General features: G+C 51.0%; 3 protein-coding genes across 3 annotated transcripts in view; 1 reads left to right on the forward strand and 2 right to left on the reverse strand.

Moving 5' to 3' along the window:
- Positions 1-7,330: 7,330 nt before the first annotated feature.
- FEM1A (fem-1 homolog A) lies at positions 7,331-10,881 on the reverse strand (the record flags this gene model as incomplete). The annotated part of the gene is made up of 1 exon (XM_081092511.1): positions 7,331-10,881. The coding sequence occupies one exon, from the start codon at positions 10,879-10,881 to the stop codon at positions 8,893-8,895; it is 1,989 nt and encodes a 662-aa protein (XP_080948637.1). The 3' UTR covers positions 7,331-8,892.
- Positions 10,882-20,871: 9,990 nt separating this feature from the next.
- LOC308520071 (uncharacterized protein) lies at positions 20,872-23,038 on the reverse strand. The gene is made up of 5 exons (XM_081092523.1): positions 22,829-23,038; positions 22,424-22,555; positions 22,270-22,310; positions 21,932-21,999; positions 20,872-21,421 (listed from the first exon to the last, which is right to left on the reverse strand). The coding sequence occupies exons 1-5, from the start codon at positions 22,935-22,937 to the stop codon at positions 21,373-21,375; spliced, it is 399 nt and encodes a 132-aa protein (XP_080948649.1). The 5' UTR covers positions 22,938-23,038; the 3' UTR covers positions 20,872-21,372.
- Positions 23,039-68,954: 45,916 nt separating this feature from the next.
- The window catches only part of DPP9 (dipeptidyl peptidase 9), a 33,575-nt gene continuing 31,897 nt past the window's right edge, over positions 68,955-70,632 (forward strand). Inside the window, exon 1 of the mRNA XM_081092507.1 lies at positions 68,955-69,202. Within this exon, the coding sequence (XP_080948633.1) occupies positions 68,980-69,202 (223 nt within the window). The 5' untranslated portion in view covers positions 68,955-68,979. The remainder of the gene's footprint in view (positions 69,203-70,632) is intronic.

Consider the following 70,632-nt stretch of genomic DNA (forward strand, 5'->3'; position numbering starts at 1 on the left):
CCCAACTCCCTCCCTCAGGATATAAGCCCAAACCTTGCCCTAGCCGGTTTGGCTTGGTGGATAGAGCATCAGCCTGCGGACTGAAGGGTCCCGGGTTCGACTCTGGTCAAGGTCACATGTCTGGGTTGTGGGCTCGATCTCCCATAGGGGGTGTGCAGGAGGCAGCCAATCAATGATTCCCTCTCATCATTGATGTTTCTATCTCTCCCTCTCCCTTCCTCTCTCAGATAAATAAAAATATATTTTTTAAAAAAGAAAAAGTCGCCGAAACTGGTTTGGCTCAGTGGATAGAGCGTCGGCCTGCGGACTGAAAGGTCCCAGGTTCGATTCCGGTCAGGGGCATGTACCTGGGTTGCGGGCATATCCCAGTAGATGTGCAGGAGGCAGCTGATCGATGTTTCTCATCGATGTTTCTAACTCTCTGTCTCTCTCCCTTCCTCTCTGTAAAAAATCAATAAAATATATTTTTAAAAAAATTATTCTATAAAAAAAAAAAAGAAAAAGTCCAAACCTTCCCAGAGGCCCACAAGACCCTGTAGGAGCTGCCCCTATCCCCTCCTTGCCCTTACTTTCTCCCTCTCTACCCCTCGCTCACTCCATTCCAGCCACACAGGCTTCCTCACTAATCCTCCAACCTGCAAGGCCTGGTCCTGCCCCAGGGCCTTTGCACAGGCTACTCCCTCTGCTTGGAATGTCCTTCCGCCAGAAACCTCCATAGCTCCCTTCTCACCTCCTTCAGATCTTTGCTCAAATGCCACCCTCTCAATGGGGCCTTCTCTGAGCACCCCATTTAAAATTCATTTACAGTTGCACCTACCAGATCCCCCTGACTCTGCTCTATTTTTCTATAACACTTAGAACTTTTGGACAAATTAAGTCACCCATTCATTGCCCACATTGTCACCTGCCTTCTCCATGAGGATGTGAATTTATTCTGTTGCCTGCACTGCTGGATCCCAGTGCCTGGCACACAGGAGGTGCTCAATAAACAAACGCGAATTATGTTTAAGTCTGTTTTGTCTTTAAAACATCCTCTTGCTTCCATGTTTCCTTCCTGCCTGGTGGCAGGCAGTGCATGCATTTATCCATTAAACAGTATATACTGAGCACCTACTGTAAACCACGTTGGGTTCGGATTCAGGGGATCAGTGTTGACTAAAGCAGACTGTGCCTGGCCTCCGGGCTCACAGCCCTGTGAGGGAGTCAGACATAAGACTAGGTGGTTACAACTTGGGTAGTCCTGGTGTGATGGGCACACAGAGGTTTCTGGGGGGTGTCAGGGAGGGTTCCTGGAGGGCTCCTGTGGACGGAGAGGAGCAGTGTGGTTGACCTGGGCACAGGACGTGTCTCCCTGGCCCAGATGCTTCCTTTGTGTGGACTCAGGTGAGGCGATGAGCACTCGTGGCCACCAGGTGGCGCTGACGGCCAGTGTTTCCAGCCTCCCCTGCTCAGGGCTGGGGTGGGAGTCTCCTCCCAAGAGAACCCCGGAGGGACAGGGACCCCCAGAGAGCGCCCCTCCTCCTGGCTTACAGCCTCCTTAACGCGGCAGCCCAGCGGGGTCTTTGGAAATCATCAGCCTATTGCTGCTGGGGACCAGAGAGGGCAGACACAAGCCTTAAGTCACGGAGCAGGTCCCACCCCCGCCCAGCCTACACAGTCCCTCCGCCCAGCCCGGAGCGCCCTTGGGTGGGGACCTTTTATTTTTAACTTGGTCAGTGGACACGGCCTTATTATAGCCCTGGGAGGCGTCCAGGGTTTCGTTTCCAAGGGAAGTCACTAGTAAAAAAATACTCTTCCCAAGACAAGGAGCTGCCGGAGACCTCTCAGCTGCCCTGGCCCAGCCGCGCTCCTCTCCAAGGCTCCCTTGGGGCCTCAGACCCCCCCTGGGCTCTGTGCCCGTCCCCACCCCGTAAACACTGCCTCCTGCTCTGCTGGCACCCGGGCCTGGGGCCGGCAGGCTGAGGGTGGTGTGATGCGCCTGACCCCATCCCTGGGCGTCAGAGTCCCCTTTTGTCATACGGAGCGTTGATGCTCTTTGGCATCCTCCTGCTGATCCCCAAACTCTGCTTCCCTGTCTACTGTCCTCTGATTAATGTTTTTCTACTCCTTGAGTTGTTGGATAATTTTCTTTAAATGAATCTTCCCTCCCTGCCCAGAATTAGATGGTGGGATGTTACACAACCTCACAACTATACTAAAAGCCACTGAACTGTACACTTTACAATGGTAAATTTTACCTCAGTAAAAAAAAAATTGTATAAAGTACGAAGTTTTCTTTTTTAAAAAAATATATATTTTATTGATTTTTTACAGAGAGGGAGAGGGATAGAGAGTTAGAAACACCGATGGGAGAGAAACATCAATCAGCTGCCTCCTGCACACTCCCTACTGGGGATGTGCCCGCAACCCAGGTACATGCCCTTGACAAGAATCGAACCTGGGACCCTTGAGTCTGCAGGCCAATGCTCTATCCACTGAGCCAAACCGGTTAGTGCAGTACGAAGTTTTCTTTTAAAATATGTTTTCATTGATTTTTGAGAGAGAGAGGGAGGGAGAGAGAGAAACATTGATGGGCTGCCTCCTGCATGCCCCCCATTGGGGATGGATCTTGCAACCCAGGCATGTGCCCTGACCTGGAATGAGACCGTGACCTCCTGGTTCATAGGTGGACGCCCAACCACTAAGCTACTCCAACTTAGCTCATCTTTATTTTTAAACTTGGGTCATTTGCAGTATTAACATCTGTGAATTCACATGCTGGGTGGAGCTAGCTATGCTTTGTTCCTTAAGACACATTCAAATAAATACATAACTATTTAAAAAATTTAAAACTTTGTCCATGTATTAATGTACAAATGGGTGTGCATATAGGTGCCCTATAACTATGAGTGCTCTACTGGGTACTTATTTTTTAAAAAAATAAATATTTTATTGACTTTTTAAAGAGAGGAAGGGAGAGGGACAGAGTCAGAAACATCGATGAGAGAGAAACATCGATCAGCTGCCACCCACACACTCCCCACTGGGGATGTGCCCGCAAACAAGGTACATGCCCTTGACCGGAATTGAACCTGGGACCCTTGAGTCTGCAAGCCGATGCTTTATCCACTGAGCCAAACCAGTTAGGGCTCTACTGAGTACTTATTGTGTGCCAGGACGTTTTCATGGGTAAACTCATTTAATCCTTCATACAACGCCAGGAGGCAGCTGCTTACCATTACCCCATTTTACAGATGAAGAGACTGAGGCACAAGGAAGGGAAATGATGATCCCAAGGTCATGTGGCCTGTGTACTAACCACTACTCCACACTGCCCAATGAGCATGCCCATTCCCTGAAAGAGGAAAAAGCTAAATCAGAGAAATGATTGGTGGGCTGAGGACTGAATCTGGACCCCCCCACCCTCACCATGTATTTCATTCAATTTAAACTTAAAAAAAAAAAAAAAGCCCTGGCAGGGTAGCTCCTCTGTTAGGGCCCCAAGGTTGTGGGTTTGATCCCCAGTCAGGGCACATACAAGAAGCAACCAATGAATGCATAAAAGAAGTAGAACAACAAATTGATGTTTTTTGTTTTTGTTTTTCTTTCTCCCTTCTCTATTTCTCAAATCAATAAACAACTAAAAAAAAAATTTAAGCAGCTTTTGGTTTCAATAAAACCTTATTTACAAAAGGAGCCTGGATTTGGCCCACGGATCGAGGATTCTCCATTTTCACTCTCTTCTAAGCACTCAAAGCCCGTTTCTCTCTAGCACGGCTTCAGCTGCTGCAGTCCACACATTTCACGTGCTGTGTTTTATCTCAGTTCAAAATATTTTCTAGTTTTCTTTGTGTCTTCTTCTTTGACTGAAGCTGGGCCACAGGTGCCCACCCACCTGTGCCACCTTCCTGTCCCAAATGACATCTGAGTTTGAGGTCCTTCAGAAGTCAACGCTAAGCCACTTCAGCAACTCACAGCCGACCTTCCCTGGTCTGAGAGCCTCTTACTAGTCACCAAATACTGGCGCCCACCAGGCACCAAGCGCTATCCTGTGGTGAACAACTCTGCTCCCTTTCTCTCCAGCCCATTAAACAGCTCTGCCATCCATCCACCTACTGGCTCTGGCTCAAAACCTAATCCATTTGGACTCCTCTGATCCCTAGTCTCCAGCCTAGATCATCAACAGCTCTTGCCAGCCAACTTCAAAGTAGATCTGACATCTGTCCACGCATGGCATGACTTGGTCCAGCCCTCTTCCCCTCCCCCCCCCCCCCGCCCCGTGCTCACTGGGACACCTGCATAGCTCACCCCTTCCCCCCCAGCTCCCCCTCCCCCCCCCCCGCCCCCGTCTCTAGATCCACCCCAAACGTTCCCCCAGCCTCACCCACAGGGATCTCAAAATTGAAATCAGGCCATTCCTCTCCTTGGCTTGAAACTGCCACGGCTGCCTGTCTCCCTAAAGATAACACCCGAACAGCTCCCTGGGGCCTGAAGGCCCGGCCCCATCTGCCTGCACCCCCAGCTCCTCCTGCTCCCCCTCACTCACTCTGATCTGGCGACACAGGCCTCCTTGCTCTTCTTAGAATGAACCATGCGAGTTCATTTATTCATTCAACAAATATTTCAAGAGCTGCTCTGTGTCAGGCCTTCTCTTAGGCACTGGGAGCACGGCAGGGGTGAGCTTGTCTAGTGGACATTCTAGGGGAGGGACATGATGAGCAAAGGAAGCTTGTAAAGAAAAGGATGGTTACAGGAGTTAAGGTTATAAGGGTTGAGAAGGAAATACACGAGGGGGATGTGGTGGAAGATGGCTGGGGCTGTGCCTTGGACAACCTGGGAGGGCTTCGCAAAGGAGGTGACATTTTATCAAGATCATGGCTCGATGGGCTGCAGTGGAGGACATCAGGGCATAAGGCAGGGGGAGAGGATTGACCTGGGGGATCTCAGATGTCTTGTGCAAAAATGAAGTTCAAAGTCTCTTCTGTGACCTACAAGAGCCACAGGTGCTGGGCCGGGGGAGGGAACACTTCTCCCCCGTCCCTGCAAGAGGGGTGTTGCCGCTTGAACTTGGGCTGGGAATTGCCTAACACGTGTTGTGACAACCACTGGCTGGAAACACCCTCTCTGTCCAGCCCTCAGAATCTCCCACAGGAATCCACACCCCCACCCATCCTTTCTCCGGGCACATGTAGTGCCCTGCTGGGCCAGCGGTCCCAGGGGCTGGTCATCTCTCCTTTCCAGCCTGTGATGTGATTGGGGCTGAGCTATCTTTAACTTCGGGCCAGGACAATCCGATCCCCTCTCTGCCCCGCCCCTCCCCTCTGGTAAACACTGCTCAGATGACAGTGCTGGAATCCCGTGGGGGTGGCGGGTTCTGTGCATGGCCAAGCCATCAGGGGCTGCTCCCTGTGTCCCCTGCTGCTGCCTCAAGTCGTCCAAGGACTGGAATTTCGGGAGTTGACAGGCATTCATCCATTTACTCAACACATGGGTGCTAAGGGCACGGCAGTGACGAAGACAGACTCTCACAGGGATCTGGAAGGTCTGGGAAAGGCATTATTAAGCGAGTAAATGAGCAAATGAGCAGAATTTCCGTTCTGTGGAGGCAGGAAGTAAGGTGGGAAGTGACAGTGAGTGGGCAGCGGCTCCCACTGGTGAGGTGGGCTGCACGCTTCCTGGCTGAGTGAACTTGAGCAAATCCCTACCCCTCACTGAGCCTCCATCTGCTCAACTACCAGTGAAGGGGGTCGTTGTCCTGGCTGTGTGGCCTTGGGCAGGCCGCCTGGCCTCTCTGAACTTGTTTCTTCACTGATAAATTACAGGTAATAATTTTATCGTGCGCTTTCTTGTTTTTTTGCCTTCCTCCATCGAATCGGTTCCATTTTACAGAGCCCCAGTGTCACTTGGGCAGATGTTTTGGGGAGGCGGGCTCCTCCCCCACCCCCCATTTCTGGGCTACTGATTGTCCCAATCCGAGTGAACGTGAACGTTGGGCCTTTGGCTGGCAGAAAGATGCCTTCCGTTCTGCTGGCTGCCGTATCGGGACACCCGCAGGAACCAGGTCATTCCCATCCTGAGCTGCTGAAACAACCCTCACCGGACCCCAGGAAGGCTTTCTGGGAAGTCTGTAAGGAAAGCATTCAGCACGAATCAGTGTTCCTTTTTGGTGAGCCTCCTAACACCCTTTATCGCCTCAAAAGAGAAATAACGATACCTACTTGACAGGGCTGTGGTGAGCAGTTAACGAGGCACGTGGAATGGTGCCAGCATACAGTCAGGGCTCAATAAATGCTCTGCAGTTATGTGTTTCCCAGGACAGGGCTCTGAGAGCATCTGCGGATTCGAAATCCACTCCTTTAAGGCAAGGATCTATTCATGTTGCACCTGAGTGGGTGTTAGCTATTGAGGGTTGTTGGACACCCAGTGAAATCAGGAGGGAGAGCCCTCCAGCCCAGTGAATGACTGGAGGCAAAATGTCACCAGGGCCTGGCAGGGTCTTTCCTCCGGCCACGGGAGGCGAGGACATGGAAACCATCCACCTCAGGAATAACAGCTCGAGCCTCAGCCCTAAGGGAACTGGCAAACAGTGGGTGCTCGGAAAAACGCCATCGGGCAGTGCTCTGGGTAGGAGTTTGACAGTGCTAATGTGGAGAAAACCAGAATTTCACAACGGAGATGGCAGTTAAAAAAAAAAAAAAAAAGAGGGAGAGAAGGGAGGCCTGGATTTTCCTAAGCTGGAAGCAGCTCCAGGAAACCCACCAAGTTCATGAACAGACCTCTTGGGCCACAGCACTCCACCGGCTCCATCTGTGGGTCTCACCGAGTTGGCAGGCTTTCTTGTTTTCTCAGCCACTCCTCTCCCTGCAGAAGGGTCAAGCTCACCCCCTTTTCCATGCGAAGTGAGGGGTTTGGACGCAGGCAGGGGGTTTTCACCTTTTCTTTCTCCGCAGTGATACTCCATTTCTGAATGAAATCTCACACAGAGCCCCAGCACATACGGAAAAACTCCTGCATGGGGGCATGGAATAGACTGACATACTCTGGTGTGGGGATGGGGGGACGAGAAGAGACAAACCAAAGAACTTATATACTTATATGCATAGCCCATGGACACGCAGGCAATAGGGTGGTGAAGACCTGGGGGGCTGAGTAGGGGCTGGGAGGAGAGGGGTAAAATGGGAAATATCATCAACAATAAAATATATATATATTTAAAAAACTCATTAGAGATGGCAGCCTGAGGGCACTCCTTGAAGTGGCCTGGCACCACGGCCTTTTACTCTCAGCGGCACCCTTTTCCTCCCTTCTCCCCCACCTACCCCGGCAGGGCACTGTGGGTGGTTTTCTCCTAACGTTGTCTTTTTAATGACAAACACCAGCGTCAGGACTCACAAGTCAATGGCCTCATTTCTTTATTCTGTGCTGTTTCCCCCTCCACGGAAGGTAAAACCTGGTCTTGTAAATAAATAGCATCCTAAGTAACACTGCATGTCCACACGAGGCCTGGTGTTCTGAGGGCAGAGCGTCCGTGGACCTGCTGTGGTGTCTGGGGCCTCCGTGCAGCTGCCATCTGACAAGGCTGCAGGAGAGGTGGGGTAAGGATGCTGCTGTCCTGAATGTGACCTGAGCTTCTGTCCCCTTCTGCTATGCACGCTGTCCAAATAGGCCAGGAAGAGTCCCCTTCTGCCGACAGGGCACAGGCAGTGCTACCCAAGAAAACCTCCCTGCAGCAGTTCTCTAACGCAGGCACTTCATACCCTGAGTGATGGGAAGCCAAGATTCTGTATCCCCTCAGCTCTCAGCATTGTCTCATCCAGCTGATTTGTGGAGTTCATGCTGCACTTAGCATTTCCTTAGGGAGACCGGAGCAGTGGTCAGAGTAGCTGGCGCCACTCGGGGTGGCTACACCCACAATACTGTGCGCTCGTATATGATCTGTGCGGCTGACGTGGCCTTCAGTTCTAACGCAGCACCTGTGAAAACCAAGCCCCAAACCACCTTGCTAGTTCTCTCAGCGGAAAACACATCAAGCTCAGCTCCTTGGGCGTTTGGCCTGAACCTCTTTAGAAAAAATACTTCTCTAATGAGGTTGGAAATATGAGCGGCCCAAGTAAAAGGCAAATGAGCGAAGTTTTAAGAAACGTACAGCCGCCTGCATTTTAGGAACCGATACCATGGTCTTCTACCTCCTCCACCAAATTCTTCACACAATAAAGCTTGCTCCTGAGGGCCTTGGCCACCTCAGGCGCGACAAAACCCTTGGTGCACAAAATCACCCTATCAAGTCTTAAGAGAAAATTTCAAATTCTTAAGAAAAACAAATATGGCAGCAAAACCTCAGAACTCCTGTGATGCCTGTAGCCTGCCCACCTACGAACTAAACAGAACACCAAACCAGCCCAAGCTGTGCAAGCAGCAGGCACCCTAAGCAGAGTCCTGCCTGTGTGGGACAATGATGGCAACGCGGGAGGGAGGGAGGGAGGAAGGGAGGTGCAACCGCGCTGGAAGAAGTGAGAAATGGTCTTGCTTCTTGAGTCTCCAACTTTCCACTCTGGGAGCCCCCATTCCCAACACTGCATTTTGTGGCTGGGTTTATCCAGTCACCTAAGGGGCAAACTAGTACAGGAAGACAACGGCTTCGATGCCTCTCAGAAAGCAACATCTTCCTAGACCCAGGCAGACGGGATGTGTGGAAAGTAGTGCACGTCCTCCTGGAGGAAGACAGTTCTCTGAGCACATGACCCTGAGGCTTCTAGCACCAAGAGCGAACTCCTTTCCCCGCTTTCTGCAAGGTGACAGGCCGTGGAGTTGGGAGAGCCCTTCTTCCTGCTTCATGCCACCTGAAGTGCTCCCCGAGGGATGGCAAGGACTGGCGTGGGCACCTCTCCGGGTTTCTCCCCTCTCGGAACCCTATCAGTGCAGTTCAATGAAAGCCTCCAGCTCCTCGGGGATGAAGCCTTTGTAGGGGATTTTATTCTTGTCCAGGGTGCGGGCTGCAAGGCACTGCAGGGTGACGTAGTTGAAGGGCTGGATGGTGCTCTTTGCCAGCAGCTTCTCGTCCAGCAGTTCGTAGGCTGTTTTCTTGAAGGCGTTGGTGGCATCCATGTGGGCCCCTGCTTCAATCAGGGCGTTCATAATCCCCGGGCAATTGTTCTGGGCAGCTATGTGCAACGGGGTGTTGTTGTCAAAGTCCCGACTGTCCGGGTCGGCCCCACAGTCAAGCAGTACCTTGACCACCTGGAGGGAGGGGAATCTGCCCACTGGGTATCGGCCCACGTTTGTGGTGTCCTTGTCCACGGCCATGTGCAAAGGGGTGAAGCCATTCTTGCCCCGGGGGGCGCACTTCAGCAGCCGGTAGACGGTCTGATGCTTCAGATGCTCCTGGTCGGGCGTGCATTCCACTTTCTCCAACAGATAGAGCAGGTGGAGGATGATGGCCAGGGCCTTGGTGAACTGGACAGAGTCCCCAGGCTCCTTGGGCAGCTGCAGGGCCCGTTCCACTTCCCGGACCCCTTTGCAGAGCACCCCCATGAGATCAGCAAAGCCAATTTGCGTGCCCAGGCTGCCCTTGGCGGCCCGGTCCTGAAGTACGTAAGAGAAGAGTTCGGCAAATGAAAGGAAGCTGCTGGCGGTCATGGGGCTCAGAGGCTCCAGGTTGTTCTGCTGCATGTCTAGGGCGTACTTCCACAAGCGGATGCAGCGCTCAAAATTGCCGGAGTCGGCATACACGGCTCCCCGGTAACGGATATAGTAAGAAGTGTCGGGGTGCGAGGGACCCAGGATGCGCTCTCGGATCAACAGGGCCTGCATGCGCATCTCGTCTGGGTCGGTGATCAGTGCTTCCAGTTCCTCGGCTGTGTTCACCTCCCTAGAATAATCATAGGCCAGGACCAGCTGCGGGGGCTCCGGTTTGGGCAGATACTCGCCGCCCTGGTGCCGCAGCTCCATAGCCCGTCTCCAGTGTTTCAGGGCCCCAAGCAGATCTCGCTTCTTATCCACGTACGTGGCTCCCAGCAACTCCAAGGCTTCCACGGCGGCTTCCCGGCTGGTGGGGCAGCAGCTCTCGTAAGTTTCACTCAGGGGTTCCTCTGGGGAGGAGCGGCAACAGCTGGCGCCCTGGGACTTGACGCATCCCAGACCTGAGGGCCCTTCTGGGGCCAGCGCCGGCTGCACCTCCATCCCGGCAGGCTGCTCCTGGATAAGGTATTCCACGATGTTGGTGTGGCCGGTCACACTGGCTGCCAGCAGCGGGGTCATGCCGTAGCCATCGCGTTCCATGCGAGCGTTGCACCCGAGCAGCAGCTGCAGGATCTCCAGGCTGCCGGACTCGGCGCAGTCGTGCAGGGCGGTGTTACCTTTGGCGCTGCGCCGGTTCACCTGGGCGCCCTGCTCCAGCAGGTAGCGGGCGATCTCACGGTGGCCCTTGTAACAGGAGATCATGAGGCACGTGTGCCCGTGCCGGTTCGCCACCTCCAGGTCGGCCTGGTGCTCGCCCACCAGGTAGCGCACCACTTCCAGGTGCCCATCGAAGCAGGCGGCGCGCAGCGGCGTGGAGTTGGTGCGCGTGGTGCGGTTCACCGAGGCCCCGCGGCGCAGCAGGCTCTGCACCACGTCCAGGTGGCCGGCGGCCGAGGCGGCCCACAGCGGCGGCGCGCCCTCGATGGTCTCGCCATCGAAGTGCACCGAGCCGCTCGCCTCCACGCTCGCGCCGCACCGGTCCACCAGGTACTCGACCACGTCCAGGTGGCCGTAGCGGGAGGCGATGAGCAGCGGCGTCCCCTCGCCGGCCACCTCGCCCGTCAGCTCGTCCAGCTCCTCCTGGGTCCGGCCGCTGAGCAGCTTTTGAAGCAGCTGAAGCTTGCCGTCGCGGGCGGCATTGTACACGACGGTGCGGAGGTCCATGGTCCGGACCTCTGCCAGGCCATGGGCTGGCCGCCGGGAGACGGGGAGACAGCGGGCTAGAGCCCGGAGGGTCCGGCTGCAACCTTCACCGTCTCCCCCGCCGCCATCTTAGGGGCTCCTTGGGCGGAACAAAATGGTGGCCGCTGCCGGGTGCCGTGGTCTAATGGGAGCTCATAGAGAAATGTAGTCCTCGGAGCCGGCCTGCTCTGTAGGATAGGGAAGGAACTGTGAGGTTTGAGAACTATATCTCCCAGAAGTTCGCGGGCTAGCCCCAAGCGAACTTTTCGCACGGTGCATGGTGGGAATTGTCGTTCCATTTGCAGCCGATTGTAGCGGAAACTGTCAACGGAGGACTACAATTCCCAAGATGCAATGCCATCGCGATAGCTTAGGGGTCCCAAGGAAGTTTTGTGACTGTCTTAATGCCGAAGCCAACAGGAAACGCAAACAAGCGCCAAAGACTACATTCCCCAGAAGGCATCGGGAGCAACTTGGCGCCTATTACCGAGAGGGGAAAGCAGGCTAAGCCTGCCAAGCAGTCTGTTTGGGGCTGTTGACAGACAGGGGGCGCTCGGAAAGGCAGGAAAGCCAGCAGGGCGAGGATATTAGGGGTGCAGTAAGTACAGGTGGCCCTAAGGGTCAATCTCGTGCGCTCACTTCTCATGCATTTATTCTTTCATTCACTCACCCTTGAATACTGTCAACTGAAGGTGGTGGCCACCAAGGCAATAGCCCCGGAAATTCTCGGGGTGCGGTAATGAGGGGAGGCTTTACTGATAGAGTTGTGATACGGCTGGGCTGTGGGACGGCTTCGGTGTGAGACCGCTCAGTGCAGACAGCGCCAGTGAGGGTCTCTTGCTGCTTCAGTGCTGGTGTTACAGGTCCTGCTGAGGAGACGCAGTCTGCGAGGGAAGCTGGACGGGGACTCTGTTGAGGCCGAGGTGACGCTGGCTAATGTCGAGAAGAGTGCTGGCCCCCGTCCCTGATTGGTCCATTGCTATGCAAATGAGGGCAGGACTACATCCCGGCTCCTGAATGGGGGTGGACACGTGCCTGCTCTGACCTGTCCTATAGAGTAAGGCAGAAGTGGCCCTGGGATTTCTGAATTTAGGGCATAAATGGTCACCAGCTTCCCCTGTTCTCTCTCTCATTAAAAAAAAAAAAGTTTTTTATTGATTTTGTTTTGTTTGTTAGTTAATTCTCACCTGGGGATATTTTTTCCTTTGCTTTTCGGAGAGAGTGGGGGGGCGGGGGAGAGGAGAGAGAAACAGGATCACAGGATCGGCTGCCGCCTGCACGCCCCCTACTGGGGGATCCAGCCTGAAACGGAGCACCCCTGACCCGGAATCCTACCGGTGACCTCTTGGTGCCTGGGTCGGCACTCAGCCACTGAGGCACATTGAGCGGGCTCTCGTGTTGTTTTTGTTTGTTTGTTTAATTGTTTTAAGGTTCTGAAGGATTTTTTTATCCAGCTGGATTACAGGAAAGTCTTTTTCTCAGTTTTGGTACTAATTATCCACTGTTCTCTGGGGAAGCCAGCCCCCGTGAAGGAAGTCAAGACCGTCATGCTGGCTAGACCAGTGCAGCCCCTCTTGTTCCCCTGACCACCAAGCGGAGCCCTGCCCCAATTCCTGGCCCCCGACTCCAGGACCTGTAAGACAATGATTGTTTCAAGCTGGTATGTTCCGGAGTGGTTTGTGATGCCGCAATAGTAAGGGAACCGGGCTCACTGTAGCTTGTGGCTTTAATGTCACTGCCTGTACTTACTAACCAGCTCACACAGTTGCCTGAGAGTTTGTTTACTAGGCCTGTTTCCTCTCTGGGGGCTGCCTGCTCAATGGGAAGATATGCCTTGGTTTAGTGTCTAAGAAACAGCCTCACTGTGTTCTTGAAGAGAGGGACTGGCTAGGTCTGTGCTGCTCCCCTCAGCCCGAGGTATTGTGACATGACTTTCTATAACCAATTCAGCCACATTTTTTGATATCCTGAGCACCTTCTGTGTTTTGGGTTCCTTGCTACAAGCTGGGGCATGGGGGGCGGGGTGGTGTCAGTGAGCAGGCAGACAAGTGTTCCCAGGAACCCAGAATCTGACCACGGGAGGTGGGCTAAGTCAGGGTGTGTGGTCGGGGATGTGGGAGCCCAGCGGAGGAATAGGTTATACCGGGCCGGGGAGGGAAGGAAGGGGCTGGGAGGTGTTTCACGGATAGGGAATGTTTCAGGTAAAGCTGTTGGAAGAAGCAGTGTTTCCTATCATTCAGTTATCTGTTTGGCTTAATCACCTGCTGTGGACAGAACTGCGTGTGTCCTCCCCAAATTCATAGGTTGAAGGCCTAACTCCCGATGCGACCGCATTTGCAGACAGAGTCTTTAGGGGGTCGCCCAGCCTTGAGAGCCATCCAGGGGCACTTCCACCCCAGGCCGTTTTCTGGAAGAAGCTCGCTAAGTCTGACCCACTTCAAGGGGAGAGAATCAGACACCACTCTCTCAAGGGAAGGGACTTAGATGTGGGAGAGATGTCACTAAGTTTGGAGATATGTTTTAAAGCCATACATGGGCCCTAGCTGGTGTTTCTCAGTGGTTAGAGGGTCAGCATGTGCACCAAAGGGTTGTGGGGTCAATTCCTGATCAAGGGCAGGTACCTGGATTGCAGGTGTGATCCCTGGACCATTCAGGGTGCATGAGAGAGGCAGCCAGTCGATGTGTCTCTCTCATATCAATGTTTCTCTCTCTCTCCTCCCCCTTTCCTCCCTTCCACTCTCTCTAAAAATTTAATGGGAAAAATATCCTTCCATGAGGATTGGCAAAAAATAAAAACCCACAACAGACAAACAAAAAAAGACCACACACAGAGCAAAGACCCAGGAGATACACCCCAGCATAGACATGATGCATTCAGCACCTCATTGAATCACTCACGCCATGCTTACAAGACAGCCTTTTAGGGGAATTCTTCGACAGCAATGAGGGGACAGTCCCTTCTCTTTAAAAGTGCCTAAATTCAATTATGCAATTGGTTCTTTTTATAACATACTGGATAAAGCATTCAGAGCTAGACACATCTATCAAAGGGACATTTCATCAAGTCTTCTTGATTTCTTCTACAAGATAAGACGTTGCTGAATGGAAAACAGACATTGTCCACACTACTTTCTTAGCCGTCTATGGTGAAGTGTCCTTTTTTTTATAGCAGAAGTCTGACTTGTGAAGATAGGCACGCACACATGAAGTTTGGGGAAAGAGAGATGAGTCTACCATGGGAAAATGATGTGGGGGCATTTTATTCATTTATTTTTAATTTATTTTTTATGTTTTTATTGATATCAGAGAGGAAGGGAGAGGGAGAGAGAGAGATAGGAACATATTGACGAGAGAGAATCATTGATCGCTGCCTCCTGCACACCCACACTGGGGATCAAGCCCGCAACCTGGGCATTTGCCCTGACTGGGAATTGAACCATGACCTCCTGGTTCATCGGTCGACACTCAACCACTGAGCCACACCGGCCGGGCTGTGGGGGCATTTTAGTCGCCACTTCTCAAGCAGAGATGACTGATACTGGTGGCGTTCAATGATATGTTTTCTTTCTCATTGAGGGCCTTCAAGGCGACCTTACCTCATTTCTAATAGAAATGTTGAGTAGCTGGAGTGCGTAGTTCCCTGTGACAACAAGCAAGAGAGAAGCTTTTCTTTGAGTATGCAATTTTAAAAATTGAAATAAGATTATCCCGCCAAACCGGTTTGGCTCAGTGGATAGAGCGTCTGCCTGCGGACTGAAAGGTCCCAGGTTCGATTCCGGTCAAGGGCATGTACCTCGGTTGCGGGCACATCCCCAGTAGGAGGTGTGCAGGAGGCGGCTGGTCGATGTTTCTCTCTCATCGATGTTTCTAACTCTCTATCCCTCTCCCTTCCTCTCTGTAAAAAATCAATAAAATATATTAAAAAAAATAAAAATAAAAATAAAAAAAAAGAAATAAGATTATTCCTTTTAACATGTGCAACTCAGCGCATTTAGGACATTCACAATGTTGTACAACCATCACCTCTATCTAGCTCCAAAATTCAGGGGTGGGCAAAAGTAGATTTATAGTTGTGATTATGCAAAACAGTTTATTTTTGTATTATTATTTGTTGTATTATTTTTCCATATGAACTGTAAGCTGACTTTTGCCCACCGCTGTATTTTTTTACCCCAAAAAGAAACCTCTTCCCCATGAGCAGTCACCCCCCAATCTATATATTTATTATATATTATATATGTATATAAATGTGATATATAAGTATATATGATACATGTTTATATTATACGAGAGGCCCAGTACACGACATTCGTGCATGGGTAGGGTCCCTAGACCTGGCCAGCGATCAGGGCCAATCAGATTCCCAGGTTCCCTGCCTCCCTGCCTCCCTACCTCTCTGCCTCCTCCTTCCCTCATTCCCTCAGCGCCCTGCCTCTGCCGCTGGTCACCAGCCATGTTCCATGCTGCTCCCTGGTGGTCAGCGCACATCATAGGGAGCGATCGAACTCCCAGTCTCCCGGTCAAACTCCTGAGGGGACACTTTGCATATTAGCCTTTTATATATATACTAGAGGCCCGTTGCATGAAGAGATTCGTTCAATAGGCCTTCCTTCCCCTGGCTGCCGGCACCAGTTTTCCTCCGGCACCCGGGACCCAGGCCTTCACTCTGACCACAGCAGAGAAGCCAAGCCTCTTCAGTCTTCAGTCTTCGCTCCATGCCTGCGTATGCAAATTAACCGCCATCTTTGTTGGGTTAATTTGCATAGTCATCCTGATTGGCGGGTGGACATAGCAGAGTGACACCAATTTGCATGTTTCTCTTTTATTAGTGTAGATATAGAGACTAGAGGCCTGGTGCACAAATTTGTGCATGGGTGGTATCTGGCTGGCCCACCCCTATGGGGGCCGATCGGGCTGGGCCAGCAGAGGGGAGGGGATGTGGCGGGGGGACTGATTGGAGCAGGCTTGGGGGAAGGGGCCGCAGGCAGTTGGCCAGCTGGCCCCTCCCCCTGGTCGAACTCCGGTTGAACTCCAGGTTGAGGGGACAATTTGCATATTAGCCTTTTATTACATAGGATAATGATATATCTATTATCTGTATATATAAAAGCCAAGTGACCGGAACAATGGACTGACCAGGATGACTGGTTGCTATGATGTGAACTGTGGCAGCCAACTGGCCCGATTGGCTCCCCCAATCCCCGATCAGGGGCGGGGCCAGCAGCCAACCTCCCGTGTCCCCTCCTCCCCGCTGGTCCTGGCCGGCCGGACCCCACCTGTGCACGAATTCATGCACCGGGCCTCTAGTATAATTTATAACAGAATATAATGTATTATAGATATTACATATATGTATAAGATACATAAAATAAAATGTAATGCATATATATATGTATACATACACACAATGTAGTATATATAATGTTTTATGAATAATTTGGGGAAGTAATTTGGAGTCTTTACAACCTTTACTCTTAAATACAGTACTTCAGTGAGATTTCCAAAGAACAAGGACATTCTCTCACAGACCAGTTTAATGATCAAAATTGGAAATGTCATAATGATAAGCCCGATCATCTAATCCACCATGCAGATTCCAAGACTTTTCATTGTTCCAATCATGTCCTTTATAGCTGCTCCCATGGAAGTCAGTGATATTCACAACCCTTTCATGCTTTCCTTCTCCTGACCCAGACTGGTTTATCACTGAGTCTGGGCCAGGTGGGATCAAATGAGGATGATTTTTCTCTCCAATTATTGCCTCCCCTGCTCTCTGTCAAATCTCCCTTCTCTGCCCTGAGGAGCACGTTCTGTAACTTGACTGATCACTGTCAGTGAAAGAGTCTTGCCCTGTCCTGTCCTGTCCTGTTAACAGTTTCCATCTCAGAGGTTTCTTCATCCCCTTGCTGATTCATGATGTTACCGGGAAAACTCGGGGCAACTCCCCACTCTGCCTAATCCCTTCTGCCTCACTTTGCACACGTGCCCAGTGTGTTCTGTTTCTGTCCATCCCTCTGTCGCTTGGCTGAGGCAGGGCTCGGGAGAGGGTCTCTGAGTGCACCAGCCAGTGTGAGCTCTGACCACCCACATAGCTGCTCTCTGGATCCAGAAAGGCAGGCATGGAGAGCACAGATTCCTGAGGCAGATATGGGTTGGGGGAGGAAACTCAGCTATCTCCTTGTGATGCTGCCTGCCTGTTGTCATGGAAACCCAAGCCACTCTCTTTTGAAGGACCCATTAAGGTGCAGGATATAATCAGCACCCTCTCTGGCAGACCCCCACCCTCCCTGGACAATGCAGCATCTGAGTTCTGCCCTCGCCACCCGTCTCCAGCCCTGGCTGGGGATGACTCGCTATGTGAGCACAAGTCTCCTCTCCTGTCCGCACCTTGGCCTCCTCCCCTGTGGAAACGACTGAAGGACATGTCGCAATTGCCACATTGTCTGTGCGTATCGAACTATGAGAGGGGTGTAAGATAGTGGTTGAAATGCAGACGCTGTATGCAAACTGCCAACAGTCAAGTCCTGGCTCTGCCACCCACGAGCTGTGCAACCTTGAGCAGCTTGCTTCAGCTCTCTGAGCCTTGGTTTCCTCTCCTATAAAATGGGGAATGATCATGGTACCTACCTCATAGGAGCTAATATATCTATAGCTGTTAAAATAGTATCATAGTATCTGGGTTTTTTAAAACCCTAACACATCCATCTGATGTACTGTGATTCAGCTATACAACAGGAATGAACCATGGACACACGCTATGGCATGGATGAACCTGGAACACACGCTGCTCCGTGAAGGAAACCAGACACCAAAGGCCGCACGGTGTGGTCTCACTGATATGAAATGCCCAGAACAGGCAAACCCACAGAGACAGAAAACACGTTAATGTTGCCAGCGGCTGCAGGAAGAGGGGCGTGGGGAGTGACTGCTTAACAGGATCTGTGTTTCTTTGGGGGGGCGATGGAATGTTCTGGAATTAATCACCTAGTGGTGATGGTTGTAGGACTATGTGAAGTATGAAATGTCGCGAAATTGTCACTTTAAAAAGGTTACATGCAAATTTTATGCTCTGTGTATTTGCAAGGTTTAAATATTGTTTTGATGGAGGGACACAACACAGTGACACTCAGAAGAAAGGCAGAATCCTTTGTTACTTGGACCTCCTAAGAAGAGGCCACAGGCTTACAGCAGGGACAGGGTGACAGTAACCGGAGAAGCCGGTGGGGTGAGCCAGGTTTCCCGGGCTTCCTGAAACTGGTTCATTTGAATAATTTTCTGAACTCCATGACAATAGGGCTGCCCCTAGTTGCCTGGTTCCTAGCTCTTGGACAATTAAAGGAGGTGTCTAGTGGCCCTTGAGTATGAGAGCTGATAAGGGAAGTAGTCCAGATGTGGGCTTAATCAACTGCTCGAGAGGACTGACCGGCCTCTGAAATGGGCCCCTCCCTCTCTCCTTTCCTCCCTTCTTTCTGTGGAAGTAGGTATTCATTTCCCATCTGTGTGAGTCTAGGCATAGAATTGCTGAGTCAAAGGGAAGAAAATAAATGTCCCTTTTGCTGAAGCCACTGTTACTTTGAGCCTGTTAGAGTAATTGGACCATATCCCCATACGTTGGCAATCCCTGCTTCTTTGCCTCACTCTCTAGTACCTTTGCTCCTGGAATCACCGTCTTGTCTGAGACTCCACTTTCAAGAAATCCCAAATGAAGACCATTGGATAGGGACCAGATGTGATAAGAAAGTTGAGTGGGTTGTCCCTTCAGTTCAGATGCCCTCAGCTCCATTGCAAATGCTGGCTCATCTTTATAGGTGTGTGTGGCCTTCATATTTGTGTCTGACAAAGGAGCTCAGACCCAGCATTTATCTCAACTGAATACTTATCACGTGCTAACACTGATCTGGGCATGGATGGGAGAAGGCTGAAACAGGTGAGATTAAACGAGGTGCCCCCTCCCAGAGGTCTTTGGGAAAAATGAAAGGTTGGTGGGTTTTATGTACCTTTATTTTTATTTTTTACTAGAGGCCTGGTGCATGAATTCATGCACAGGTGGGGTCCCTCAGGGTGGCCTGTGGGGATTGGGCCCCAGCTCGCGCCCCCAGGCTCACAGCTCCTGCTCGTGTCCCCAGCCTCGCAGCCCCACAGCCCCCACCTGGCACCCCGCTCTGGCTTGGCACCACCCCCTCACCTGCTCCGCTATTGCACTGCTGTCCAGCACTTGTTGGGGCTCATCAGGCCCAGCAGCACCTCCACTACCACCTGCTGCCAGCACCGCATCGCAGACGCCCACCGTGTTCTGTGCTGCCTCTGGTGGTCAGCTCACGTCATAGCGAGTGGTCAAACTCCCGGTCAAACAATTTGTATATTAGGCTTTTATTATATAAGATTGATTTCAGAGAGGAAGGGAGAGGGACAAAGAGATAGAAACACCAATGATGAGAGAGAATCACTGATCGGCTGCCTCCCGCATACCCCACACTGGGGACCGAGCTCGCAACCAGAGCATGTGCCCTGACCAGGAGTCGAACCATGACCTCCTGATTCATAGGTCGTTGCTCAACCACTGAGCAACACCAGCTGGGCCGTTTTGTTTTTTAAATCAAAGGAAGGATTCCCCTGAATAAGAATCAGCGGGGCCATGGCCGGTGTGGGTCAGTGGTTAGAGTGTCAGCCTGCACAACAGAGGATTTCGGGTTTGATTCCTGGTCAAGGGTACGTACCTGGGTTGCAGGTTCACTCCCACCCCCCAGTGGGGGTGCATATGGGAGTCAATATGTATGTCTCACATCCATGTCTCTCTCTCTCTCTTTCCTTCCTTCCCTCCTTTCCAGTCTCTCTGAAGAGCAATGGAAAAAAATATCCTCAGGTGAGAATTAACAACAACAAAGCAGAATCAGTGGGGAAGCTCATCAAAATGCAGATGCTGGGGCCCGCCCCGCCTCTGGCTTATTGAAGTTGGCAGGGTCATAGGAATCTGCATTATCTGGGCGCTTCCTAGAGGAATCCAAGATGCTCCTGGCTGGGCCGATTGATAAGGGCAGCTGGTGGGGAAATGACAGGCGATGCTCTCAGCAGGATGAGCCAGACTGTGTTTTGAAATTTGAATTTCATCCATCAGTCAATGGGAGTCTTGAAAGGGTTAAAGGCAAAGGTGGGACTTGGTCAGATTTGTGTTCTAGAACAACCCCTCACTGTATGTGGAGGATAAATGGACGGTTGTGTGTGTTTGGGGGAGGGGAGGGACAACCAGGCAGTGATGGTGGCAGAGGGCTGGGGAAGAGGCTGGATTTGCCCAGAATGACTTGCCTTGGCAAATACCTGGTTAGGGAAATGGATGAGGGGGGGAGGGACCCTGGGATATGGAGAGGCTGCCACACTGATGGGGACACGGAAGGAGGGTAGGTGGGGGCTGGGTGGACTGGATGTTCAGTGTGAAATGGTTAATGTGGAGTGGCTGTGAGGGACCCAGGGGGAGACATTTGTAGAAATTCCAGGGCAGAATCTCCTCTTTCCTAGGGGTCCCTAAAAGGCAGTATCCGGGTGCCTTTTTAAAAAATCTAAAAGCTCTTCCATTCCCAAAGGGAGATCTATATACAACACAAAAACTCTCACAATTAGCCTTGACCCAGACATTGAACCCCTCTCCCCACCCCATCCTCAAAGTGCCTCTGGCATGTAGGTGTCTTGCAATCATATTTTCTCTGCTTGTTAATGAACTCACTGAGGCAGTACTCCTGGAGAGAGAAAAATTTCATTTGTCTGGGGCTGAGAAGGGAGACGGGGGTTGCCAGAGCTAATGAGGAATCAATGCCTCATAACTGCTAATTAAATGAGCTTGGCTCTCTCCTGGGGCTATTAGCTGGCTGGCTGGCCCTTGAGTGTCCACAAATTTAATTATACTCCCCAATAAACACCCACAGCACCCACTACCCTCTGGTGTCTCTGTGGGGGAAACCAAAGAGAAGCAGGATCTTCATGTGTGTGCTGAAACCATCAGCTCATTTATTAATATACTGATTTATTCTGATGCCTTTATTGATTCAACCAATGTTTATTGAGCGCCTGCTGTGTGCCAGGCCCTGGTTAGGTGCTGGGGCCACAGCAGTGAAAAACACAAACGCAGTCTCTGCCCTCATGGAGCTCACAGTGTAATGGGGGTGGGTGACAGACAGTCCCGTGAACAGTTAACAATAATCGGAGTCAGTGCTGGAGAGGAGACATCCCAGGTCTATGAGAGTGTATAACACAGGTTTGATGAGGTGGGTGGTGAGGCAACAAGGAAAGTTTCCCTTGGTGAAATGAGGCTGGGATAAGAAGGGAGAGAGAGCTCGTGGGGTGCTCGGGGAGGCAGAGCATTCCAAGATGAGGGCGCAGCAAAGACCAAGGCTCTGAGGCTGGAATGACTTCAATGTGGTGTCCTCGACTTGATTAGGATGTCGCAGAGAACTGGGGGTGACCCCTCGCCGGTGCCACAACTCACCTACCAGGCACAAGTTTACACCTGTCCTGTAGTTGGTCCATGGAACTGATGGTGAGGTGTGGGAGAAAAATAAATTATTCCTGGAATTTTTATTGACCAATCTTAGTAGAATCCTGGTCTAGAGAGAACTTCAAACACTGTCCCCTCGTTGATTCCCAAGGCCCTGGGTTCAGTCAGGTATTTTGTATGTTCAGGCCTGTGGGGGGCATATGAGTGACATGGCCAACACCATGCATGGCACATTGCTATGTGATCACGGGGTGCATGCCCCTATTTTATTCCCTCCCTTGCTCTTGTCCCATGGGATTAGCCAGCTCACTCCCCTGGGTGGAAGTGATTCCTTCCTGGCCTCCCCCCGCCCCGCAGTTACTTGTCCATGGCAGGCGGAGGTTGATGGGAGTCCGCGCTGTGAGGAAGCTGTGACTTGTTGTCATAGTACACCAGAACAACAAAATCACTAGTCTTCCACACAGCACTAGACCACAACTGCTCCAGTCTTCTTGGCCACCCTTTGCCCTGTGTCTGCGACCTCCCAACCCAGCTCTTTTCCTTCACCTGAGCCAAGTTGTAGCATATGGGCTTCTTGCTTCTCCACCGCCTCCTGTCTTCCATTCCTGGTCCTCCTGGGGAGAGGAAGGAGCTGATCTCCAAGGGCCCAACTCCCGCCCATGCAGCATGGAATTTGGAGTGGGCAGGATGTGGGGTTGACTTGCAGATTCACCCTGGGCCTGAGACCCCTTGACCTGTCCCTCTCAGGGTCTTAGTGTCCTCAACGGTCACCTGGATGTAATAACTCCCATGTCCTGAAGTTGAAGATGGCATGACATACTGCACAATAATGTCATGTTGGCCGGCACCCATTCCCCCACAGCCCTACAGCTTGATCATCGTACCTGTTGGGCATTACAGACTTCTGTGTGCCGTTTCATCTCATCTGGAAAACAATGCATTGAAAAATCTATTGAATGAGGGGGCCAAGTCTCCATAAGCGTCAGACACCCCGGACCATCCTCTGTTCCCCCATCAACCTGCAGGGCTCTCCGTCACCTGGGGAGCTGTCCGTGCCCTGTGGCTGCAATGAAGCCGCCGGGACCTGCTGGGAGCTGTCCAGACGCGTGTGCTGAAGCAGGTCGCGGTTCCCTCCCTGGACCCCGAGAGGCGCTGTCCGGAGTCTCCGTGCTGAAATAAATAGCAATTTTCTTCCCTGGTCCTCGCAGAGCTGTCTTCAGCCTCAGGGCTGAAGAAAACTTAACTTTCCTCTCTTCCCGGCTCAACCCACTCCCCCGCCTTCCCCGTTCCTCTGACTTTGGGGAACCCGCCTTCCAAAAATTTCTTTCCTCTCCGCTCCTCTTCCCCGGGCGCTTCAGAATGGCAAGGGGGGCACTGGGAGGGGTCGCAACCTCCCAGGACTCATCCCGGCTCCTTACCTCGTGGCACGTCCCCAGGACTTACCTCCCAGGTAGCCAGCCCGGTTGGTCTCTGCTTTCCAGACCGTCAAACTTCGCCGTCTTTGTCGCTTTCTGGGCAGATGTCCACGCTCTGACCTGCAAACCAGCCCCATCCCCGGGGGGCCGGGTCCCCCAAGCCACCCCTCCTTCCACGCAGCTGAAGTCCTTCCCTTGTGCGTCTCACCTGCTTCCAGGCTGCAGGCAGATGCAGGTGTCCAGCGGCTGCCGAGGCGGGGACTGCGCTTTTAAGGGCTTTGGGGAAGGCGGGGCACCGGGAACCCAGGGCGGGGCTTGGCCAGCCGGCCAATGGTGCTCCGCCTCGAATGCAGCTCCAAAGATTACCTCATAGGTTGTGGCCTCAGCTTCAGAATAAAAGACTGGCATCTGCCCAAAATCTAGGTTGGGGTTTTCTGGAGGGGGAAGGGCCACTCACTGTAGTCCCCAGGATCTCCCCACTCGGCCCAACCCTCTCCTGGGTCTCTGAGCGCCCCACCAGTTTAGCAGCTCTGGCTCGGTCGGTGCTTGTTTCTCCAGCGTGTGCTATTGCTCGATCAGGAGAGATAAAGCTGGTAAATTGTGTTGGGGGGCGGGGGGGGGGGGATAGGGCAGGTGCAGAATATTTAAGTCTAGTTTCAGATGGAGAAACTGAGGTCTGTGTGAATGTAGGGCTCAGGGGAGCCTGGGGCAGAGGTGGGACTCGAGCCTAGACTTTCTGATTCCTCGACTCAAAACCCAACTCATAACTTAGTTTATTGTTTTACTTTACTGAGTAGGCTCTGAGCCGAAAAACACACAAACTTGGGTTCAAGTCCAAATTTCCCTCCTCCGTGCTGTGGGACTTGGGGCGCAGTTGAACCTCTCTGTGCTTCAGTTCCCGCAACTGTAAAATGGTGATGATTGTAGTATCTTCTCAGAGCATTGTGATGAGGCATTAACCGCTATGGTGTGGATTGCATGTTGGAAATAAATAATCAGGGCTAGGATTAAGGTGAGGGAGGCACTTGCCTCAGGTACAAAATTTAAGGGGGCACAAAAAACCCCCTCAGTAATCAAAATAAATCATATTTCAATGCAATGTTTTTTAAAAATCAAAATTAATGAAAAATCCACAATAAGCAAAATATCATTTTAAATAAAGGCAGGATCTGCATTCCTGATTTTTTCCGTTTGCCTCAGACCCCAATGCCGCTTGGCATGACATTAGAAAAAATGTCTGGACCTGGTAATTTTCCCAATAATGTAGCTCTTGTTATTTCCTGAGATGGTCCATCCATTTACTCAAAACACCTTGCCAAAACCGGTTTGGCTCAGTGGGTAGAGCATCAGCCTGCGGACTGAAAGGTCCCAGGTTCGATTCCGGTCAAGGGCATGTACCTGGGTTGCGGGCACATTCCCAGTGGGAGCTGTGCAGGAGGCAGCTGATCGATATTTCTCTCTCATCGATGTTTCTAACTCTCTATCTCTCTCCCTTCCTCTCTGTGAAAAATCAATAAAATATATTAAAAAAACAAAACAAAAAAAACACCTTTACTGTGTTAGGCACAGCGTTGGGGGAGGGGCCCATTCATGAATTCAGCAACTAACCTTCCTTTAGGGAGGGTGAAGACATGAAAAAGCAACTCTTCTCAAACTTAGCATGCGTGACAATAAAGGAATTTGTGTTCTAGCTCGTGCTCTTCCCAATATGAAAGTCCCCTGAAAGAGCTGCTTATTTTGTGGAATTTGAGCTCACAAATGAGTGACCTGCAGACCACCCATGGATCCAGGAACGTCAGGTAAGGTTTGCCAACAAAGATACCCAAACCAAGGCTTAACTCCACGGATTCCCTGGGGAAAAGTTCGGCCAAACCCATGGGGAGCGGACGCAGAAGCTGCTGGGAATTCTGACACATAGTAGGCACTCAGCAAACTCGCTGTCAAGTGTGATACTCACCTGTAACACTCTAACGTCTGCATCGTGTCTCCACTCAGAGGCTCGTTCTGGCTTCACAGTTCCCAAAGAGGCCAAGGGCCTCGCCACCAAAGGAAGAGGAAGAAACGGGAATGTCGCCTAGAAGCGGCTGCTTTATTTATTTGCTCCCTCCCTTTTTCCTTTTCACCTTTTTATTTTGGAGGGAAAAATTCAGACCCGCAGGAAAGTTGCAAGACAGTGCAATGCACTTGTGAACATAATCATCTTTACCTAGATTCACCCACCCGTTGTTCACGTTCTGCCACAGCCACTGGGTCTTTGTCGTTTTCTCTACATATATCTTTGTCTCTGTCCCAACCATATTACGTGGCAGACACGGTGGCCCCCTCATTCCTAAATACTCAGCACGCTTCCCCCACGGTCAAGGACGGGTTCCCATGTGACCATCATGTGGTCATCACAACCACAGAGTTAACATTGTGACAATTTGTCTAATCTCTAGCCCACGTTCCAGTTTCACCAGTTGCCTCGATACTGTCCTGTATGACATTCATTTCCAAGTTGGGATCCAGTTCAGGATTGTGCAATGATTTCGTTGTCCTGCATTTCCCATCTCTTTTGCAAAGAGGTGAGCTTTGTAGTAGCTCTATCTTGTTAGACCCCAGGGTTCTCCTCTCAGCTCAGAGATCTGGCTCGCTCACTGCCTTCAATGGGGGTGTGCACTACACACAGTGCCTGTACCCCTTTCTCACAACACCATTTTATTTAGAGGATTTTTAAAGTCACTTCCTCCTTCCACATTCTAGAAAAACATGGCCAGAAATCCACACCTCAAACCTACTGGACGCATTCACTTCACAATGAACATGTTTGCACTGGGGATTTAGCAGGGAACAAAACCGATCTCTTTTTCATATTCCACTTAGTGTAGAAGACAGACAATAAACAAATATATAAAGGAACAAAATAACCTCACACAATAATGACAGCGAGAAGAAACAGACTGGGGTGATAGAGCAGGAGTCTGCTAACTTTTCTGTAAAGGGCCAGAAAGTAAATATTTTCTGCTTTGCAGGCCAGCTGGTTTCTCTCCTGGCTACTCTGGTCTGTTGTTGTAGCTCAAAGGCAGCCTTGGAGAATATATATGGGTGTGACTGTGTTCCAGTAAAACTTTATTTACAAAAATAGTGGCAGCTTGCCTGGCTGATGTTGCTTAGTGGTTAGAGCATTCACCCTTGCACTGAAGGGTCGCTGGTTTAATTCCTGGGTAAGGGCAAGTAGCAGGGTTGCAGGTTGGATCCCTGCCCCATGGGGTATGTGCGGGAGTCAACTAATCAATGTGTCTCTCTTACGTCTGTGTGTGTGTTTTTCTTTCTCTCTCCCCCTACCTCCCTTCCTTCAACTCTCTCTAAAAATAAATGGAAAAGATATCCTGGGGTGAGGATTAACAACAACAAAACAATAGTGGTAGCTCATTTGGCCCAAGGGCCATATTTTCTAGTCCCTGCCTCGTATGTGACTGGCTGGTGTAAGACACGTAGCTTTAGGCTGGATGGTTGGGGAAGGCTCTCTGGGGTGGACACATTTGAGCTGAGACCTGAAAGGTGAGAAGAAGACAACCATGGGAAAATGTGAAGGACAAATATCAGGCTGAACAGTGGGTTGGTTGGGTTACTGTTTGTAGGAACAGTTAGTTCCTAGACACTGTGTGTGTGTGTCAGGCCCTGAAGTGTGTCCTGGAGGGGACTTGCAGGAGTTATACTCAGAAAGAGGTGGCCAGGGTTTGGTCATTCAGGCCAGGAGCAGATCATATAGGAAAACCTTTTTCCCTCCCTTTCTCTCCCTCCTTGAGCTTTTACTTTGTGTTGGGCTTGGTGCCAAACACTTCACGTGCCAAGTATTCCGAAGGCTTCAGGACAACCCCATGCGATTGCTATCATTGTTGTCCCCATTTTGCAGATGAGGAAACTGAGGATAAGGAACTAGTCCAAGGCCACCTGGAAAGCAAGAGGCAGAGCTGGGATTTAAATACAGCTCATGCTTGGCTGGCGTGGCTCAGTGGTTGAGCGTGGACCTATGAACGAGGAGGTCACGGTTCTAATCCCGGTCAGGGCACGTGCCTAAGTTGCGGCTCGATCACCCGGTGTGGGTTGTGCAGGAGGCAGCTGATTGGTGATTCTCTCTCATCACTGATGTTTCTATCTCTCTCCCTCTCCCTTCCTCTCTGAAATCAATAAAAATTAAAAATAAATAAATGAACACAGCCCTGTCTCTTGGCTCCAAAGCCCATGCTCTCAGCACCCTCCCACCAGCATTGCCTTCACTTGTTGATCCTTCAGACCCTCTGGAGAGCAGAGAAGGCCTTTACTCCCAGGATTCTGAGATGTTTCCATCCTAAGCTGCAGAGCAGATGTGAAACGCCCTGTTTTACAGGTGTGGCAGAGGCAAACCCCTCCCCCACAGACCACAATAATTTGGGGCTGGAGCTGGGATGGGGTCCCCCATCTGCTGACTCCAAGATCTAAATTCTTGTCAACTGTCCACTCCTTTCCCTGTCCTCTTCTAGAGTCCTCATACATATATAACCTTATCCATTAGTCTCCTCACACACAATTATTTATTCATTTACTTTTTATTTTACTTTTTTATTATTATTTTTTTAATTTTTTATTGATTTTTTTACAGAGAAGAAGGGAGAGGGACAGAGAGTTAGAAACATCGATGAGAGAGATCGATCAGCTGCCTCCTGCACGCCCCCCCATTGGGGATGTGCCCGCAACCAAGGTACGTGCCCCTGACCGGAATCGAACCTGGGACCCTTCAGTCCACAGGCTGACGCTCTATCCACTGAGCCAAACCGGTTCGGCTCATTTACTTTTGAAAGAATTTCGTTTTAAAGCCAGGTATATGGAGGTATAATTTCTATACAGTAACATTCATGTTTTTTAGGTGCACAGTCCTGTAAATTTTGACAATTGCAGTGATGTAGCCAACACCATCGTCAAGAAACAGAACAGTTCCCTCACCCCAAAAACGTTCTTTCCTGCCCCCTGTATAGGCTATCCCCACCCCGATCGCTACTCCCTGGAAACTGCTGATCTGATCTCCATCGTTATAGTTTTGCCTTTTCCGGGACATCATTTAAATGGGGTCACATGGTGTGCAGCTTTGGGTGTCAGGCTTCTTTCATCTTCATACTGCACTGGAGATCCATCCATGCTGCTGTGTGTCGGGAAGTAGCGTCCCACTGTGTGGGTGGAGTAGGGCTCGTTCAGTCACTAGTGCAGGGACCCTGGTTCAAGGACATTTCTAGGTCGGGGTTATGAGTAAAGCTGCTAGAAATGTTCACGCACAGGTGTTTGCGTGGACAATATGTTTTTTTAAAATATATTTTATTGATTTTTTACATAGAGGAAGGGAGAGAGATAGAGAGTTAGAAACATCGATGAGAGAGAATCATCGATCAGCTGCCTCCTGCACACCCCCTACTGGGGATGTGCCCGCAACCAAGGTACATGCCCTTGACCGGAATCGAACCTGGGATCCTTCAGTCCGCAGGCCGACGCTCTATCCACTGAGCCAAACCGGTTCGGCATATTTTTTACTTTTAAGAAGCTGCCCTTGCCCTAACTGGTTTGGCTCAGTGGATAGAGCATCGGCCTGCGGACTGAAGGGTCCCGAGTTTGACTTTGGTCAAGGGCACATCCCCAGTAGGGGGTGTTCAGGAGGCAGATGATGGATGTTTCTCTCTCATCGATGTTTCTAACTCTCTAACCCTCTTCCTTACTCTCTGTAAAAAAATCAATAAAATATATTTTTTTTAAAAGAAGAAGCTGCCCAACTTTTTCCCCAAAGTGACCACACTATTTTGCATTCCCGTGAGCGGTGGATAAGCGTTTCTGTTGCTCCACACCTTCATCAGCACTTGGTATTGTCAGCTATTTTTTTAGCCACCTAAGCAATGTGCAGTGTCTTTTTTTTCTTCAGTGTCTTAATACATCAGGTAGCATTCTATATATATATATATATCTTACAGAACATGCTGTTTTTCACTTAACAGTATATATAGGAGAACACCATCCTATGTAATCATCAGCAAATGTCTAGTTGGAGAGACAGACACTCCCAGGTCATTACAGCTCAGAGTGGACAAAGCTGTGATGGAAGAGACTCAGGTACTGTGAGAACCCAAGGAAGTCACCTGCCCCAGTCCAGGAAGATGGGGGACAAACCAAAGAGGGCTTCCTGGAAGAGGCACCACTGTATAAAATGAGACCTAAGTCTGAGAAGGAGTGAGCTGGGTGTCGTTGCAGGAGTGTGCCCCTGATAGAACGAACATCATATACAAAGGCCCAGGAGAAAACTCTGGATTTTGGCACCTTTAGATTCAGGACCCTCTTGGCTGCAGAGTCCTTCCTCCCCTTGCCTCTTCTGCCTACTTTGGGGGCTAACTGGCCCATTTAAACAGAGGCAGCAATTTTCCCTTGCAAACACTGGCACCTTACGAGGCTCCATTCTGCCTTCCAGAATAATCCTAGCTGGTGTTTTTTAATCACTTGTCATCTCCCTGGGATCTCAGCTTCATGGACAGTCCCCTTTGACTGATTTCTCCCCTTTGGGTCCCTAGGATCTGCATCATCTGCCTATGTCCCAGGAGAAAGGCAGGTGCAGGTGGACAGAAATGAATGAGTCTCATTAGAGAATGTCCCCCGCGAGGCTCCAGTTAGGAACAGTAGCTAATCATCTCCGGGGATAATAAGCCAGCAATGAGTATTAATTAATAGCTCGTCACAGTAGAAAAGAAGGTTTAGGAATAAGGGTCTCCGGTGATTCTTCCTCCCTGTTCCCTGCCTGATACACACACAGGCACAGCCCCTTCCTCAACCGTTACTATAGAGACCTCTTTCCTGCCACCCTCAGGAGCATTCATAAATCAAGACTGCACAGATGGTGGCCTCAGCAAGCCTGTTGTTCTCTCTTCTAAGGACAGTTTCTGGAGCCCTGAGGATTAAGGAGACAGGGCTACTCTGGACAACATCTGCCTGGTTCTGAAACCTGACCCTCCAGCCCAGGCAGGAGGAGATTAATGGAGGCATTTACTTGGAAGGGGCAGAACACACAAACAGGGCCACACAGAGGCCAGCCTCCTCACCTGAGGCCTCCAGGGAATCCCTAATGAAGGTCTCAGCCCCCTCCCGCCCCCCCCCCCCAATGAGAATCACCCCAGGCACTTCAGCACTTCAGACCTGGGGGGAGAGGAGAATCCTGCAGTGTGTATCCTGGAATTATTGCAATAATACCAGCTAGTGTTTCCTGAGCATCTATCTTGTGCCCAGCACTGCGCATTTTATGTATAATAAATGCACACTGAAACACTATATATAATAATTGTTATAATGCTGATGCTCATTTATTTAAGAGGTTTAGTATCATACAAGGGCAAGGGTCTTGCCCATTTTAATCCCACTGTATTTCCCAATGCCTGGAATTGACAGTCATTGAATAGATGAACGATTTCATTTACTTCTCACAGTCACCCAGCAGCATAAGTACTAAATCCCATTTTTGGGGGACACGGAAACCAAAGCTCAGAGAAGTGGAGACATTCCCCCAAGGACACTCAGCAAGTGGGGGGCAGAGGCGGGATCAGAAAGGAGGTCTTCCTATTACAGAGCTGCCTAGCCCTCACTCGGATGAGGCCCAGAGAGGGAAGGTAACCTTCGGCAGTTCACAAAGCATGCCAGGGACCCAGCCAGGACTAGAATCCAGCTTTCCCACCTCTCTCTCTGGCCCTCTTTCCCTTGGCTCTCCCATATTCCCTTGCAGCCTTAGCAACAAGCACAACATCTCACAAACATCGGGTCTCAAAAGTAGATATTAGTGGATGATGCTGTATGTATGAGAGTCAGGCCTTTCAGAGCCTTCTGGAACCCTTTTTGGGTTATCTGCTCCAATCTCACATCTGTCTAAGAGGCCAAGACATGGAGTTTTGTCCCTGAGGGGAAAAGGGAAGCACACAGAGGTCAGATTGCTAGCTTATGGTCACACCGATGGAGGGTGGCTGGCTGGGGCTGTATGTCCGCCCCCCACCCCCCTGCCCATGCCATCCTGCTGCTCCCCCGAACCACTCCTCTCTCACACCCGCCAGTTTCCAAAAACCAATTTTGTAGCTTTCATGTTGGTTCTCCAACCCTCACAACATCCTTTCAAAAAACCCTTTTCTGTTTAAGTAATACTGCCAGCTACCATTTATTAAGCACCTACTAGAAGAGGGCTCTCTCTACCTCGTCTCATGCGTACATTAACTTCCCAAGCTCGATACTATTAGCCCTATTTCTTGGAGTCCTAAGTGGGCACAGAGAGGTTGGGACACTTGCCCAGGCTCACACAGCAGGGAAGGGGGGAGAGCTGTTGTTCGAAATCAGAGCCCCCACTCGTAGCCACAGTGTGTGGTTGGTGTCTGTGTCCTGAGTGGGACCAGCTCCCCGTCTGCCAGGGGTGGCTCTCAGGCTGCAGAGTCCATGAGGAAGGCCACGCCTCTAAGGACCTGGTTTCCTGTCCAGCCCCGAGTCCTGGAAGAACCGTGAACAAACACTGAACAATGTGTTCTCCCTTCTCAGCTTTTGGAAGTGCTTCATGTATTGACAAAATTCCTGGTACAGCCCTCCCCAGCAACGGTCCTTCCTTTGACTGCACATCCTAGCAGCGGGGGATGGGGCAGGAACAGAATTCTTGGCAGCCACAGTGGTGGAAGGAAATAAGATGGGTGTGTGTCAGGGAGGCCACTCGGGGCTGTGCCGTTTGTGTAGAGACAGGAAAGGTGAGAGAGAGCCAATCTGTGACTAGAGCCTGCCAGGCAGAGGGAAAAATAGGTGCAGAGGGAGCAGCAGTTGCAAAGGCCTGGAGGTGGGGAGCAGTTTTGGAGAACCTGAAAGAAGTCCAGGTCCACCCTCTTGTCCACTGAGGTCCTGGGCCATTCATTGTGGCCCGTGACAAAGTTGGTCCTGGGAGCCTGTGTTCTCTATGAGGAGGCTGAGGACTCAGACCCACCGCAGGCCAGGTACACAGTAGGTGCTCAATTAATGTTTGTTGATGAAAGAATGAACAAAGCCAAAAAAAAACTGGTAGGGATTTAAGAGTTCAGACAGCCCAGGAATCAAAACCCCAAATTCAAGCAGGGGTGTTTCACGTTAACATTCCCAAATGGGGCTCTTTAAAAAAAATTTTTTTTTTTTGTCAGTATTATAGATGTCTCCCATGTTCTCTCTTTTTGTCCCCCTCCACCCAATCTTCCAATTTGGGCTCTTGAAAAAATCATGCGAGGAAACAAACCCAGTGGCTGCCTACCCAATCTTTTCATTTATCTGTGGGAGAAACTGAGTTCAGAGCCATTACATGCCGCTTGAAAATCTCACAGCTCATCACTAAGAGCTGGGCCCGTGATGATAATGAGCTTCTGTTTATCGAATGATACCGTATGCTTCACACACATCCTCTCAAGAAACACAACTCCTGTGAAAAAATACTGAGATCCCCTATTTATTTAATTTTTACTTATTAATTTTAGAAAGAGGAGAGACAGAGAGAGAGAGAGAGAGAGAGAGAGAGAGAGAGAGAGAGAGAGAGAGAATGAATCTTGGACTTGTTGTTCCACTTATTTATGCATTCATTGGTTGTCTCTTTTATGTACCCTGACCGGAGATCGAACCCACAAACTTGGTGTATGCAGACTACGCTCTAACCAACCCGGCCAGGGCCTTTTTGTTTTGTGTTTTGTTTTTTTAAAATATATTTTTATTGATTTCAGAGAGAAAGGGAGAGGGAGAGAGAGAGATAGAGACATCAATGATAAGAGAGAATCATTGATTGGCTGCCTCCTGCACGCCCCATACTGGGGATGGAGCCGGCAACCCAGGCATGTGCCCTGAGCTGGAGTGACCTCCTGGTTCAGAGGTCGATGCTCAACCACTGAGTACTACCCGTCAGGCCCCCCCACCTTTTTTTAATTGATGAGGAATCAGAGTGTGTGCAAGGAGGGTAAAGGACTCATCTGGAATCCCGGGGCGGTGTTTGGCAGAGACTGGATTCGAACCCAATATGCTTGGAGCTAAGTCTTTTTATACACGCCCTTCAAGAGCGCATTTCCCCTATATTTGTACAGGAGGAAACTGAGACAGTGGAATGTGGCGCACGCGTGTGCGTGTGTGTGTGTGTGTGTGTGTGTGTGTGTGTGTGTGTGAGAGACTCAATACAGCCAACAGCGATTGGGCCAATCCTTTGAGACCCCAAAAGTCAAGAATTAACCCATTGATTTGATTCGCGCCCCCAACTCCAGATTTACCCAAGCCCGAGGCTACAGTTCCCCACTCCCACAGCAAGTGCTCCCACCTTCCTCCCCTACAATAAGTGTACGCAATAGGCGCTTAATGAGCTCTTGGATGGAGGTTGTGGAAGCAGCGGCGAAGCTGCAGGAGAGAGAGGGTTCTGCTTCCCTGCTCTCCCCCCCTCAACTCCATGGGGTCTGCCCAGCCCCCAGCCCCAGCCCCAGCCCCAGCCCCAGCGCACCCGGAGCTCTCCCACTGCAATTACGGTAATTAGCTCCGAGCCTCCAGCCCGGGCGGGAGGAGGCAGGGAGGCGGACTTTGGCCCAGGCTGACCTGCTTCCAGGCGGGCCCTCGGATTGGCCCACTCCGAGCACGTGATGCGCATGGTGGACTTGTTGCTGGGCATCCCGGCGTTGCCCAGGCAACGCCTGCCGCGCGTCCTCTCTGCCAAGTGCCTGAGAGAAGTGGCTGTGCAGAGGGTCTGGAGACTTGGCAGGAGAGAGAGGAGGGGGAATCGGGAGAGGGAGGCAAGCTGCTTCCCTTCCCTAGCTTTCCCAGGCCCCAGCCCCCCAACCCCTAGCCATGAGGCCCCTGTGGACTTGACATCCAGGTGGGTGCACATAGCAGGTTCAAGGTCACAGACCTGGCCAGGGGGAACACAGCCCGCCAACACAGACCGGACCCATGCCAGGGCCTATCCCATGCGCAGACAGGGTGTGTAGACAGAATACAGATATACAGATCTTACATTAACAAGTATTTGCGAAAAGCCCACCAGGCTCAGAGCTTGTGTTCAGAAAGGTATGATATTAAACAAGACAGAGATGAGACAGTCCCCGTCCCTGAAATCATCACCCTCATCACAGTTGCCCCTACACCTGACCACTTCCATGTGCAGTGCCTCAGCCAAGCACTTTACCTGCATTTCATCTACATTACATCCCATCTTACAGATGAGAAAGCTGAGGCTCAGAGTGGGTCCAGCTAGGAGGCAGGGACCTAGCTAGAAGGCAGGGACTCCACCCTCCAGGAGTGTCTATTAAAGCCCACATTCTTATTCACTTTATAATACTTACTATAATAATCATAATAATGATAATAGTGTATCAGTTAGCTATTGCTATGTAACAAATTACTCCAAAGCTTAGCAGCTTAAAAACAACAATATTTAACATGTTAATATATACACCTTACTATTGTCACCTTAAGAGATGGCACCTCTAAGAAAAAGGCTGTTTTGTTTTGTTGTTTTACATAATTATATTACAACAAATGCATGAAATTGAACACTGATTCAATGTTATTATCCAATATATAAAACCTATTAAAATTTGTTGACCATCCACATCATGTTCTTCATAGCACTTTTCTTTTTTGATCTGGGATATACTCAGAATCATATGTTGCGTTTGGTGTTCCTGTCTGAATTCATTCTCTTTGACTTCCATACATTCGGAGAGAGCAGAGAAGTTGTTTCATAGATGCTTTTGGTTTGGATTTGTCCTATGGTCTCTCTAATTCATTTCATTCATTTCACAAACACTTATTGAGCTCCTACTGCATGCCAGATGCTGGCATCCCAACAGCTAAGAGGATCTCCTGGTTGTGTGATAAAGCCATCAAGTGGGTGGGTAGTAGTGATGGCTTGATATGTCCAGCTCTTCCCGGCCAAACATCCAGCTCTATTATACACTGGCTGTGTGACCTTGCATTGGACACTTTCCCTCTCTGGGCTTTAGTTTTGTCACTTGGAAAATGTGGCCAATGCTAGTCTTAACTACTTATAGGGGTTCTGAAAATTGAATGGCACCACACATGGCTAGACTGGTAAATACGGAATGCACAATAAACAAAGTTAACTGTTATGATTTTATTATTCTGTGAATCTAGTTCACAGTTTCGCCTTCTCCTTGGCTCTGCTGACATCGGGGCCAGATTGTTCTCTGTGGCAGGTCGTCCCGTGCATTGTAGGATGCTGAACACATCTCCACCCACTTCATGCCAGTAGCAGACTCCCCTAAGTTGTGACAACCACACATGTCCCCAGATATTGCCTGGTGTCCCTGGGGGAAGAGAATCGCCCCTAGGTGAGGATATGTGATATATGGTATATGACTTTACAGATGATAGTTGAAGCAATCTATAATTAGGAGATCAAAGCACTCCATTCCCACACAACTAAGGGTTGAGAGATGCTAATGAGTCTAAAGTCCCTTTCTAAGCATCTTTGAGCTTAAGATGTCTGGTTTCACAAGGGTAAGATTTCCCAGGCTGTGGTCAGACACTTCACTTGTCGCCCAGCCTGCCTGGGCCCCTGGAGTCCCACCCCTGGCCTATTCCCTGTGTCTCTGTGGATCTGGGTGCACCTACCCACCCAGCCTCTGTTGCCAGCAGCCAGCCAGCCATGAGAACAGGGACTCAAGTTTCCACTCAGGACAGCTGCTGGGAGGCCCTTCTAGGCAGGTGAGGGCTTGGGAGTGAGTCCTCTCTGAGGAAGACTGAGCCTGATAATCCTTATGTCACTCTTGCCCCAAATGTCAATAGTGCTGAGGTAGAGAAACCCTGGTTTATGTTAGGAAAGGGGCCAGGACTACATCTCCGCACACGGACCCATCTGCATCCATGCACATACACACACAACCATTTACCATTGCATTCATTTCATCTTCTCAAAAACAATGTTATTTGTTGTCTTTTTTTTTTTTTTACTACATGAGTGCATATTCCCTGTAGACAGTTTAAAAATTAGACAAAAACACCAATGAAAATGAAAGTCACACACTAGGACCCCATGCAGAGGAAATTGCTGCTAACGGTTTTTAATATCCTCCCCCGCCTTTTCCCCAACGTGGCTGTGTTCTCATTCATATATTTACAACAATGGAATCATCCAACACGTTATTTCACTTAATAGATGGGAAACATTTTTTCATGTTTTGAAATTCTCTCCTACGTTGTATTTCCTGAGACAGAGGCCCCACATTTTTAGTAACAAGTGCCCTAACATTGGAATTCCTGGTTGTTCACAGTTTAGGGCTAAAGCAACTTTGTGGTAGAGCCCTTTGGCATTAAATCTTGCCGAAACCGGTTTGGCTCAGTGGATAGAGCGTCAGCCTGCGGACTGAAAGGTCCCAGGTTCGATTCCGGTCAAGGGCATGTAGCTGGGTTGTGGGCACATCCCCAGTAGGAGATGTGCAGGAGGCAGCTGATCGATGTTTCTCTCTCAGCGATGTTTCTAGCTATCTATCTCTCTCCCTTCCTCTCTGTAAAAAATCAATAAAATATATTTTAAAAATAATCTTTATACCTGTCCACATTTATTTCCTTAAGAGAAGTGTTTGGAGGCAAAATTGCCATGTCAACAAGTGTGCTCATTTTAAAGTATTTTTTCATGACAACGAATGAAATTGCTTTATCAACTACAATGCAATTTGAAAATGCAGTTTGTGAAGGAACTGAAAAGTGTTTTATTTATTCCATCACTTAGTTCAATGTCTCTTGGCAGTTTGGAGCACGCCCTGCCAGAGGTTTTTCTATATGGACACAAACCTATGTTCATGAATTTCACTTCTACAAACTATGAGGTCACCTGTTTGGAACCATAAAATCCTCTTTAAAATGAGTAAGATCGCCCGGTTGGCGTGGCTCAGTGGTTGAGTGTTGACCTATGAACCAGGAGGTCATGGTTAGATTCCTGGTCAGGGCCTATGCCCCATTGCAGGCTTGATCCCTGGTAAGGGGCATGCGGGAGGCAGCTGATCAATGATTCTCTCTCGTCATTGATGTTTTGATCTCTTCCTCTCCCTTCCTTTCTGAAATATATATAAAATGAGCAAGATCATCTCTGTTCCCTCTTTTTTTCACTTCTAATTACTTCAAAAGTCTGGACCCACCTGACTCATTTTTCTGTTGGTTGTGTGACCTCAGGGTTGAAAATGTCCTCATTCATTTGTTCATTCAGCACGTATTTATTGAACACCTGCTGTGTGCCAGACATTGTTCCAGATGAGCGATGAAGAAGACAGACAGACATCCTTGCTCTTATGGAGTTTGTAACCTAAAAAGGAAGGAAGACAGGCACTAACTAAACGAGGAAGCATTATAACACAGGGTGTTGGAGAAAAGCGTAGGGCCACATGAGAGAACGTACAGCAGGTGACCGGGGTAGGCTTCCCTACAGACATATGAGCTGAGACCGAAGGATGGATCGGCACAACTAAGATACACAGAGAGGAAAGAATGTCCCGGGAGGTGGGCACAGCATGTGCAAAGGCCCTGAGGTGCACGGGAACACGGCCCATTCTAGGCACCAGGTCTGTGTGGAAAAGAGTGAGGGATGGGGGGATCCTGGTTGGAGATGTCCCTGCAAGGGTCCTGATTCTGATGCTGTCTGGGTCTAAGCTGGGTGTAAGGAGGTGGGATTTGGTTTAGGAGCAGAGAAAGTGTCGAGGAGACTCCCCAAAATTCTGGCCTGTAAGGCAGGATGGATGGTGGTGAGACTTGATGAGGGTCAGGTTTATAAGGGAAGGATCATGAGTTCAGGTTTGGATGCATCAAGGTGTCTGTTAGTGTTGAAGGTTTGAGGGGGTGGTCAAGAAGTCAGGTGGGAAGTAAGTAGGGGCAGGCACAGGTAAGGGACAAGGTATCCTAATGGCCCAGGCACCTGCTGTAGGACCCAGTAAGCCAGCCCCAACTTACCCACCCCCATCACCAGAACCCCGTTCTCCAATACTAGAATAAGGCAGAGCCTGGGCAAGGGTCTGTGAGGGTTACATTTGCAGTCAGGCCTTGGTACGGCCTCTTTTCTCTCCCCTTCCAGAACTTTGAATATATTTCTATGATTATTAAATCCAAAGCCAGAAAAACTTATACCAATGTAGCAAGTGTTTTATTCAAACAGAGAGAAAAGTGTGAAGGGTAGGGAAGGGAAGGGGAAGGGAGGGGAGAAAGAGAGAGGGAGAGAAACTGGCAAGGGCAGACAACATCTTCCTGAAACCATGGCGACCAGTATGACTTAGAAGGGGAGGTGCTGATGATATTAATAATAATCTATGTGGACTTTTCCAGCATGAGTTATTATATGGGTAAGGCAGCATGTGTGTGTGTGCATATTTGCATAGGTGTCTGAATATGTGTGTGAGTGACTGCATGCATGGGTTGCAGGTGTGATCCTGCAGGTGTGTATTGTGCATGGGTGTGACTGCAGTTGTGTGCAGTTTTCCATACGAGTTTAAAGCTGCTTATGGGCAGATGGTGAGTCCCATGTGTGTCCCAAGTGTTACTTTACATGCATTTGTGCAATCAGCTCTGTGCACCTGTGCATGTGACCACATTCGTGCAGGTATTTGAGTCTGCTTGTACATATATGTGCATGCAATGCTGGGTGTGAGCGACTTGTGCACTTGGGTACAGGTGATTGCTCCCATGCGTGCATGTGTTGGTCATGTGTGTGTTACTCAAGAAGTGTGTATGCACACATTTAGGTGCATGTGCATGATGGGAGCTTAAGAAAAAAATTGGGAAACGGGGATCTATAGTCTAAATAATACTATTGTAACAATGTTAATTTCCTGATTTTGATAATGCTTCTAGAGTTTTGTAAGATGGGAATTTGCAACTTCCTATAAAACCTATAATTACTTTTAAAATAAAATGTTTTAAAATCTAAAACTAAGGAACACCAATTTCACACATTTTTGTGTCTCCTCAAAACAAGCAGGAGAAAATGCAAAAAATCTAGGCAGCCAACCTATGATTTTTTAAAAAGTAAGATTTCTAACTGAGAACACGGTTGATTTTCTAAGTCTCCCAGGCTCCGTGTGTGTTGCAAAACAGGGGGTGCAGGTGGGGTGAGAAGACTCAGACCCAACCCAGGCAGGTGCAGCCATGTGGCCAACTAGTGACTCGGGAGGACCTGGGAGGGGACTGGGACCATATAGAGTGAAACACAGGACCAGGCGCATTAGCAAATGCACGGCACTTCACAGGTGACGACGAGGAAATTTAATCAAGGTGGAGTGGAAAAGCCAGTGGCATTAAATCTCTTGGGGTATCAGGGGAATGAGAGGCAGAGCAGCTAATCCCCAGGGGTGTCAGGTTGTCTGACCACCTGCTGCTATGGGGGTCCTCCCCAAATCCCAGGGTTTGGAGTTGAAGGGGGGGCAGAGACACAGAGATGCAGAGAGAGAATAAGGCGGGGGGAGAGAGACAGAGGCCAGGAGGAACACACACACACACACACACACACACACACACACAGAGACAGAAATAGTGAGAGGCACAGAGGCAGGCAGACAGGCAGAGACAGACAGACAGAAAGACAGAGAAACACAGAGAGAGACAAAGGCAGACATAGAGATAGAGAGGGAGAGACATAAAGAAATGATTTAAACATTTGCTGCCTCTATTAAGCCACTGTCTGTTTGCTTAAAAGGATGGATCAGTTAACTGGTCCATTCAACAGTCTTCTCTCAGCCGGCCACTAATGTATCAGTTATGTATTGCTGTGTGACAAAACACCCCAAAACGTAAAGGCAACTTCTGATTCCTCATGGTTCTGTGGTTTGGCTGAGCAGTGCTAGCCTGGGTACATTCATGCAGCTGCATAAGGGTGACTGAGCTGGCCTAGAAGGTCAAAGATGGTCACATCTACATGTCTGGGGCCTTGAGGGGTGGCCTGAAGGCGGGGATCTCTCTCTATATGCTGTACTGCTGGGGCTGGAAGCCTCCAAACTGCATTTCCCAGAATTCCTTGCAGCTAAGCTCTGGATGCAGTCAAGTCCTATTAATGGATATCTATATATATAAAAGCCTAAGCAGCCATTATAATTGGATGACCGGATGACCAGATGACTGGCTGGTAGCTATGATGTGCACTGACCACCAGAGGGCAGATGCTGGAGCTGCCCCCTGGTGGTCAGTGCACTCCCACAGCCAGCCTCCGGCAGCCAGCCAACCTCCCCCAGTCCCTTCCCCAGCGGCTGGTCTGATTGGCTGGGAGGGACCCCACCTGTGCACGAATTCGTGCACCGGGCCTCTAGTAGTTATATAATGGTCTATGCAGAGGCTGTGTTTCTGGCACACCTGCCCTGTATTTCTCAGCAAGCACGGTGGTGATATGGTGTAAATAAAGGTGTGAGGGTATCATTTTTGGAGGGCATTAAAAGGGAGGGCATGGGGGATCCAGTTTTGTTGCTGTCCTCAGCAGTTGTCCACCAGTTAAATCTGTTTAACATCCGTTTTCTGCCACTTGCAACCCTAAGAGTCCTAACTGAAGGCAAAGTATTCATGGATGGGTATTTTACACAGAAGAAAGCAGAGAATTTAGTTTAAGGAAAGGAATGTCTGTGAGGTGAGCTTCCCAGCTCAACCAAAGCAAAAAAGGCAGTAACGCTGGAGCCACGCCAGCATAGCCCTCAGAAAAAACATTGCTTGAACCACAGTGAGGTAAATTGAGTCCAGCAGGCACAGAAGGGTTTGCCCAGCAAAACACCGTGGTCCCTGGTGAAGCCCTTTTCCTCCCGGTGACCGGGGGGAGGGGAAACGGTGTGGGAGGGGGTGGGGGGAAATTTCTGGATGTTCAGGATTGCAACTAGAACAGGAATAAAAAATGAGTCATCAGCAAGACGGCTTAGAGGCAGCGTCTTAAATTGTCACTGGTCTGAAAAGGGCCAGCTCAAGAGAGGATGCAGAGACGTACAGACATCAGGGGACATTGTGGCATGGACGATGCTTTTAAAAACCCTCAACTCAGTCTGAATTTCCCGAACAAAGAGCCCTCGGTGGCCAGTGCTGCCAGGGCCCCAGGGCACAAAGCTTACCTCTGCTCAAATGTCTACCTTTCTGTGAGGCCTACTTTGGGCACATGAAGACTTTTTTACACCCTCCCACCCTATAGCCACCACCCCTTTTCCCTGCTTTATGAATCTCCTAAGTGTTTAACGCCATCTAATACGATACAGTGTAGGTACTGCTACCGTTTCCTAACTCCTCTCCACCACAGTGTGACCTCCAGCAGGGCAGTGAATTTTATTTTATCTTTTAATGTATTTTATTGATTTTTTTACAGAGAGGAAGGGAGAGGGATAGAGAGTTAGAAACATCTATGAGAGAGAAACATCGATCAGCTGCCTCCTGTACACTCCCCACTGGGGATGTGCCCACAACCAAGGTACATGCCCTTGACTGGAATCGAACCTGGGACCCTCCAGTCCGCAGGCCGACGCTCTATCCACTGAGCCAAACCGGTTAGGGCAGGGCAGTGAATTTTAATTGCTTTGCGTACTGCTGTATCCCCTGTAACAGTACCTGGTACATGGTAGGCACTCAATAAATATTGCTTAAATGAGTGAGTGGATTCTATATGTGTATATATATAATTACATAAATATCTATAATAATAAAAGCAAATCGACTATGCAAATGGACTGAACGACCGAATAGCAGAACGACTGTCTGGAAGACCTTCCGGACGACCACGCTATGACACGCACTAGCTCCAGGCCAACCAAGGCAGGTGCAATGCGATTGGTTGGGGGGCCCGCCATTGCCCCACAATCACCCCGCAGAGGGAGGCCCAGGCCACTGGCCAGCGACGCTGTGGTGGGTGTGCGGGGCCGGCCAGCAATCGCCCCACAAAGGGAGGCCTGGGCCAGCCAAGCAATTCCATGCCTGTCGCCTGCAGAGGGAGGCAACTGGTGGCAGGGGAGGGGGGCAGTGACACACAGACAGCAAGCAGTGGCAGTGGCGGGAGCGGGGCCAGCTGCCGGGAGCCGGGGGAAGGAAAACCCCGACAGGCCCTGATCACCGGCCAGGCCTAGGGACCCTACCCAAGAGGGCGCAGGCCGGGCTGAGGGACACCCACCTCCTCCATGCACTGAACCTCTAGTCCTATATAATAAAAACCCAGCGACCACAATGGCAGAACGACCGCTCTACCAGTCACTATGAGGTGCACTGACCACCTCTCGGTCCCTTTCCCCAGCTGGCAGACTCCGATCGCCCGATGATGAATGGGGACCAGGGGTGGGTGGCAGGGGATGCGGGTGGTGCCAGGCCAAGGCCCCTGCTCTGCTAGTAGCCCCCCACACAGAGGGAGACCTGAGGCGGGGGTGGGGCTGGCGAGCAGGTGGGAACAGCGCCAGGCCAAGGCCCCTGCCTAACTCTCCCGCCCCCCACCGGTCGCCACACACACAGAGGGCGACCCCTGGTGGGGGGTGGGGCTGCGAGTGGGCAGGACCAGTCAACCTCTCAGTCCTTCCCCCTGGCCATTGGGTGCCGATCACCTGATGGCAAACTGGGAACCCTGGTGAATGACAGCGGGAGGGGGGCCGGCTGCTGGCAGCCAGGGAAGATGGTTCTGATCACAGGCTAGGCTTAGGGACCATACCCACGCACAAAGTTTGTGCGCCGGGCCTCTAGTCTATATGTATAAAAGGCTAATATTCTAAGTGTCCCTCATACCATCCAACCAGTTGCTATGATGTGCACTGACCACCAGGGGGCAGACGCTCAACACAGGGGCTGCTGAGCTGTAGTGACTTGGCAGCGGTGGTTCTTGGGTGATGCATCCAGAAACCAGAGAGGAGGGAGCCTGATTCCTCACGGGGTCATGTGATTCCACCTTTGGCTGTGGGTTATGCTGTTGCTGGGGCACTATCGGCCCCAAATCTGGTTTACTGCACACTCGCGTTTGCATTCCACACCCTGTACGACAGCAACTTTGCAGAGTGCCCTCTTGCAGCCATCAGAAAGAAGGAAAATCCTGCTATTTGTGACAACATGGGTGGACCTTGAGGGCATTATGCTAAGTGAAATAAGACAGAGAGACAAACAATGTATCATCTCACTTACATGTAGAATCTAAGTGGGCTGAACCCAGGCCCTGGCTGGGTAGTTCAGTTGGTTAGAGCATCATCCCCATCCACCAGATTGTGGATTCAATCCCCGGTTAGGGCACATACAAGAATCAACCAGCCCTAACCGGTTTGGCTCAGTGGATAGAGCGTCAGCCTGCAGACTGAAGGGTCCCAGGTTCGATTCTGGTCAAGGGCATGTACCTTGGTTGCGGGCACATCCCCAGTAGGAGGTGTGCAGGAGGCAGCTGATCGATGTTTCTCTCTCATCGATGTTTCTAGCTCTCTATGCCTCTCCCTTCCTCTCTGTAAAACATCAATAAAATATATTTTTTAAAAAAGAATCAACCAATAAATGCATAAATAAGTAGAACAACAAGTCAATGTTTCTCTCCTTTTCTCTGTTCTTTCCTCTCTAAAAATCAATACAATTTTTTAAAATAATGATTTTTAACTTTAATATTTTTTATTGATTTGAGAGAGAGAGGAAGGGAGAGAGATAGAGAGATAGAAACATCAATGAGAGAGAAACATCCATCAATCGGCTGCCTCTTGCAAACACTCTACTAATGATCAAGCCCAAAACCCGGGCATGTGTGACCACCCTAACTGGTTTGGCTCAGCAGATAGAGCGTCGCCTGCGGACTGAAGGGTCCCAGGTTCGATTCCGGTCAAGGGCATGTACCTTGGTTGCGGGCACATCCTCAGTAGGGAGTGTGCAGGAGGCAGCTGATCGATGTTTCTCTCTCATCGATGTTTCTAACTCTCTATCCCTCTCCCCTCCTCTCTGTAAAAAATCAATAAAATATATTTAAAAAAAAACCCCAACCTGTGACCTTTTAGTTCATGGGTTGATGCTCAACTACTGAGCCACACCGGCTGGGCTAAAAATCAATAAATTTTTTAAAAATTTAAATTCGAAAACTGAACTCACAGAAACAGAATAGAATGGTGGTTACCAGGGCCTGGGAGTGGAGGGGGTTGGAGAGATGTTGTTTGAGGTCACAAACTTGCAGCCAGTGGCTACATAACTCCTGCAGATCTAATGCCCAGCAGAGTGGTTACAGACAACAATGCTGTGCTATAAACTTCAAAGCTGCTGAGAGACTAGATCTTAATTGTTCTCAGCACAAAAAAGAAATGGTAATGACGTGCCAGGGTGAGGTGTTAGCTAACTCTGGTGGTCATCATACTGCAATATGTCATTCTGGCCTACGATCCCACAAAGCTTTTATTTATTTTTTTATTTTTATTTTTTTAAATATATTTTATTGATTTTTTACAGAGAGGAAGGGAGAGAGATAGAGAGTTAGAAACATCGATGAGAGAGAAACATCGATCAGCTGCCTCCTGCACATCTCCCACTGGGGATGTGCCCGCAACCCAGGCACATGCCCTTGACGGAATTGAACCGGGGAACTTTCAGTCCGCAGGCCGACGCTCTATCCACTGAGCCAAACCGGTTTCGGCAACCACAAAGCTTTTAGCCTCCTCCAGCCTGAGACAGCTCCTCTGTCTCCCATGAGCTTGACACTTTTGAAGAGAGCTGTGTGAGATATTCCTCAATTTAGGTTTGTCTGATGTCTGCTCATAATTAGATTGAGGTGATGCATTTTTGGGAAGGAAACCATAGAAGGGATGTGTTTTCAGTGCATCGTATCAGGAGGTCCATGATGTTAACATGTCTCATCATCGGTGATGTTAACCTTGATCCCTTGGGTAGGGTGGTGCAGACCGGGCACCTCCGCTGGGAAGCTTTGTCATTCATAACCAAGTATCTTGGGGAAGGCACTTTGAGGCCATGCATGTATGTGCATGCTCAAACTTCTGCTCGCGGACTTGAGCATATGATAGATTTGGAAGGTCAAGCCAACAGATGATTCTCAAGTTTCTAATTTAAGTGCTGTGGGTGCTCCACCCATGTGCCCTCAGACCGCCTCAGAGGTCACCTGCTATAAGCTCTTGAATCTTCAAGTTGAGGGTGTTCTCTGGTCAAGGTACTGAGCTTGGCTAGCATGTGTGTGTGTCTGAGGGACCAATGCCCCAGGAGGGACACAGCGATTGATGGATAAAGGGAGGGACAACTCCAAGAACTCATGATGTAGTCTTCCTGTTGCCCGTGGTGATCACATCCTGCATCACCCCTTCCCTGCCTGGTCTCATTCCCCACCTTCTCTCCATGGCGGGGGGGGGGGGGGCGGGGGGCGGGGGGTTCCTCTGCTCCCACATCAACTATTTGTCCCCAGACCTCTGCCTCAGGGGCTGCTGCAGGGCTGGTATTGAGGGCACGCTCATGAGTTCTAGCTTGGATTTGGGGATTTTAAAAAAATCGCTTTACTGAGATATAATTCACATGCTATATAATTTACCTCTTTAACGTACTGGCATCTTTTTCTGTCTGTTTTCAGTATGGTCACAGAGTTGTGCAACCATGGCCACAATCTAAATCTAATAACATTTCATCTTCCTGGAAGCGATCCCGTCCCCATTGGCAGTCACTTCCCAACCCTCTCCCTTCGCCCCTGGCAACTACTAATCCACTTCCGGTCTCTGTGGACTTTCCTGTTCTGGACATTTCACATAAATGGAACTACACACACACACACACACACACACACACACACACACACACACACTGGGTGGCCTTTTGTGTCTGGCTTCTCTCACTGAGCACCCTGTGCTCAAGGTCCATCCACGCTGTAGCAAGTGTCAGTGCTCAGCTCCTTTTCACGGGTGAGTGATATTCCTGCGTGTGGGTGGACCACATTCACGGACATGGGGCTGCTTGCCCTTTTTGGCTGCCGTGACCAGTGCTGCTATGCCTATGGCTGTACACATTTTCATGTAGGCTAGGGCCATGGACACAGTCATCCCATGAGAAGGGCCTGAGACCAAGTGCAAAGGTCTTCGCACAGGATCTGACACAGAAAAGCAGCACACATTTTCTTTTGTCTTGGGTGTAGACAGAAGTGGAATTGCTGGGTCTCCTGGCAACTTCACATTTAATTCGTTGAGGAGGGAGCTGCTCTGAGCCCCCATCCCCACACCCCACCTCTGGTGGTAACCACTGTCTCTCATTATCTGTTTCTTGTCGAATTGCTGGTTCACCTTTCCCACTGGAAGGTCAGCCCCAAGAAGGCAGGGCCGTCTGTTTTTTCATTGCTGTGTCCCCTCTGTCTAGCCCAGTGCTCGGCAGGCAGCAGGTGCTGGATAAATATTTCTTAGAGAAAGGAAGCAAGAATGGCTGGTGTGGCTCAGTGATTGAGCGTTGACTCACTCAGTTCCCATTCAGTTCCTGGTCAGGGCACATGCCCGGGTCGCAGGCTCGATCCCCAGTAGGGAGTGTGCAGGAGGCAGCCGATCAATTATTCTCTCTCATCATTGATGCTTCTCTCTCTCTCTCCCTCTCCCTCTCCCTTCCTCTCTGAAATCAATAAAAATATATTTTTTTTTAAAGTTTCTTTTTAAAGAAAGGAGGCGAGACCTGTGGAGAGCTTAGCACAGTGCCTGGTACACCCTGTTAGACGGACGTGATCGGAGCACGGAGGATGGGCCAAGGACGGAAACTCGCCAGGGCAGAGAGCCCCGGCTGCCTGGCAAGGGCCAGAACTGGGAAAATGAGAACCTCACCCCCAGGGTAACCTTCCTCCCCCAGCATATCTCTAGTCAAGTGGTTTAGAGCCCTGACCTTTTCCTCTCCGAGGATAGCATCTGGGCCTCAGTTGTATTTCAGCTCCAGGCCCAGAAAAGCAGCAAAACCAGAAAAGTGGCCCTGTGGCTGCCTCAGGACCCGCTGCATTGACCAATGGCCCCCTGCCCTGGCACCCACCCATCAGTGGAGACCATAACCCTTAAGGAGCACACCTGGAAAGCTGATGAACACTCTATGGAGACCCTCCCTTGAGACCTCCCCTACGATTTCCACCTGCAAGAGAGAGATAAATATGCTCAGGATGAAGGACCCAGTGCGCACTCTTCCCCCAAGGAGCACCACCACGCCACTCCCTCCCCCACCTCCTTCCCCACAGGCACCAGTCCCCCAACCTCTAAGGGACCCCATGAGACTTGCAACCAGGGGAGCAATGAGCAGCTGCAGCTCATCCCAGGCTGACCCCCGGACCCTGTCTCCAAGGGCCCCTTCTCTCTGACTTCTCAGTGAGCCGGCCCAGCCAGCCCAGCCCAGCTTTCCTGTTGCTTCCCTATGCCCGTCCTGTCTCACTATTTGGAGTATATTTTTGCTGCCATCATGGGCCCAATGCCCTTTGGCTCAGTGCTGCGCAGCCCTTCCCTTGGGATAGCCCCATCCCCCGCACCCTTTCCTTAAATAAATTCAATTTTCTTTATTTACCGCCTGAGATGGCTATTTAGCCTGCCCACACATCACGCACCACCCACTTTAACCTTTCACACCCGATACCTGTAACTACTGATTTTACTGCCCATGCCCCAGGGGTGGGGGGGCGGGGTGCCTGGGCCAGGGCCTGGGCCTGGACTGCTTTCTCTGTGTATGCTTGGTTGTTTGGGTCTTTCTGTCTCTGTTTCCCTCTCTCTCCTTCCCCACTGCCGCCTTCCTTTCTCTGTCTCAGCCTCTGTCTAGCTGCTCTCTTTCTGTTGTTCTCTGTCCTGTCTCAGTTCTGTGCCTACTCACTATCTGTGAAGTCTCATTCCCCTTCTGTCTCATTTCCCTCTCTCCCTCCTCTCTTGACGTTCTGTCTGTCTTGAGCTCGATCTTGTTCCCTCTGCCCTCCTTCTATTGCTCCCTTTCTGTCCCTCTGTGTCTCTGTCCCTTCGGATCTGTCTGTCTCGGCCTCTCTGGGGCTCTCACTCTCCACTCCCTGCTCACCTCCAGGCCTTGCAGTGCAAACCAAGGCACCTGCAGCCTGTAGGTCTGGGGACACCCTCCACCCTCCACCCCCCTCTTGGTTGCCAGGGCACTGGGGCCAGGGAGGAGCTTCGGGTTCATTACCCTAATGGTGTCTGCCAAGGGCACCCGGCTGGCCCAGGAAATGGGCCACTTAAGCCTTTTGGAGCTAATGGCAGTCCATGGCCATATCTCCTGTCTGCTTTTTGGGGTGTAAGAAGGGAGAGATGAGAGGAGGAGGAGGAGGAAAGATGGGGAAGATGAGGGATAGGAAGTGAGATGGGGAGGGAGGAGGAGAAGCGAGGAAGGTAAAGGGGGAGGGGCTGCAGCTCCACTTCAGGACTGGGGTGTCTTTGGAAAATGCAGAGATGGCTGGAGGGGCGGGAGCTGGATCCTGGACCCCAGGATCAGGGCCCCTCCCCACACTTGTACACAAGTTCCCACATAGAGGCACCTCAGAGCCACACAGGCCCTTAATCACAGGCAGTTCTTGGGACCCCCACGCTCCTAAGACACTGTCCCAGAGTCACACAGGTATCCCCCAGAGCCACAGAGATGCAGGCTGGGGCCATGGACAGTCATCCAAGAGAAGTCCCTGAGGCCGCGTGCATAGGTCTTTACAAGGATCCAATACAGAGAAACAGTATACATGAGGCACAGCTCAGCCAAGCACACACATAGCACAGACACATGGACATGTGTCCACACACGTGCACATACTCACAATCACAGACACACATAGTACAAGCAAACTGCTCACACACACACTGCACAAGAGGCTCGGAGAACCCCAGGGACACGCACTCACAAGTAAGTAAATGGTCGCACTCACAGCCACACTCACACTGCGTGTGCACCGGGAGCACATAGCTACCAAACACCCGTGCATGTGGGCGGGACTTCACCTGCACACACTTCCACACCCATGATCAGGTGCAAACTGTCATGAGGACATACACAGACTCACAGGTTCGCAGACACACGCAGACACACGCAGAAACCGACCCGACAGCTGCAATGACATGTGAAACCGCAGCCAGCGGTTTGTTAGGGCCTCTCAGCCTCCGCTCAGGGCCGCATGGTGCCTGCAGGAAAGCCAGCCCAGCACGGCCTGAGCCACCAGTTTTTTCTGAAGAAGCGAGCCTTCTGGATGTTTATGTGAAACCAGTTACCTGAAAGAAAGACAGAGAGAAAGAAAGAAAGAAACAAAGAAAGAAAGAAAGATTAACCAAAGAAGTTATATGCATAGATGCATAACCCATGAACACAGGTAATAGTATGGCAAAGGCCCAGGTGGGTGTGGGGGCAGGCTAGAAGGGGTCATTGTGGGGGGAAAAGGACATCTGTAATACTTTCAACAATAAAGATAAGTTATAAATAAATAAATAAGCTAACAAATAAATAAATCTATAATAATAAAAGCATAATATGCTAATTAGACTGGACGACCTTCTGGATGAAGCCAGGGTGGCGAGAGAAGCCTGGGTGCCAGAGGTAAGCCGGTGCCAGCAGTCGGGGGAAGGAAGGCCTACTCTTGCATGCATTTCGTGCATCGGGCCTCTAGTAAATAAATAAATAAATAAAGACAGCATGTAGCCCAAACCAGCAGAACTGATGATCTAGATCCCAGCCTCTAATTTGCAAAGGAACCCCGGCCGCCAGTTGGGCAACCTCTTGGCTTTCTGAGCCTTCATCTTCTCTTCTGGGAAATGTTCCTCACAGCAGGCCTATTAGGAGGGCTGTGGTAGGATGCCAGCTCAGCCAGGGAACGGGGAGGCGGGGGGGCTCCTGCCCTCCCCATCGCCCCTTGCCTGCCTGCCTCTGTCCCTGGATTTCCCTGTCCCTCTTTGCTGTGGTCTTATCCCATCCCAGTCTTTCTGTCACATGCACACACACCAGCCAGGAAAAGGCAGGGAGGCCTCTTGGCTGAGCTGAGTTCTCACAGGTGCTTTGATTTTGAAGAATCAGAAGTGGAGTGTGTGTGTGTGCACACGCCTGTGTGTGTGTGCACCGGTAGACCTTGGGGGGGGGGCGGGGGCGGGCGCTCTGGGTTTGAGACTGGCCTCCACTCCCCCAGGAAACTGAACGCTTCATTTCCCTAAGTGGCTTTTGTGCTGAGCTAGAATAGAGGCCTCTTCTTCCCTCTTCCGTGTGCGGAACCCCCTTGCAGGAGCCCCACCCCCTTCCCTATCCTCGGTGGTCACGTTGCCCTGACTTCCAGTCCTGGCTGCAACGTGTTCCTGTTCTGTGACTTTGGGCCATCACTGCCCTCTCAGTGCCTCAGTTTCCTCATCTGTGTTCTCCTAATCGTCCCTACCAGGCAGGCGGGTCCCCTCCCCGTGCCTTCCCTTTCCCCCTCCACTCGGTCCCCTAGCATCTTTAATGGGCTTTTATGGTCCTGACCTCACTGGGCCTCTGCACAGCCCTGCAAGGTGGACCGGCCACAGCTCCCCCCACCACCTCCTGCCTAGCCAGTCGGAGGGTTCCTTTGTGGAGCGGTGGCCCCCAGGCCCTGCCCCTCCCTGCCCCGCCAGCTCGCTAGGCAGACAACCCCGGAGCCCATTGTCCTTAAGGGCTGCTGTAATGTTGTCTAATTCAGCCCGGGAGACAGCAATCAGAGCTAATGAACAGACCCCAGACCCCGCTCCGTTTAGTCTCACTCCGTCCCAACCCTGCTCCCCTCCCTGTCGCCCAGCTCCTCTGCCTTCCTCCCGAACAGGGGAGGCCGAGAGAGCAGAAACCTCAGTTTTGTCACCTAGGAAGTGATCATAGCATTGGCCCCCAGACTGTGTCCGCCTGTCTGTCCTGCTCTATTGGGCTGGACGGCCTGCCGCTCACATCCGCCTCTTTCCCCATGTTCTGGAGACACCAGCCGGCCCTGTCCTCCCTCGGGTCGCCCTGCCTTCTCTCCCCGCAGCCCAGTCTGCCTTTACTCTGCCTCAAATTCAAGGTCCAGGTTTGTGATGAGGTTGGGGGTGTATTCCAGCTGGGGCAGGGTCCTGGCAGGAGAGATGGCATGTTCTAAGTGGGGACTGGAAGAGAATGCCGCACAGGGCTCATGGACTTAGCGGTGTGGGCAGGGCTAAGGGGAACCACCAATGGGTGGGGGTCATAGGAGTGAGGAGAGGGAGGGAGCAGATAGCGAATCTCCAGAGAGAAGCCTAGGAAAGGCCTGCAGGCCACCAGGTACCGGGGCATCCCGGGCCCCGTCGAGCTGACACAAGATGAGCCCTTACATGAAGCCACTCTTCACGAGGACCAGCTCATTCAACTCTTCACAGCCCCAGACCCCACCAATGAGAACCTGAAGCGCAGAGAGGGCTAGTAGTTTACCTGATGTTGTACAGCTGTTAAGTGGCAAGCCTTAGATTTGAACCCAGGTACCAGTGCCCGTATGCCTAACCACTAGGCTATCGTGCCTTACAGTATGAACTAGAGGCCTGATGCATGAAATTCGTGCAAGGGCCTTGGCCCCAGCCCCCTCCTGCCACCGGGGGCCTCTGATGCCTCTGCCTCGGCTTCTGCCTACTGCAGCTTTGTCCCAGACGTTCAGTCTAATTAGCATATTATGCTTTTATTGTTATAGATATTTTTAATAATATGTTTTTATTGATTTTTAGAGAGAGAGAAAGGAAGAGGGATAGGGAGATAGAAATATGGATGGAGCCCGCAACCCAGGCATGTGCTCTGAGTGGGAACCAAACCCACCACCTCTTGGTTCCTGGGTCAATGCTCAACCACTGAGCCATGCTGGCCGGGCTGGTATGAATAGTGAGCAAATGTAGTAGACTCTTAGGCAAGTCAGCCTTACTTCTTCAAACAAAGGAAAAAGATTTCTAGAAGGGAGTCGAGAAACTTTTATTCACTCGTTTATTTATTCATTCATACAATTAATGTCTTTCCTGAATACCACAGTGTGTTCTGTGCACAGACCGATGGCTAAGGCACTACTCCTGGCTTGGGGAAAAGGAGAAATAGCAAGAAGATTTCTAAAAGGAAGGTCATGGCCCTGACTGGTTTGGCTCAGTGGATAGAGCGTCGGCCTGCGGACTGGAGGGTTCCAGGTTCGATTCCGGTCAAGGGCATGTACAATGGTTGCGGGCACATCCCCAGTAGGGGGTGTGCAGGAGGCAGCTGGTCGATGTTTCTCTCTCATCAATGTTTCTAACTCTCTATCCTTCTCCCTTCCTCTCTGTAAAAAATCAATAAATTATATTTTTAAAAAAATAAAAGGAAAGTCATGGAACTTAGTGTTTCTCTGTCTGAGTGGGGACAGGTCGGGGGCAACTGGGGAGAGGACCAGGTTGAGCCGCAGGTGAAAGGGCACATCTTCAGCACCACTGCCTTGCTAGGCGCCCGGTGCCTGCCCTGGGCAACCCTCCTGGGGAAATGTTGCCCGTTTAGTGCTCACGACAACCCCAGGAGGCAGGGGCTGTCCAAACGCCCACTTTGCAGATGAGAAAATGTAGGTCGGCACCAGACGCTGCGATGCAGTGGCCCAGGACCACCGTGCACCCACCCAGCAGCTGCGACTGCTGGGACGCCCGTCCTCTGGATTTGCGACATGACTCTGCAGTGGAGGGGCAGGGGAGAGGGGGCGAGCAGCGGTCTGGCGCACAGATATCCTGCAGCAAAGCACTGGAAAGTGGGGCTGATGATTTCTAGCGTGAGTTGGGGCGTGACAGCTCAGCCTGGTCAGCGGTTCGGTGTCAGAGTCTTTATCATCGTGGACTCCAGGAGGGCACCAAGGGGGAGGATCCCCAGGCTGGCTCTGAAGCACTGGGAAGTGTCCGTGGGTGACACAGCCAATGGCAGAACCCACGCTAGTGTCCTCACCCAGAGGGGCCCTGGTGCCAAATAAAACTCACCAGGAAGGCTCTGTGTGGGCCAAGCCCCAGGGTTAGCCCGTATTTCGTTTAATCCTCCACTACCCTGCATGAGATAGCACTGTGATCCCCATTTTACAGATAAGGAAGTTAAGGCTTAGAGAGGGACAGCTTCCTGCCCAGCATCACACAGTGAGGCTGAGTTTACCAGGACAACAAGAGAGAATGAGAGAGAAACCCAGTCCTGGGGAAATTCCAGTAGATTTGGGGGCGGGGGCGGCCTGGAGGAGTGGGGGTGGATTCAGATGGGGAATAAGAAGAGTTTTCTGATACCCCCCCCCCATCACTCCCCTTCTGATGTCCCATCTCTCCCTACATTTAGCCTTCAGATGGGTGATGGTTGGATTGTGCAGAGCCAAGAATACAATGCAAAGTGGCCCCGAGATGCAGGGAGGTGAGCAGCTGAGAGAGAAGGAAGGAGGCAGGGAGGGAGGAGAATCCCACCCCTCATGCATGCCCACCCCCACTAAGACTCCCTTCTGTAGCTTTCAGACAGAATGAGAGGAAGGGAGGAGGAGGAGAGAAAGAGAGAAACATCAACCTAAGAGAGAGACACATCTGCCTGGCCGACGTGGCTCAGTGGTTGAGTGTCGACCTCTGAACCAGGAGGTCATGGTCGATTCCCGGTCAGGGCACATGCCCGGGGTTGTGGGCTCCATCCCCATTGTGGGGTGTGCAGGAGGCAGCTGACCAATGATTCTCCCTCATCAGTGATGTTTCTATCTCTCTCTCCCTCTCCCTTTCTCTTTAAAATCAATAAAAATATATATTTTTTAAAAAAAGTAGAGAGACAACATCCTTCTGCACACACCCTGACTGGGGCCGGGGATCAAACCTCAACCGAGCTCTGTGCCTTTTACTGGGGATCAAACCCTTCGACCCAAGCACTGAGAAACACTGGCTAGGGCGCTCAATATTTCCTTAACTAATTCTTCACTGAAAAAGTGATGCCGGCTCACAGAAGTATCAGAAATGCCTTATTAAAAAGAAAAAAAAAAGAAATGCCTCATTTATTGTTTTTTAAAAGACTCAGAGCAAATATTCTCTATTCTTACCATTTTTAATGGATTTTAATTATGAAATGAACGGTTGGCTCATCCAAATTCAACAAGATGAAAGGGTATATACTGAAAAGCGAGGCTCTCTCCTACCTGTTTGAAAAAGGTTCCATGGCCTTCTGTTTTATTTTTAGTTGTCTGGATTACCTTGAATGTCTTTTGTGTAGAAGGCGGCCTACTCCAGTTCCTGCTACAAATTACCTTCTACACCGTGTCTCCTGTTTGACGCCAGCAGTTTCCCAAGTGTATGTCCCCGTCTCCCCGTCTTCCCGGGCAAAGAACAACCAGCCCCTCTCTTGCTGGCTTTTCCTGGTTTAACTTTAAATGCCGGGGGTGGGGGTGCTCTCTCCACATCAGCACATTCGCCTTGCTCCCTCCCTAACTCCTCCATACTCCTGTAGGATTTCACAATACGAGTCTGGGCGATTTTGAGAGTATCTTTTTTAAAAAAAACATATTTTTATTGATTTTAGAGAGGAAGGGAGAGAGATAGAGAGATAGAAACACCAATGATGAGAGAGAATCATTGATCAGCTGCCTCCTGCACGCCCCCTACAGGGAACCAAGCCCACAACCCAGGCATGTGCCCTTGGTCAGAATAGAACCTGGGACCCTTCAGTCCGCAGGCCGAGACTCTATCCACTGAGCCAAACCGGTTAGGGCGAGGGTATCTTTATTAAAGTTGGGGACAGTGAAATGAATGAAAGGCTTAGGGTAGAAGAAGCCACAGAAGAGAGCCTAGGTGGGGCTACTGTGGCTTTTTAGAAACACGGGAAAGTTGGGCCACACTGGGCTGCATGAACTCACTGGGAAGTAAACGTTCTGGGGACAGGAATGAGCCGGGCCGGGGTGCTGTCAGCTCACTGGGAAGTCAGAGGAAAAGGGGGCTTGGGAGACAGGTTCAGGGTGAGCCCCAATGAGCTGCTGCCACCTACTGCTCCCCTGGTTGCAAGTCTTGTGGGGATCCTTAGAGTTTAAGAGAAAGAGCAGGGATGAATGCCTAAGGGAGAAAGGCGTGGGTGTGCTCTCAGGAGAGTGTGTGCCAGGGCCTTTGTCTTAAGACTTTTTATCTTTCTTTCTCCAACAGGAGTCCCAGGGGAGGCCTCAGGGGCGGGTTTTAACAGACTATTCCTTAGCTTTCCAGGTGTGTCCTTCAATATGTTAATTCATCAAAATGTGTGTATAAAGGGGTCAGGGTTATTTTCTGGTTAGTGTCATTTAAAAATATATATTTTTATTGATTTCAGAGAGGAAGGGAGAGGGAGATAGAAGCATCAGTGTGGAGAGAGAATCATTGATTGGCTGGCTCCTGCACACCCGCTACTGAGGATGGAGCCCACAACCCAGGCTTGTACCCTGACTGGGAATTGAACCAGTGACTTCCTGGTTCCTAGGCCAACGCTCAACCACTGAGCCATGCCCACCGGGCTGGTGAGTGTCATTTTTTGAAAAACCATCATTGCAGAGTGGCTGGGACCGGGGCTGGTCTGCTCGGGAAAGTCTGAAATGTTAAACCATTTGCTCCCAAGTGTCCCCGGTTAGGGAAGATAAAACCTTGTGATTCGTTAGCTGGCTGGAAATTGCTTAAATGTTTGGCCTGGTTTAGTTGTTTTGTCTGTTTCCCTTATTCCACTTGTCAAGGGATTTCCCTAGCTTCTTACTTTCCTGCCTCACTGGGGGTGCCACTCTTTATCTAAGTCAATTGTAGAAGAAATGAGTTTTGGTCATAAAGCCATGACTCTCTTTCTCCACATGCTTTTCTTTATGTTTGGGATAGTTTAGAGAGTAGAAACTCACCCTCCAGTGTGGCCCAGTGGTTGAGCGTTCACCTATGAATCCGTAGGTCACGGTTCGATTCCTGGACAGGGCACATGCCCGGGTTGCGGGCTCCATCCCTAGTGTGGGTGTGCAGGAGGCAACTGACCAATGATTCTCTCTCATCATTGGTGTTTCTATCCCTTTCTCCCTCTCCCTTCCTCTCTGAAATCAATAAAAAAAAGTATTTTTAAAAGATGAAATTCAACTTGTATAAAAGTGGATGAGCCCCATGCCAGCCACCCCTGCTTCCGATTTCATCCTGAGATATTTCATGCAGATGCCCAACCATGTCTCGGTCTATCTATCTATCTATCTATCTATCTACCTATCATCTCCTTTTCGGATCATGATTTCTATAAATAACTGTGTATGACATACACCTCCCCAAATTGCCCATCTCAGAACGCAAAGACCTCCTCACTCCTTGTATGGCCTCTCCTAACTGTAGGTGGACATTTGGGCTGCTTATGTTCTTTTGTCCAGAAACCTGATGGGCTTTTGTGTCTTATTACACTCATGCCCCTGAGAAGGCCCAGGCTGATGTCCTAATGGTTGGGTCGGATTTATGGCCTTTTATTTTATTTTGGGGTTTCTTGATTCCCTTGAACTTCATCTGTGTAGTAGGCAGTCCAGTCTTGTGCCATGGACTTTGGAGACAGATCACTTGGCTTTGCATCTCGATTCTGTTACTTATACACTTTGAGAGCTTTGGCAAATTGCTTAACTTCTCTGTGTCTCCTTGAGCATGTTACCAACCTCTCTGTGCCTTGGTCTCGTCACCCATTAAAAGGGGACGGAAGCCCTGGCTGGTTTGGCTCAGTGGATAGAGCGTTGGCCTGGGGACTGAAAGGTCCCAGGTTTGTCCCCAGTTTCGATTTCAGTCAAGGGCACATGCCTGGGTTGTGGGCTCGATCCCGGGTAGGGGGCATGCAAGAGGCAGCCAATCAATGATTCTCTCTCATTATTTATGTTTCTATCTCTCTTGCCCTCTCCCTCTCTAAAAGCAATAAAAAAATATTTTTAAACAGTGTGGGGGAGGGGGGAAGGAAGATGCTGATAGCATCTGTACCATGGGATTGTTAGGAGGACTCAATGAGTTAAAAACGTGACATTTTCTTAGAACAGCCCCAGCATGCATTTCTAGTGTTTCATGCATGTTATTCTCAGACACACACAGGGAGCTGAAGCAGCGAGCCTCTGAGAAGCTCCCCAGACTGGAGTCATTGAAAGTCTATGCACTGACCTTCTTTCCTTCCTCTTTCCTCTTTCTCCCTCCAATGTTTGCTGAAGGCCCCTAGATCGGCTTGACACCTGCTAGGAAAGGCCAGCACTCCCGCCTGCTTGGGGACAGACACTTCTGCAAACGCCGAGATGTACGTTGGGGGAGGGAAGTGTCTGACTTTGAGATGCTGAGGTCTGGGCTCAGAGTGGAGATGGAAGGGAAGATGGGGTGGGCAGCAGAGCGGGGTTAGGGTTGGGGAGTGGGGGCATTGGGCCATGCTCTGCCAGCCGTGCTCCTGCTGACACCTAGTGGCAAGAAAGAGTTATCATCGTTTTCATCCAAGCTACCTCTCTGAGTGCAGCCTCCACCAGAATATCTGACTGCATGAGCGGCCACCCTATGTCCATCTTTGGGCTCTCGTGAATCATGCTGCTGTGAATTCTGTGGGAAAGATTTGTGGGGATGTATGCCTTCTATTTTCTTGGGTAGATAGGAGTGGACTTTCTGGGTCAGATGTCATTCCACATGTAACCTTTTGAGGAATCGCAGACTGTTTTGTTTTGATATTTTGTTTTGTTTTTTTTGGTTAATCCTCACCCGAGGATATTTTCCCATTGATTTTTAGGGAGAGTGGAAAAGAGAGGGAAAGACAGAGAGAAACACAGAGACACATTGACTGGTTGCTGCCTGCACGAGCCCTGACCAGGGCCGGGGCTGGGGAGGAGCCTGCAAACGAGATATGTGCCCTTGACTGGAAACAAACCCAGGACCCTTCAGTGCTGGGGTCCAACCCCAGCAGGTCCAGGGGTCCCCAAAGGCGTGGACGGAGTCGGCGAAGAAGGAAGGACACGGAGACAGTGTTCAGTTGATCAGCAGCCTTGCCAGGATCTCCAGCCAAGTTCTGTTCATGATCTCCAGCGAAGTTCTGGTTAGGATCTCCAGCCAGGTTCTGTGTCCATGTTCTCTTGCTAGGTTCTCCAGCCAGGTTCTGTAGCCATGTTCCCTCGCTAGTTTCTCCAGCCAGGTTCTGTCCAGGTTCTCCAGCCAGGTTCTGTCCAGGTTCTCCAGCCAGGTTCAGTCACCAGGTTCTAGTCAGGTTCTCTTGCCATGTTCTATCCAGGTTCTGTAGCCAGGTTCTGTCTCTAGGTTCTTCAGCCAGGTTCTCTCGCTAGGTTCTGTCTCTAGGTTCTGTGGCCAGTTTCTGTCCAGGATCTTTTTTTTTTTTTTTTTTTTTTTTTTAAGTGCCGAAGGTGGGGCTCCAAGGGCGGAGGTGGGGATCGGAAGCAGACCGGCGAGCGTGGAGGAGGGGGTGTGGGGCGTGGTGGTGCTGGTGGTGCTGGTGCTGGTGGGGTGCCCAGGAATGGAAAGATGTGCAGGTCTGGGGAGCGGGTGCACTCCGGCAGGGGGTGCGTGGAGTTGCTGGGATCCTGGGATTGGTCCTGGGGGCGAAGGCGCTCAGGCTGCTGAGGTGGCGGTTGTCTCGCAGTGGGGCCGTCAGCGGTTTCAATCCCGTGAGGATGGGAGATGGGTGCAGGGGTGAGTGGACCGGGGAGGAGGGGAGTCTGTCCAGGATCTTTTGCCATGTTCTCTCCAGCGAAGTTCTTCTGTCTCTAGGTTCTGTGTAGGTTCTGTGTCTAGGTTCTGTGTCCTGTTGTCTTGTTACATCTGTATTTATATCAGTTGATTCCAATCCTATCAATCTCTATTCCAAAGGTTAGGGCGTTTCTTATCTCCATTCCAGGGAGTAAAGATTATGTAGCTTAAGTGTGATTGTTCGTAGTTAAAGTGATTACCCGCCTGGCACTTAATTAAGGGGTTTTATTCCCTCCCTAACTTCAGGGGAAAATCCCTACCTGGGGAAACAACCTTTCTCAGAGAGGTGACCTTGGTTAAAACACATAGTGCCAAGAAGGTGAGCAAACATATTAAGAACAGTATGCCATATATGCCAGGTCCCTTGAAACAGCAAGGATGGACCGGCGCCCGGCACTTCAGTTCACAGGCCAATGCTCTATCCACTGAGGCAGACCAGCCAGGGCCGCAGACTGTTTTTCACAACAGTTGCACCATCCTACATTCCTACCAGCCATGCATGACGGTTCCAGTTTCTCCACATCCTCGTCAAAACTTATTGTCTGTCTTCTTTTTTTTAAAAAAAAAAATATGTTTTTATTGATTTCAGAGCGGAAGGGAGAGAGAGATAGAAACATCAATGATGAGAGAATCCTTGATTGGCTGCCTTCTGCATAACCTCCACTGGGGACCGAGCCTGCAACCTGGACATGGAACCGTGACTTCCTGATTCATAGGTTGATGCTCAACCACTGAGCCACCATGGGCCTGGCTTGTCTGTTTTTTGTTTTGCTAATCCTCACCCTTTTCCATTGATTTTTAGGGAGAGTGGAAGAGAGAGGGAAAGTCAGAGAGAAATGTCAATGTGAGAGAAACACATAGATTGGTTGCCTCCTGCAGGAGCCCCAACTAGGGCCTGGGCCGGGGAGGAGCCTGCAACCAAGGTACGTGCCCTTGCCCGGAATCAAACCTGGGACCCTTTGGTCCGCTGGCCGACACTCTATCCACTGAGCCCAACCAGCCAGGGCTCGGGCTGTCTTCTTGATTCTAGTTATCCCGGTGGGTGTGAAGTGGTAAGTCTGGTCAATATTAGGTTCTAAATACAGTAACCCTCAGAACAGTCCCCTCATCACCAGTCCCAGCCTGCACTGCTGCCCTTCCCGCCCCCTCTACACTCCACTCCCAAGTTCACAAAGTAGATGGTTAGTAAATACTTGTTCAATGAACAAATGGATAGATGGGTGGATGGACAGATGGAATATTATTTTAGCTGTCATAAATAATGTTACAGAAGGATGTTTAAGGAGGAGGGAAGTTGTGGTCGGCAGAATAATGCCACTTCCCCAAATCCACATCCTAATCTCCAGAACCTGTGACTATGCCTCCTTATATGGAAAAAAAGACCTTTGCAGATGGGATTAGGTTTAGGATCTTGAGATGGGGAAAATTATTTTACATTATCTGGGTGGGCCTAATGTAATCACAGGGGTCCTTCTAGAGCAGTGGTTCTCAACCTTCCTAATGCTGCAACCCTTTAATACAGTTCCTCATGTTGTGGTGACCCCCAACCATAAAATTATTTTCGTTGCTACTTCATAACTATAATTTTGCTACTGTTATGAATAGTAAATATCTGATATGCAGGATGTATTTTCATTGTTACAAATTGAACATAATTAAAGCATAGTGATTAACCACAAAAACAATATGTAATTATATATGTGTTTTCCGATGGTCTTAGGCGACCCCTGTGAAAGGGTCGTTCGACCCCCAAAGGGGTCGCGACCCACAGGTTGAGAACCGCTGTTCTAGAGGAAGGCAAGAGAGTCAAAATCAAAGAATGAGATGTGACAATATGACCAGACATTGGAAAGGTGCAGGACCATGAACCAGGAATGCAGTGGCCTCTCGAAGCCAGAAAAGGTGGGACCAGACTCTCCCCGGGAGCCTCCAGGAGGAGCCAGCCCTGCCCACACCTGGTTTGTAACCTCTAAGACCAATATTTGGATTTCCGACCTCCAGAACTGTAAGATAACTAACTTGTGTTGTTTCCAGCCAGTGTTCCTGGTAAATTGCCACAGCAGCAGTAGGAAATGAGTACAGAAGTATTAGCATATATTCCTCTGTGACTGCCCTGCTGGGTCGTATTGGGCTCTGAGACAAAAGGGGAAATGTGTGCCTCTCAATATATGTTTTATGTAATTTTTAATTCGCTCCCAGAAGTAGATTTTGAACATGTTATAAAGTGTTAGCTTCCATTAAACACAGGAAAGTAAAATTATAATAAGTTCTTAACATGGTGCATTTCAATATACCTACTTTTAAGTTTCAATGTATTTTTAATAATGTTCTGGGGAGAAATAGCCATTAAAATACATAAAAAGAGGTATAAGAGCCACACATTTTTGCACTGATTTCAGGCTCCAATATATGGCTTAGCAAGGCATTGCCAACACCTGCCTTGATGAAAACTTGATATTTTATTCATTATGGAGTTATTTTGCCATTCATTTGATATTTTATAATAGTGCATTGAAATATTTATCTCAATTGAGTTTTTTGGAGCCCCCTTAATTTTTGCACCTGAGGCCAGTGTCTTAACTCTCCTCACCCTAATTCTGGCCCTGCGGGGGCGGGGGGAGGGGGGGGGGAAGATTTTACAGCAGTTTCACCTTAAATTCTTGCCATAACCTCCCCCCTCCCCTCTATTTTAAAAAAGAAAATGCAAACTAGCTCTGGGTTATGAGATGAAAAGTCACTTTAATTAACGTCTTTCTATGTCTAACTTTTTTTTTTTTCCTTCAAAATTTCCTGAAGGTAGTGCGTAGACAATAAAAGTACTTTACAGAAAGTTCTTGTAGAAAGTGGTTTGGGCTGAAGCAACATTGTAACTATCTGTAAACACTTAGGTGATGTTTTCAATAAAGATTCTATGAGACGAACATTGGTTTCAGGATGGGTTTATGAGCAATTTTTGTCTTTGATTGTTTTAATGGGCCATGTGTTGACGATAAACTAATAAAGATGTGTTTATTGGATGTTTTCCTCCTCCCAGCTTCCACTGCATCAGGCAAGAATGAGGAGTATTTAGGAAAAGCGGAAATCATCTCCGACGACCGCAGCCAAGTGATAACAGTATTCATTTCAGAAACTATAATGTAACAATTTTTGTAACATAGGCTCTGAATAATAATCATAAAAGGTCTTGCCCCCGGTGGTTTCCGTATTGTAACTGTTACCACGTTCGCCTCACACGCGAAAGGTCTCCTCCCAGGCGGAAACACGCTAATTTTGTTTCTTTATTACAGAATTTTAAAATTTACTTCAAAGTAACTTCATGGAAATTCTGGTTCAGTGGTTTTTTTTTCTTCTGTATCCCTGTCTTTTTAGAAATGACAGTAGGATTCTAAAAATTACTTCAAAGTCATTGAAATTCTAGCTCGATTATTTTACCAAAAAACTTTAGATGGAGAGGAAAGGGAAAAAGAAAAAGCAGATGAACGGGCGTGCGTTGGCCGGGAATCGAACCCGGGTCAACTGCTTGGAAGGCAGCTATGCTAACCACTATACCACCAACGCCCCGGCGAGCCACCCTTCTCCCAGGTCTTTAATGGAAAACACATTGGATTGGCTGGGCGATACCAAATAATGGGATGCCTCTCCCACGCGTCCCTCCGCGCCTCGGAGGACACCGCCCTCGGATGTTCCACGCCGCCGTCCGCCCAGCCGCGCCGCACGTCCCCCCAGCGCCGCGGAAGCCTGGGTGCCGGCGCCGCCCGTGGCCAATCCCGGGCCGCCGCCTGGGCCGCTCGACTTCCGGGTCAAAGGGTCCCGAGCCTCGGAGTCCCCCGTACTCGCCGCCTCCGCTGTCCCCCGCGCCCGCCACTTCCGGGGCCGCAGTCCCGGGCCTGGAGCCGCGAGTCTGAGGCGCTCCGGCCCCGGGACGACCCGGCCAGCCCGGCCGCCGCCCGCGCCGGCCCCGAGCCCTGGTGAGCAGCGCCCCGCGCCCCATCCCGCTCGGCCGCGACCCCGGATCGCCGTGACCCGCCCGTACCCTCCGCCCCCGCCTCCCTGCCCCCGCCCCGCCGCGGACCGCACTCTGGGTCTCTCCAGCCCCTGGTCGGTTTCCTCCCCGCTCCGGCCTCTCCTTCCCCTTCATCCCCGCCCGCCCCCTCCTCGGCTGGGCCCCCTCTCAGCCTCTGCCTGGCCGGCCGCCTCCCCACCCACCCGGCGCTGCCCGCCACCTGGCCCGGGCCCCTTCCGCGGGGCCGCACCCGAGCGCGTCTGCTTTCCTCGCAGGCTCTGGAGTCCCCCCTTTCCCCAGCTCCCATGCACACGCGGGGTGGAGGCCACCTCCCTGCCCCGCGCCAGGCCCTCCGCTTCCACATCCCCGCGGGGTCCAGCCCTCTTCTCAGCTCCCCCATCTCCATCCCCATCCCCACCCCCCCTCCCCCTCCCCTTCCCCTTCCCCCTCCCCCTCCCCCTCCCCATCCCCATCCCCATCCCCCTCCCCGTCCCCGTCCGGCCGCCCACCTTCCTCCCACCCCGTCCCCGTCCGGCCCGGACACTTCCCGACCTCGATGCTGCCACGGAGCCCTCCCCTTTGCCACCACCCCTGTCATCCCTCCCTCCCCCCTCCGTGAGGAAGTCCCTGGTCTCCATAAAAAAAACACACAAACTAAAAAAACAACCCTGCTTTCGAGGAGCTGGGACTAGAGCCCAGATGGGCGCTGTGGTCGCCAGTCCCTGTGTCCCTGGCAGAGCCCTGGGGGACTGGGCCCCGGGAGGACTTGCCTCCTAGGCGTGGTCCCGGGCCAGGGGCTGGGAGAATGGGGCCGGCAGTCCGGACTCCCCAGGGGTTGGTCAGTCCCTCCGTTAACCCACTGTGTTCAGGACACATTCGCTCTCTCAAGGTCTGTGTCCCGCACCCGAAGCTGGAATGGAGGCTTTCTGGACCCTTTAAGGTCAGTTGTGCGGAGGTGGGGCGGCCAGGCCGGCTGGGTGTGGGCTGGTGGGATCCGTCTGCCTGGTCCAGGACACAGAAGCTGGCAGGAAGTGGGTTTCTACAGCCCTGGGGTCGGCCACCGCCCGCAGGGCCAGCCGGCTGGGACCCAGGCCAGTAGCTGCAGTTTTGTGTGCTTTTGCTGGAGGCTTTTCTTTGCGTCCAGCATCCCCTTCCAGCTGCCCCACCCCCACCCGGATGTACCCCCTGCAAGACCAGGGATGAGAAAGTGGAGAGTGCTGATTCCAGCCGAATTTGACAGGGGTGTGGCTGCAGCCTCCCACACCTAACACAGTGCCTGGTTTTTGGTCAGTGAATGGGGGGAATTCTGGTCCCTGATTTAGTCCAGTTCTCCCCTAGGTGTGATTTTAAATAACGTGCTTAGTCAGCAGTATTAGCCGTCATGTAGTTTCTGCTCTGCCAGGCCTTTCCCTGTGCAATCTCATGTAATCCTCACAGTAGCCCCACCGCAGTCCCATTTTATTGCTGGGGAAACTGGGGCCCAGAGAAGTTAAGTGACTTCCCCAAGGTCACACAGCCTGGCCGTGGCAGAGCCAGGATTTGGACCCAGACCTTTCTGATGCCCAGAAACCAGTGCTTCTTGTGGCGACATGTTGCTTCCCCTCTCCTCCATGATCCCTGTCCTGCTTTTTCTTTAAGCATCTGGGCACCTGCCTGTTGTCCTGGGACCTGGCTTGAGAAATTTGTTGGGTGCCAGCCAAACCAGAGGTCCCTTCGGCTTTAGACAGTGTTCAAGGGAGGGCAGTGACAAGTTCACTCAACCACAGTGTTTATTGAGTGCTTCCTCTGTGCTCGGCATGGCTCCGGGCTCAGGACACACCAGGGACAGGACAGCTGCCCTGCCCTCGTGGAGCGGGCATCCCATAAGGAGTGCTCACTCACTCAGCAGGGGTTCAGAGCCTCAGAACTAGTGATATTTGGGGCCAGGTCATTCTTTGTGGGTGGAGGGAGAGGCCATCCTGTGCATCGTGGAATTGTGTCTCCACCAATCAGATTGCTAGTAGCATGCCTTCCAGCTGTGACAACCAAAAGTGTCCCCCAGGGGCCAGAATTGGCCCGGGTTAGACACCCTGGATTAGGGGATTCCATTCACCCCTCGCCCCAGGAGATACTGCTGCGTTCTCTAGTCATTGGATTTGCTGGGATCCTAGGATGCTGCACACATTTAAATACCTGAACAGGGAGAGAGAAAGTGACTCACACCCACTGGGGGTCCTTCTGGTTTATACCATCAGGGATTTTATTCTGGCGTCTACTGTGAGCTTAAGGATCCAACTCAAACTTTTCCCCCAAATAATGAATGCGGAGTTTCCCCCTCAGCCCTGCTGACCCTGGGCGCGAATCATTCTCTGTTGTGGGGACAGTCCTGGGTGTTGAGTCTCATTCCTGACCTTCACCCACTTGATACCAGTAGCACCCCCACCCCCATCAATGGTGACAACCAAAAAACATCTCCAGACACCACCAAGGGTCCCCTTTGTGAACCACTGTCCTAGAGCAAGTGCTGTGCAGAAAGACCAGGTGTTGTGATACGGGTGACAAGTTAGCAACTTTGGACTCAGTGCCAGGAAAGACCTCTGAAAAGGTGATATTGGGACCCAAAGGATAAGAGCAAGCAGGTCATACAAAAAGGAGGGACAGGATATCCCAGGCAGAGGGACTGGCAAGTGCAAAGGGCCTGGAGTGGGAATGGGAGTGGTGTGTTTAGGGAAGAGTAAGGCCAATGTGCCGGAGATCATGGTCAAGGGCAGGGGAGCCAGGGAGGTCAGGAGGGCCGTCGGGGGGCATCCACAGTGGGGAATTTGGCTTTATTCCATTTCTGGCCAGTGTGTGGGTGGGGTTCTTGGAGCCATTTGATACTCTCCCCTTCTCAGGGACTTCTCACCTTGGGAGAGCTGCTAGGCAAAGAGATGCTGGGTTCTGGCCGATGTCAGGCGCCCTCTCGAATTTCAGGCCAGGGCCTAAACCACCTACCGCATCAGAACGGCCTTGGCCTTGAGTGTTCCCCAGGGGAATGGAGGGCTGCCTGAGGAAGGGAGAAGCGGAGAGGAAGGGGAGAGCTTGCACCCCTGGAGTGCCTGCTGGGATTTGCAGCCCTGTGGTCTCTCCCTTTGCAGGCTCCCCCACCTTCCTGATCAGCCAGTGGTTAATGCGGACGGTTAAGAAGCTACGCCTGGACAACAACTCAAACACAGGAAGTTGGAGGAGGTGAGGCGCATGGCTTTGGGAGCTCTGATTGCCGGGGATGTTGCAGAGTCTTAGGTCTGGGAAGATGCCTTTGCACCTTGTCCCCCCTACATTTCTGCATTTCTCTAAGGTGAAGTTCTGGCTATTTTGTGTGAGGAGGCAGTGTGGGCTAGTGCAGAGTTTCTCAGCCCTGGCACTGCTGGTGTTGGGGCCAGATCACTCTCTGTGAGGCTGTCCTGGGCAGTGTGGGTTGTTGAACAGCATTCCTGGTTCCTACCCACTTGATGTCAGGAACAGCCCCAGTCAGGACAATCACACAAGTCCCCAGAGATTGCCCAGTGTCCCCTGGGGATGGGATCAGCCCTAGTTGAGCACTGCTGGCCTGGTGGTTAGGATGTGAGCTTTGATTCCAACAGACTTGGGCTCCCCTCCCCTGGGCTGACATTGATCAGGCCATTTGACCTCTCTGAGCCCACTTTGCAGGCTCTCAGATGGAGCTGAGCCTGAAACTCACCTCCCAAGCTTACAGTGAGGACTAAAGGTCATTACACACACAAGATTCATGAGTCTGGTAAATTCCATGTGTGGGGCCTGGCGTGAATTGAAGAAACTGTAGGAATTTCTTGACCAGTTGACCTATGTCAGTCAGTTTTCTAACAGTCTCAGGCTCATTTGCTTGTGGGGAGGCAGGAAGGTATCAAAGATGATGCTGGAAGATGCTAAACATGGTGATTGGTTCCCAAAACGCAGGCTCTGAGACATGCAGCCCCCATGTCTGACGGTGAGCGTGTCAGGCATCAGTTAGTGATGGGAACCCATGTCTCTTCTCGTGTGCCTTAGGTCCCTGTGGGCACAGGCTGGACTGCACACTGACTCTGTGTAAGGCTGGTCCTAAAAGCTGGGGCCCTCCGTGGTGCTGGGCAGAGAGGAGCCTGCTGCTTCCTGGGAACCCCCAGCTTCAGGGATGTAGGGAGTGACCTGAACGCCACTTCCCCTGCCCCCGGCTCCTGACCTACCCTGCCCAGCACCCACCTCCCTTCCTGCCTTACCTGTGGTTGGCCTGAACTTGCCCGGAGCTCAGGATCCACGATTGCTTCTTGCCTCCCACTTGCTTCCCTCATCACAGGCCCCACTCGGGTCTCTGGTTGATGCGGGTGGTGGCCCAGCTCCTGGAGCACCTGCTCAGGCCGAGATCATAGAGCGCCCGTCAGGCCTTGGCAGTGGCTGAGCCGGAGGTCCTGCACTGTGTGCTGGTGGCGTCACAGGCTGTGAAGGCGCCCTACCGATTGGCAGAAAGAAAGTGGAGGTGGACATGGCCTAAGAGGCTTCAGTCCACTTTCATTTCCCAGCTGTGTAAACTCTTGACTCAAGAAGGCCAGCACAGGCTGGTGCTGGCGGGGAAGGGCGCACGGACTTGCTTCACCGGGGCCCCATTTCGCCCACCTGTGCCTCTTCCCCAGCCTCTTCCTGCAGTCAGGGCTTTGCCTCTGGGGAGAAGAGGCGAGTGGAGAGCCTGACTTAGCACCAAGCCTTCGCCTGTCCGGGAGCTCGGGCTGCCCCACTGCATCTACGAAGATTCTTAGAAGTTTCTCCGATGTTTCATTTCATTTCTCATCTCCTGGATCGCATTTTCGCTCCCTGGACTCTCTGTAGCGATTGGAGGCAAGATCTTTTTTATCAGTCTTTGCTGTGGAGATAAGCCATGTGACTTTGTGAGTGCTTTCTCCAGGCTCTTTGCTTCTGGGGTTCCCTTTGGGGACCCTGGAGGTCACGGTCTGTCTCTCTGCTGTGAACAAGGCTTGAGTTGTGGTAGCAGAGTCTGGGAGGGCTGGGTGGTGAGAGGAGTTCTCCTGGCTTGGTTTTCTGGGCTGGTTGCTGGCGGTGCTTGGGTCCGTGCGGGTTCTGGAGTGCTCAGCCGGTCCCACTCATCACCCCTCAGTGAGTCTCCCGCCATCTCTGGGTTCGGTTTGTTTGACCCGAGGGCCCTGAAGGCTCTGCTGGCCTGCGGTCGCGGAGGAGCTGAACTGACTGCTCCTTCTGACTAAGGGCAGGACACCCAGCTCATTGCGCTCATTTTGATGGCCTCGTGAGATGGCCTGGCTCTTACAACTGGGTCACCATGTTTGTGTTTAGATTTCTCTAAAGCAAATATTTGCCTGGCCAGTCCAGTCTGGTCAAGAAGTGTGCTCAGCAGCGTGGGTGGGAGAGGGAGGGCGGGGGCCTCTGCACAGCCACAGCTGCTCTGGAGGGGAATGGCCTCGGAGGGGGGTGGTGAGCACATGCACGCTCTCACCGCGTTCTCACGGTCCCGGGCAGTACCTGCCTGCTTCTCTGAGCACCTCTGGTGAGGCACAAGTTTTCCCTGCTGGCCAGCAAGCTGATGGCACAGGTAATGAGGTTTGGCAATTAATTCTCTGCTCAGGCTTCTGTCCATGGGCCAGTGGTCTTCCATGGCTCTCTGTGGAATGCCCGCTGTGCCAGGGGCCACATGAGGTTCTGGGGACACCTCCATGAATAGGACAGACACGGGGGGGGGGGGGGGGGGCGGGGCAGGCGATTGACAGACCACCATTGTGACGCATTCTCTGTGGGTGGCATGTGGAAGATTAATGGAGAGACCAGCTTTGGTATAGATCAGTGATGGCGAACGTATGTCACGCGTGTCAGTGGTGACACGCAAACTCATTTTTTTGGTAGATTTTTCTTTGTTAAATGGCATTTAAATACATAAAATAAATATCAAAAATATAAATCTTTGTTTTACTATGGTTGCAAATATCAAAAAATTTCTATATGTGACACGGCACCAGAGTTAAGTTAGGGTTTTTCAAAATGCTGTCACGCCGAGCTCAAAAGGTTCGCCATCACTGGTATAGATGGTCATAGAAAGTTTCTGAGGACCTGACATATTTAAGCTGAGATCTGATTTGCTGTTACTTCAGCAAAGAGAGGAGTTTAAAAAGTGTTCCAGGCAGAAGGACCAGCATGAGCAAAGGCCCTGGAGTGGGAAGGAGTCTGGGCTGTGTGAGGAGCTGAGAGAAGGCCAGTTCGTCTGGGGCATAATGATGACAGGGAATGAGGTTCGAGAGTGGCCGAGGCCGAGGACAGAGCTCTGAAGGCCAATGTGAGGACTGGTTTTCACCGAAGGGAAAACCCCCAAGAAAGAGTTTTGAGTTGATAGACAGTTACCATCATTCAGCTGAGAGGTGACAGTGGCTTGGATCTTAGCCGGCACGGTGTTGGAGAGAAGTGTAACAATTTAAGAAATATTTAGGGGACCGGGAAGGCTGCACAGGGTGGGGCTTGGCAGGGGGAATTGGAGTGTCTGACAAGGAGACACTCCAATATGGAACTGGGGTACCACTTCCCTTCTCATTTTCTTCCCGCCTGTCCCTTCCTCCTCATAGCTTCTCGCTGAATTCTGAGGGGGCGGAGAGGATGGCCACTGGGGCCCCGATGTCCGACCCAGGGGACACGGTCGAGATGGAGGACCCGGCAACCCACTTCCAGGTGCAGAAGCACTCGTGGGAAGGGCTCCGGAACATCATCCACGACAGCCGCAAGAACTCGGGCCTGATCGTCAACAAGGCTCCTCATGACTTCCAGTTTGTGCAGAAGACAGATGACTCAAGCCCCCACTCCCACCGCCTCTACTACCTAGGTAAGCCCTCCCGTGTCCCTGCGGACCCCTAGGCTCCTTTGGGCCCGGGGGCTGCCCTTGACCAGGACAGTGTTTCTGGGATGGCTGTTACTAAATCCTCTAGTGTCCAGAGGTCTCTGGTCCTCTTAGTTAGAAGGTCCAAATAGAGGGGCCTGCCCTGCGCAAACTGCCATGCCTCCCACGGACATCTGTTCACAGGGAAGGTCTGGCCCAGTGTCCTCAGGAGAGTCAGATGTCCAGGTGAGGGGGGCAGAGGCCAGTGCCGCCCCGTCTGTGCTGCAAGGTGCTATGGTTCGGGCCTGGAACATGGGCCTGAGCCGCTGAGATTGTTTTCAGTACCGGTCAGTTGGGCCTGCCCCTGGGCTTGGGAGCTGTGGGACTCCCTCAGCAGCGGGAGCCACAAGTAGCTCCAGTAGGCTCTGGCTGTGGGGTGAAGTGTTAAGAAAGCTCATGGAGAGCCCTGGCCAGGTGGCTCAGTTGGCTGGAGCATCATCCCATACACTGAAAAGGTTCCCAGTTGGATTCTCACATACCTAGGTTGTGGGTACGGTCCCCAGTCAGGGAGAGTATGAGAGTCAAACAATCGATGTCTGTCTGACTCTTTCTAAAAATCAATAAAACCATATCCTTGGGTGGAGATTAAAATAAATAAATAAAAGAAGGCTCCTGAAAGCTCTGTGATTGCACAATCGTGCGCCCTGTGGTCTTAACAGCAGAGGATGGCTTGCCACATTTTTGCACAGCTGCCCCAGATACCTGGATAAGCCTGTTAACAGCTGGCCACTTCCTCCTCCTCCGGGGGTGCATCTCTGGAGCAGCTTTCTACATGTCTGCAGCTGTTTGCATGTGTGTTCTGCCGGGCCAGGTGGGAAGCTTCAGGGTACCCTCAGCAGCCAAGCCCTAGCCTGGCCCCTAGGAGGTAGACAGTTACTATCTGCTGAGCTAGTGAATGTTGCCCTACTTCACCTAAAGGTGTCACGGAGCAGATAGAGACAGTTCCAAGTGTGTTTGAAAGCACGTGTCACATGATTGTTGACCAAGGCAGGTTTTCGTGCTCAGCACTCTCAGCTTCTGGGGCCCTGATCAGTCTCTCTGTATCCTCAGCCCCTGGGACAGTGCCCATTCCTGGTCATGCCCTCCGCCCTCAGTCAGTATTGGAGTGAGTGATGGAGTGAACGAATGAAGGTCATTCGCCCGAGGTTAACCCCATGCTAATGATTGTGACTGTGACCTAGATGGACATCAGATGGCTCGCCGCTTCCCGCAGTCGATGCAGGTCATCCTCACAGAGACCCACAGGGTTGACCCAGGTGGTGGTTGGGCAAGCACAGGGTCAGAAAGGCAGTGGACCAGCATGGGGGGCATTAAGCAACAGCCGGCTGCTTTTGGAAATCTAGTTTTACTGACGCCCAGCATGCCCACTCGTTTAT

This window comes from Myotis nattereri (assembly GCF_964212035.1).
Source record: "Myotis nattereri genome assembly, chromosome: 5".
NCBI lineage: Eukaryota > Metazoa > Chordata > Mammalia > Chiroptera > Vespertilionidae > Myotis > Myotis nattereri.

Excerpts from the sequence above, each read along its gene's own strand:
- LOC308520071 (XM_081092523.1), bottom strand. The coding sequence starts at position 22,937 with ATGGGGCTGGTTTGCAGGTCAGAGCGTGGACATCTGCCCAGAAAGCGA. Across the intron at positions 22,556-22,828 it reads CCGGGCTGGCTACCTGGGAG|CACGGAGACTCCGGACAGCG; the intron begins GTAAGTCCTGGG and ends TATTTATTTCAG. Across the intron at positions 22,311-22,423 it reads GGGCACGGACAGCTCCCCAG|ATGAGATGAAACGGCACACA; the intron begins GTGACGGAGAGC and ends ATTGTTTTCCAG.